General features: G+C 33.9%; 1 protein-coding gene and 1 long non-coding RNA gene across 4 annotated transcripts; one reads left to right on the forward strand and one right to left on the reverse strand.

The window, feature by feature from the left end:
- Positions 1–3,445: 3,445 nt before the first annotated feature.
- LOC124357683 (b(0,+)-type amino acid transporter 1-like) lies at positions 3,446–57,422 on the reverse strand. Of its 3 annotated transcripts, none has more exons than XM_046809671.1 (13): positions 57,033–57,422; positions 33,133–33,278; positions 32,446–32,547; positions 29,959–30,240; positions 25,468–25,593; positions 21,535–21,634; positions 19,914–19,958; positions 12,682–12,805; positions 11,569–11,672; positions 9,339–9,435; positions 8,069–8,218; positions 6,327–6,495; positions 3,446–3,726 (listed from the first exon to the last, which is right to left on the reverse strand). In XM_046809671.1, exons 1-13 carry the CDS (start codon positions 57,098–57,100, stop codon positions 3,659–3,661), a joined length of 1,581 nt encoding a protein of 526 aa, XP_046665627.1. In that variant the 5' UTR covers positions 57,101–57,422; the 3' UTR covers positions 3,446–3,658. The 3 variants fall into 3 exon arrangements, with proteins under 3 accessions (XP_046665627.1, XP_046665628.1, XP_046665629.1); XM_046809672.1 differs by lacking the exon at positions 57,033–57,422 and adding an exon at positions 42,230–42,604 and having other exon boundaries at positions 3,447–3,726; positions 33,133–33,288; XM_046809673.1 differs by lacking the exon at positions 57,033–57,422 and adding an exon at positions 42,230–42,602 and having other exon boundaries at positions 3,447–3,726.
- LOC124357685 lies at positions 23,039–37,379 on the forward strand. The gene is made up of 2 exons (XR_006921966.1): positions 23,039–23,678; positions 37,206–37,379. It is a non-coding gene; the product is annotated as an uncharacterized LOC124357685 (long non-coding RNA).
- Positions 57,423–72,089: the final 14,667 nt, after the last annotated feature.

The following is a 72,089-nucleotide window of genomic DNA, read 5'->3' on the forward strand; positions in this document are numbered from 1 at the left end:
AAGATAAACCAGATCAAGCAATGTCGAGCATGGCTGCTGCTTGGATGGGTGACCACTGAGCGATCTTGTCCTTGCAAGTAGCCCGTCTGCCCTGGCCATTGGTAGTGATTCAGAAGTCACCTTTAAGCCGCTGGTCCCCAGGTTAAGTGTTTAGAGAGGGCTTCATAGCCCTAAACTTCACCTGGTAAAATAAGGTATCTTTACTTTACTTTACTTTTATTCTCTAACGTTTTGTAAAGACAGTTATAGATACGTTTTGGACAAGGAATTCATTCAAGAAGACTTGCATAGGAAACAAGGAATGCATAAAACTGTTTGAAATTGAGAAAAAAGATACTGGAAGAGAGCACATCAAGTCAATCCCACAAGTCAAAAGTCACTATCTTAGTAAACAGACGAATAAGGGAATACATTGAAGGGGAAAAGAGTGTTGCTGATTTATATAAAGATATATAAAGAAAGCAGCAGTCAGAATAATATTGTAGCTCTAGCACGTACTCAAGAATATTGAACGAGTTTAATATCTCCTTTTTGGAGCTTAAGAAGACTAATGTGATCTATGTACTTCCAACAAATTAGTAGATGGAGATGAAAAATTAAAACTTAAGGAAACCTATGACTTACATCTAAAAAAGAAAGATTTGTCTTGAATTGAAAAATAAAAGGCTAATAAGAAAATAGGACACAATAGAGCACATCAAGTAGAATGATACTCATATTGTGGCTTTTATGACTTACAAGCGGTTCATTCTTGTGGCCAAAGAGAAGATTCTTGATTTGATTATATGTTAAAATTATAAAGTGCTTCAACTTTACGTACGTCATTGGTAAAAAAGTGAACTTTTTTGTTACACTTAGAATGAAGGTAAAAGATAGGCATTAATGTCCTAAGAACTTGTGATTTCCTTTTTTATTAAATAGAAGGGTGAATCTGTAAATGATGAGAATTTTGAATTTGTTTTCTACTTCGGATAACTTTGGAGGACAGCAAAAAAAAAAGCTAAAAAAACTTAAACATCTTACAAGGTCTTGAATGTGTATCACCTCAACTTCCTATGATTTTAAGAAACATTACAATGAATGTGGATTTAATCAACTCTCAACCGAGAGCGGGTAAAAGAGAGCCAACAGAAAAGAAGGTGAACGGCGAGGCATCAAAGACTTACAAGCATGGAAGTTGAGCAAGGCTCATAAAATAAATATAGAAAAGAAAGACCCAACTAAAATTCTTTAAAAAAAATATTTACTCTGATAAGAAGTACAGTAAAGAAACTTTTTAAAAAATGAAAAGAAAGCACACTCCCATGCAAGAAGTTATTCTTTCAAAAGCATATCAGATCAAACTAAAAGTAGGAGAACAGAAAAAAAGTCTCACTGTTGGAAATTTAGCTCCTCAGTACTACAAAGACTTTTATTTGAACATTTAGAATAGTGAAAATATGTTTTAAAAAACTTTTATGTAAAAACAATCATAAAATATGTTTTTATTTGTACAATAAAGTATATTTTTGAAAGAAAAAAATATATTACTTTTATTCTCATGCATTTGATGCATGTAGAAAAAGTCCAAATATACTATTGATAAGTTTAAAACAAAGTGGCACAATTCAAATATTACATATACTTAATATTTAAATATTAAAGTCGGACTAGCCGGGACTACAGCCGATCCAACATAACGAAAATTCCGGGTTAACTGGAGAATGTTGAAAAAATAAAGAATAACATAAGCAAAGAATACATTACTTGTTTATTACAGAAAAACACTTAAAATACACATCACGAGAAAGTATAATACAGTTTAATTTTTCGACAGAATTTTGTTAATTTGAGGGTCGTCAGCTTTGAAGTCGGGCAGACAGAAAAAAGGTAATTTTAAATTTCCTGAACTGATCTGGGGGTTATCTGATATAAAGAGGTCCGAATTAATAAGGTTGCACTGTACATACTTTATTTTTAAAATTGTATTCTCAATCTTACCACGACTTTTTAAGTATACAAAAGTTGTTAAATACATACTGCAAATCTAAATAAAAAGATTTGAAATAATTCCTTTAAATGTTAAAATTATTGTATTTCCTATTAAATTATCATAGATTTTTTTTGCTCTCTTGAAAAACTGAGTTTTTTAGTTGTGCCACTTTTTTTGGTAATTGTGCGATCTGATTTATACTCAGTTTGTTTAAAAATTTATTTATTCTGTGAGTTTTTAAGAACAATGAAAAAGTGTTCATTAACAATCAACCAAATCCCATGAAGTGACGACATTCCACCATCATCAAACTCGATGTTTGCCTAATGAAAGTCAGGCAGACGGAAAAAAGGTAATTTTAAATTTCCTGAACTGATCCGGGTTACCCGTTTACCTGATATAAAGAGGTCCGAATTAATGAGGTTGCACTGTACATACTTTATTTTTAAATTGTATTCTTAATCTTACCACAAGTTGTAAGTATACAAAAGTTGTTAAATACATACTGCAAAACTAAATAAAAAGATTTGAACTGATTCCTCTAAATATTAAAATTATTGTATATCATATTAAATTATCATAGATTTTTTTTGCTCTCTTGAAAAACTGAGTTAGTTTTTTTACTTGTGCCACTTTTTTTTGTAATAGTGCGATCTGATTATACTCAGTTTGTTTAAAAATTTATTTATTACATGATTTTTTTTTAAGAACAACGAAAAAGTGTTCATTAACAATCAGCCAAATCCCATGAAGTGACGACATTCACCATCATCAAACTCGATGTTGCCTAAATTATAGAAATGAAGATTCATGTAAAATTTCAGCTCTATACATCAGTCTGTTCTCATGATATCTTGTTGACAGACAAAAAGACATAAGAATTTGTCTTGCCCCTAGAGGGATAAGTCCTTCTCTGACATGTAGAAAAATATAGACAACCGCTATGCATTTCTTACATACAGTATAGACGTATTTTTGTACATAATATTGTAGATTATTTTATCAATATGATTAGTTCCAAAGATCATAGTTTCTATTATTTTGTTGCTAACTAATGCAAAGTTTTTTATTATTACTAAAAATATAATTTATTCATTATTTTAATTCGTTTCAATTTCAATCAAATCTATTTCGTCTATATATTTTACAACCTGTATCAACACAGATTTAAAATGCGGTTATTAATATTTTGCTTTGTATTAATATCCATATTGTAATTAGGGAGAGTTACTCCTGTACAATTTATACAGGAGTAACTAACATTTTCCAATATGTGAGCTCATAATATTTACAACACTGAATTTAAAAATAAATATAATTCCATAGCAGTTTATATAAACTGATTGGGATGGAGTGGGAAGAAGGACTTCATTTAAAATTAACTATTATGTGGTTTTAAAATTTGTTTTTTTTTTCGCCATATTAAAATTTTTAAACATAGTATTAAAAAATAACATTGTCAAATATTATGAATTATTATACTACATTAATTACATTCAATTATGGCAGTACATAATACAAAAAATATATAGTCACTACAATATTACACTTATACTAAAATGATTTAAATATATACTTATTTTGTGTCTGAACAAACATTCATGGAATGTATAGTACTAAGTAGGTAAAAAACTGAACTAAGTACATAGATATTACAGTGATCCACGGAAGTGCAAGTCGGTCAGCTTACAACTTGGGTATTTCAGTTGGTGGCGATGCTTCCATTACAACTTGGACCAAGTAGTACAATTTTTCTAAACAAACAAAACAGTCAAAATAAAAAATACTTCAACAGCAAAATAAACATTCTATCGTTATAATACTGTTAATACAGTAAAATGCCCCTGTGTATGTTTAAGACTGGTAAAATACATGTAACACAAATGGACTCACAATGTTTTTCAGAGTTGCAACATCAACTGACAATAATTGTGCTTGAAATGTTTTAGTAATCGTATATGTCACAATGAAATCAAATATTTTATGTACCCATAAGTGTTTTGGAGAGGCTGTGCTAATGCAAAATGAAACAAGCTTTTTAAAGATTAATCACAGATAAGATTTTGATTTTTTTTTTACTTTAAACCAGAAAAACCTATCAGAAGCAATATTATCTTTAATTTAAAAAGAAAATACAGTGATGGTATCAGTAACATAGATTTACATTTTTTTTAGCCTTAAATTTTGGGTCAAAAATGTTTTGGAGGTGGTCCTGTACTGTCATGTATGTGGCAAAAAGAACTAGCCTTCATCACTGGGATATAAACCAAATTGAGTCATTAATTGAAAGTTTTGGGTTTCAAATATGAAGATATTACTATAGTAAAAGAAGATATGCTCTTTCGTGAGTTATTACCAACTCCTACAACTGTTCAGAACATATTAGAAAAATTAAATAGTTTTATGAATAAGCATGAATTAAATTGGGACAATAAATAAAAGTGTAGATTTTCTTAGAGATGAAGCTTCTGCAATGGGGGGATTTAATTTTGAAGTTATGGCCAATAAAAACAAATAGATCAACAAAATAAACCAAGTTACTCACTATTTCTTATTTTTGAAATAGTGAGTAACTTGGTTTATGATGATGAGGAGACCTGGAACGATAGACTAAAGTGGAGGAGGCTGTGTACGACGACCCGTGAGAACGGAAACGTCTGACGATGATGATGATGACTCACTATTTCTTTTTCAGAGAACTGGTTCATTAGAAAATTCTCTTACAGCGTGAAGGACAATTAATTTGAGCTGAGACTTTAAAAGTACAAATCTAATAAAAGTACAGGTTTTTATTCCTGTTTGTTATCCATACTATGAAATATAAGAAAACACATTGAAATGGGTGGTTTATACAGACGTTGATACACTAAGTAAAGTGTCTGTCAAGAAGAGTTTGAATTTGACCTGTACCACGAAGTTTTGAATACTTACTTCAATTTTAAAATCTGCCTTTAGGTTAAAACTTGTGGCTTTGCAAGCTAGCATATTTGGCAGATATCTTTTCAAAGCTAAACTTGCATGGAGATGCAAGTTACCTACTAGGGGACTACAATATATATTTTCATGTTAATGTTTTGCAAAGCAATTCATGTTCTGAAAAATGTTGAAACTAACAGTTAAACGAGCATATAATCCAAATTTAAAAAAAACATCACTGCTTTCAACACTTAGAAAGTTTGTTGAATAAAATGAGTGACTGAATCCTGACCTTCTATGACACACAAATCGTACTGTCTTTGCCTAGTTAAATAAAAACTTTCCTGAAAATCACAATAATTATTTTGGGATTTAAACCTTGTTTTCTGATATTATAAAAGCAGGTATCTTTTCAGCTTACTATGACAGAGAAAGAGTGGTTGTTTGAACTGAATTATGATTTGGAATTATAGACAAGATTTTCTTAAGTGGCTCTCTTGTGAATTTCACAAAAAAAAGACATGCAGACTATGCAGAAATAGCAGATAAAACAGTTAATTTATTTTTTTCCTGCTTTTCACAACTAGTGTGAAACTAAATTTTCTTCACTGAGCTGTTCTCTTTTTTAACAACAAATATTGAAATAAACTTATTAGAAAACTACGGCAAAAACATCTACTGACATATTTATTGATACTAAAGTATTTAACTAACAGCAAGACACAACAACCGATCAATACATTCTTCCCAACACTAATTGTACATAATAGATATTTTAACAAGTGGTAAGCCACAAAAGAGAAATATTGCCTAAGGCATCCTATGCTTTTCCCAACGGATCCAATAAAAGCTTATAAAGTGATGACAGAAAAATAAATCGTTTCAAAGATGAAAATCTTATTAAACTTATTGCACACCTAGCTATCTCTTACTAATAAAAAAACATTATCTTCAAACTTGATGTAGGCCTACTAATCTGATACTTTTCTGAAGTATTTTAGTAATGGCATAAACCAGTAGTTCTTAATAAAATCTGTCAATTATAAAGTAAGTACAGTTAAAACACTTAATTGGTATACTGAACATTTCGCAGGCTCAAAGCTAACATTAATCATCGTTACATAGAATGAATTAAAATTATGGATATCTCATATTAGTTTGTTAAAAGAAAATCTAAATTCATTATATACTTATAGGGTATAAAACTGCACTTTTTGATTCCTACCACAATTTTTCCCCTGCCTCCAAATCCTCCCATTTTGGAGACTACTTAAAAATTGTAATATTAAGTTGCAACTGTCAAGTTGCACACCTCTTTTTAAATACTTTATAAAAGAAAATAAACAATGTAACATAGAGGTTACTTTATCATGCCAGTATAAAATGGTAGCAGTTAGGTAAATGTTAACTACAGTGTAAATTGTAATTACATATTTACCAGCGAATGGCAGCTTATATCCCTTGTAGATCAAAGGATAGTAGACCATGAATCCCAGAATGATGAACATGACAGCACCGATGTGTCCCGGGGATGGATCCATCACTATGGGAACTGCTGCAAGCACTACAGACAGCAAGGCTAGAAAGATAGGGATTCCTATTGGTACCTAGAATAAACACATAACTTTACTGGAATTATATGAGTTGTAAACTTTACCTTTGTTTAGTCACAATGAAATCTCTGCCTGCAGCCTGAAATCAATGGGAGCATTTTATATGTATGGGTTGTAGGATTTCTTATTTGTGACCTTCTCAATACAAGCCCTATCGTTTGGGAGCTGTGAAATTTTTCATGTTGATAACACACATGAAACCATAATAAAATTAATACTACCTACTGACACTCCCCCCACTGTAATAAACAAACAAAAGACTTAATAAGCTCAATAAGTAAATGTTTACAATGTGTTTCTTTGATGTACCAAAGATCCACATCACTATCATCGAAATCTCCCAGCTCACACCGTAGTAAAACATTGTTAACACGAGCAAGAAACTTAGATGGTAACCATGAAAAGCATAAGAACTAAGACCACCCAGAGTACTACGAATTTACCATATTTCACTCTCTAATATGTTCAAAAATGCCTTCAAAAGAATGTGACAAAGCTTTGAACCAAGGAAATCATAACGTAGCAGCTAGCTGGAACAACTTAGGGTACCAATACAAAATATTTAATATATTTCAGATTTGTCAGTAGTATTTTTGACTGCTGGATATTGTGCTGCCTTCATGACTTAACAGTGCTCACAAGAGATATGTTAATGTTGAGCTTAAGAGTGTCAAGATAATAATTAGTGGTACTCTTGAAAACTCTTCCCTAGCTCTTAGTACTTTGCAATAGAGCAAATCCTGATATTTGATAGAGAGAAGCTCTTTTAACACATTCTTTGTGGATTACTGTCCCTTACCAAAACTGCGGAAGACTATCCGAACAGCTGCGCTACCAACACAGCAGCGCTCTGTTATTTACCTCTCATGTGCTGCAATCTTGCTGCAGATCTCTGAAACGTTTGAGATGTACAATATGATGTATAATAATTTTCTGTTACCTCAGTTTGGCCTGCAAATGTAGGACTACTGTCCAGACAGTTTTAGTGAGACACATACACATAAAGACGCTTAAAATGTCATTTGTAAATAAATATGTATTATTTTCATTAGAACTATTCAAACAGTATTTCACTCTGTTTTTCGTTGAATAAGTATGTCACAGTGATGTATTGTGGGATGCTATTATTCAATTTGTGCAGAAGTACTATCCATATAGTTACGTGCTTAGAGACAGAATAACCATATGAAAATCGAGGTCACCATTTCTGGTATATTTAAATATCACACATTACAACTGGTAAGTTATTATAATGTATATCTACCTAAAAAATTCCTTTGCTACTAAAAAATGTAGTCTACTGTCTAGGTAGTCCCAGGTGCATCAGAATGTAATATCATCAATTATGACGATTTTATAGCGTAATGAAATAAATTAACAGCATTTGAATGAGAATCATGTTTGATTTTTTTCTCATGTGCAGCAAATGTGTTAAGAGTGTATAGCAAGATCCTAACAAAACCCTTAACACTCTTCCCCCCATGGGTGTGAGGTTAGGTTATTCCTTTTAACAGTACACACTAAATCAATATTCAACCTCCAAAACTTATATCTGTCTTAAACATACCTTGTATGGCCTGAGAGCATTAGGTCTTGTTTTCCTGAGAATTATGAGAGCCGTGAAAGCAAATCCATAAAAGGACCAGATGAGGAAGCTGGCGAATTCTATAAGAGTGACGATTCTTCCAGATAAAATGAAGAGGGACGTTAGCACACCCTAGAATAAAAATATTATTTATATTATTAAAATATGTTATTTGTAACACATAAGTTTTTATTCATTTACATAATATTGAGGAAAATAGACCATAAAAAGTGCAGTGATTATATTAGTTTGGAAGGTGAGAACATTATGCATTATCTAGGGACACAACCTTGTTTTCTACAATTAATTTTGGAATGACTCCTTGTAAAATAAAATCATCCTCAGCCTCACATGTGAACTATTGTTTTCACATGTCATATTTTTAGATTGATAAAAGCTAAATACTATGGCTAAAGTCTCCATCCCTAGCCTCTTTATCTGGTTGGGTATGCTGATATAACTATTATTTATGTATTGATTGCTTTTAAATATGTCAAGTTAAAATTATGTGACTATTAACAAATTTTAATATTTCATATTTTCTACCTTTTTGCTACCCTTCCAAGTCATTTCCAATCAAAACGAACACTTGATTAACAATCATCTTCTTACAGAAAATTCCTCTACTGATAAAAAAAAAACAGGTTGTGTGTATTATACAACGCAAATTGCCTCGCACATTCTGTACTATTAGATAGATTAGGTATTATCTACCAGATAGCAAGATTTAAAACCACCTTAATTATTTTTTGTCTATTTATTCAAATCTGTCATAGAAACTAACTATACACTATTTGGTAATTTTATCAATGACAATTATCTCATTCAAAATTTGTAAAAAAGCTATGTATTATAAGAGTAAACAAGTAATTTAAAAGAATACCATAATTATTATTTCTTATGAATACAGATAGTTTTTCACATTATTATTATACTTTACTTATGTTTAAGAAGAATTAATATTAGTATTGGCACTTGAATTCTGTAAGATCTTTAATTTTGTGTTGGCATTTTTCAGGCAGGATTAATATTTAGAAAAAAATATTTTTAAACAGTGATTTTAAGTTATTTAAGACATTATATTACATTTATAACAGATATAAATAAAAATTATATAACAGTGGTTTAAAATTAATTGTAATTTAGAAAGATGCAAGCAAAAGTTAAATACCATGTTCAATAAAATATTATATATAAAACCCTAAGAACATTGTTTGATCCAAATACTAACAACTGTTATCAAGACACCAACCTGTAACACGACAGCTGGAGCAGGAGTATATCTGTGTATATGAATATAGGAAAGAGCTTCTGGCATGTGACCTTCTCGTCCGGCCGCAAATGTTAACCTAGAGAACATTGGAGATGAGTTCAGTAAGGGCATCATTGCTGACCTACTGGCCTAACCTGGTCCATAGTACATGAGTGTATATGACAATATGAATGAAGGAACATACTTGGTTTTCAAACATTCAGTGAGTACAAAATATCTAATTCTATATGTATACAAATATGTGTTTCTGTTTTATAGAAGATACCCTCCAAGCTGGAAAAGACAAGCCAGATCTTCCTATCCATTGTCTACTGAAATCAGCTGTTTGGCCTTTTTATCAAACACAATTTGATAGTTACTTAATAGCTGCACAGAAAAACAATCGCCTGGATAGAAAAAAACCCAACCTAAAATGTTTAAAGCAATTTAATGTTTTGTTTTTGTTCTTTATCGAGAAGAAATAATATTATTTTGTTAAAAGAAATTGTCTTTAATTGATTTCTGGCAAAACCTGTGTCTTTTAAAGTATCCGAACATTAAACAATTGTATCATGTTCATAAAGCATAGTTTTAAATTGAAGTGTATACAAGAGATGATAAAAAAAAGAAAAAGAAACAGAGTACACAGCCTTTGGAACAACATATTAATAATCCTTTAACTAAGGTTATTCTCAGAAACAGAAATAAAGGGCTACCAATGTCCCTAGTATTGTAATTAATTATTACCAAAAGTTCACACAATCCAGGCATCAAGTGACACGGAGAGGCTCAAGCTACAAAATAATATTAAAACAGTTGTTAATATTTACTTTGAACCAATTAACTGTCTATTTTTAAGTTTTATTAGATATCTTAAGTAAAAAATTGCTTATGGGGTTTTTGTAAAAAACATTTTTGCTCTCACAATAATTAAGCATTTAATGAGTCTTTGAATTTTTCATATTGACTAACCAATAATAATAATAATATTGAGAAAACTTATTATTTCTTTGGAGTCAGCAAAAAATCAGCCAAATACATCGTATTTAGGCTCAGGACAAAAACATGTTTTTTTATAGAATTCCCTTAAAAATAGAATTTCTTTTAATTCGTGTTTTGAAAGATTTTATTTATATATTCATAAACTACCTCTAATAAATGTGTGTTTAAACATAAAAAAGAAATAGGTACGGTTTTGGTGATTTTGTGGATATATATGCAACAAGAATGTAACTTTAAGTGAATATACCTGCAAAACGCCCGGTAAAACAAAGTAAAATAATTATTTTCAGAAAATCTTTTTTATTTCTAGGCCCAAAAATGTTTAATCATGTTCCTAATTCTGTAAAAAAACTAAAAACAAAAACTATTTCAAAATACATTTAAAACGTGGCTTTTAGAAAAATCCAAAATAAGTGACTTGCTTGAGATTATTGGTTAGTCAGATAGGTTCTTTTAATGCACATTGAAGATATATTTTTGATTTTGTATTTGTAAATATGTACATAATTAATTTTCTAAATTTTATTACATTTAAGTAACTTTATTATTTATAGTATTTTCACTTTTGTTTTGAATTTTGTGTTAGGTATATGTTTTGTAAATTTAATTAAATTAAGAACGCTAGCGTGTAAACCGCAAGTTTTTAAGTTAACAATTATCGACTGTAAATACATAAATAATTATGTTAGTTTAAGTTGTGCTAGCCATAGGTATTTAATATTATGGCTAGTAATTCCAGGCAAATGTCTATATTAGTTTAATTGTAAACTAATGGAGGAATAAATTATTTATTCTTCTTCTTCTTCTTCTTCCTTAGTGGATATATCTGCATCCATCTGCAAAGGATTAAAAAAGAACTTTTGAATTAATATATATGTCTTATAAAAATGTTACTTTACAAATGTAGCTTTGAAATATAAAGGGATCTAATTGCCATTTTCTTCACTTTTGAGTTTAGACCGAAAATGGGTTCTATGTAGAACAATACCTAGTTAAAAAAGCGAAGTAAAATGAATTGGTCATGTAAACCAGTTTTGGTACAATATTGGTTTAATATTTAGCATTGATTTATGTATCATAGTAAACAACGTATGTAGCTCTGTCCAAAAAATAAATATGGATATCACTACAGAAATTACTTAACGGTTTATAAATCACTCACAAAATTGTTCAGTTTTTACAACTTTTAGTAACCTGTAAATGTATTAAGATATGATTACATCCTCACCTGGCTACACCAAACTGACTGGCCATTGAACAGCTGAATGATGACAGAGCAACTCCTACTGGAATGATAAATTTAAGAGGTCCAAGAATTCTGTCGCCAAATGCCTGAAAATGGCAGTAAAAAGTCCAATTTCCAGGAATCAAATCTAAATCAATAAACGTACATTATTAAAATTAGAATAGTAAACTAAAACGTTACTAACACATAACATAGCCAGCCATCTTACTATGTTAATCTACAATGAAATATTTGTTCATCCGAAAATCCAGGTAGATTCTATAATACTAATTTTAAGAGGTTTTAAACATTTGTTTATTTTTAGTAGCAAACTAATCTCCCATATGGCCAAACTAATCTGATAAATACGCCTTAAAAAGTGTTGTCATCGGTTATTGTATCTGGATAACAAGATCACAAAAATTCTTGTTATTGGAAAAAATTCACATCTATGTACCTTATGGGAGGCATCACTGCACTAGACATCGTCAACTATCAATACAAATGACAACCTGTCTCAAGCAACATTGATTATGGTCATTGGAATAAATGTTCACAATCAATGTCATATCACATGAATACTCCCAGCAAAAAGTGGCCTTCTAATAGTGTCATCCTGGTAAGAATGCCCAGTGATTTTCCATTTGATTATCATAATCATAAACTACCTTTACCTGGATACAGATATATTTCTAAACTAACATCTTTGTGATTGTTATCAAGTCGTTTCCCTTGGCAGAATCAACATTGCGACTATTTCTTGTTAGGTTCCTGGTCATGAGGGGGTTTATGGGAATGAGAGAGCTGATGCCTTGACCAACTTGTGCTCAGGGTCCTACGTGATGGGGTAAGTCACAATTAGTTATAAGATTCAGTGCTCTTTAAAATTTATATGTGTCAATCAAGAATTCATAAACATAAAAACTAAACTTTATCAAGTCAATTTTCAGTATTTTGAGGACAGTATACGAGTTTTCCATGTGCGCAAAGTGTTTGTTGCTTTATTGTTTCAAATACATTTGTGGTCAAATATTGGTTAAACATATAGAAAAGGTAAAAGAGATAATAACACTAACAATTTCAAAATATTGTGATAAGTAAATAAGATTAACTTACTACAGCAACAGCAGGAACTGAAATCATCTCTGGCACTGTGAGGACGGACATGTACGCAACATTCATCATGACAAATAGAACCATGACTAGAGGCACAGCTATCAATATACTACGGAGAATGTTTCTGAAAACAATACATGCAACAACAAATTAATTACTATGACTGCATAAGGATGAAATGATTTTACACGTGCTTGCATTTGCAACATAGGACAGCCACCCATTTTCGCAGCTACTTTAATTTTCTTCTTGGTTTCTCTTCTTACTCTCAATTTTCATTAAGTTACAAACTACATCGGAAATAATCTGAAAACTCTTATGAAATGTTATGAAAATCCCCAAAAACTTCTAGGAACAACAGTTATAGGTAAGTTGAAAACTCTATCATGCCCAATCATTATTATAACCATTCTTTTTGTAAAGTTAACTAAAGAACTTATTCAAATCAAGTGTAGGAAGTATTTCTATACCAAGTTTAGTTTTAATCAGTTAAATTTGTGATTCATTTCATTTAATTATATTGCTTATATGTTACTTTATACTTATCAAAATTTTGTACACTATCTGAAATTCTTTTATAGTCACCAATCTCCTTTTAAGCCATATTCTGCCTGTCATCTTGTACCACTGGCCTGTGTGAGGATCTTATCAAACAGAATAAGTGGGAGAGTCGATACAGTACAAGGTCGATGACACTGATAAAAAGTGCAATTGTCACAGACAGAATTTGAACCTGTGCTATCTCCAAGTCAGATCCAAAGTTCAATGCCTTAGATCGCTCAACCAACGACACTCCTGACCTTTCTACGATCTGCCTCTCTCATGTCTCATGTCTCATGGCACATAAGAAGTTTTCCCATCCTCATTTGACAACAGTTTGTGATGACTGGACAACAGAGATATCGTGCTGGCTCTTACAGTAAAAAACTAAATGTCAGTACAACATTTACAAATACAAAATACAAATACAAATGATCTTTATTGACATAAACATGGAGTACAGTCATGGCGTCAAGAGTTTTTAAACTTGAGTTGCGTGGTCATCAGTGAGAAGGTCTTCCTATCTGCAGGCATTCTTCAACAGAGTAGAACTCCTTGTCCAACAGCCAGTCAAGAAGAGCTTCTTTAAAGTTCCTGTTGCTTTTTTGTTCTTTCAGCGTTGGTGGAAGGATGTTGAAGAGTCTAGCCCCGATATAGGACGGTTTTTTTTTCATAGGCAGTCAGGTGATGTGCTGGGAGTCTGTAGTTAGCTCTGTTCCTAGTGTTATAAGGATGTGTATCCAAGAATTGGACGAGTCCTTTGTTAACTGCATAGGTTATTACCTCACCGATGTACAGGTTGGCAACTGTCTGCAGTTTCAGTCTCTTAAACACCCCTCTACAAGAGTCCCGAAAACCCAACTCAGCCATTATTCTTATTGCCTTTTTTTGAAGGAGCAGTACCCTGTGTAGATTTCGCAGAGATGAAAACCCCCATACAGTCAGCCCATAGTGCATTTGGGACTCAAATAGTGCAAAGTAAGCTGTTCTTGAGGTTTCTGTGTTGCTGATTTGTTTGAGTCGCTTAATTACATATAGGGCAGTGCTAAGTTTTTTGCACAGTTGGTCTACGTGGGGTTTCCAATTGAGGTCACTGTCTAGGGTTATCCCAAGGTATTTAGCCTCTTTATATGTTGAGACATTGGGTAACTCGAGGGCACTCCTTCTTTGTGGGCCAAAGAAAAGCTGCTGTGTCTTCTCTTCGTTCAGAACAAGGTCATTTTCCTGACTATACTGTTTGGCTATACAGGCAGCAATGTAGGCTTTAATTTCCAGCTCTTTAACATTCTTGTGCGACACAATGAGGGCAGTGTCGTCAGCGTAGAGGAATATTTCACAGTTGTCCTGTAGCGTGGATACGATGTCATTAGTGTATAAAATAAATAGTACAGGGCCAAGCACATATCCCTGTGGGACTCCTCTTGTTATCTGTGCTTGTGTGGATCTAAATTTTTGACACCTATTGTTGACTACTTGAGTTATTTCAGTCATTTGTGTTCTTCCACTGAGGTAGCTCTGGAACCACTGATGTGCTACTCCTCTTATTCCTAGAGCTTTCAGTTTGTCTAGGAGATGTTTGTGGCTCAGGCTGTCAAAAGCTTTACTAAAGTCAAGTAAGATACCAGTTGTTGTGGCCCCTTCTTCAGATGCATCAATGATAGTTTCCACTAAATCAATTATGGCTGTAATGGTGGACTTGCCTCTCCTAAAGCCATGTTGGCGGTTGGTTAGAAGACTGTTGTTTTCTAGATGAGTGAGCAACCTACTGAGTACTATTTTTTCAAAAATTTTGGATAGGGTACATATGAGGGATATAGGTCTGTAGTTGCTGGCCAGAGAGGTGGGCCCTTTCTTGTACTTTGGATAAACTAAAGAGTGTTTAAGCTGAGAGGGAAAAATGCCTTGTTGGAAAGATTTGTTTATTACGTCAATTATCGGGGTTATCACTTCAGTTTTGCAGTGTTTCAGGATCGTTGACGAGACCTCATCTATCCCAGAAGATGGTTTCGATTTTAAAAATGATATTGTTTTGTCTATCTCCATTCTATTTGTTGGTCTAAAGCCCTCTTCAAGAGACACAAACTCACTCTCATGGATTGTGGGGGGTATTTTTAAAGGTGCTTGTTGGGAGTTTGATAGAACTTGTTCTGCAGCATTAGCAAAGAAGTGATTCATGTGTTCAGCTATTTTTTGGGGGTCTGTTATTGTTGAGCCTTCTATGTCAATAGATTTTATATAATTTTTTTGAGATTTATTGCTGTAGCGGTTATTGTTTATTATTTGCCAGACTGCTCTGGTTTGGTTCTCTGCATTGGCAATGTAGTGGATTGCAGTTTCCTTTTTAAGGTTCTTCAGTAGGAGATCATATTCCTTTTTCCTGTCATTGGCTTGTTTTTTATTTTCCACTGTGCTCATCAGGATTGATTTATTTAGAGCTGCAGTATATGCTCCTTTTAACCTCATCAGTTCAAGCTCTTGTTCTTGGTTTGTATTGATATTTTTTCTCTTTGATCTTCTTGAGTTTACAATGGGACAAGCTGTTTCGAGTGCTTCACTTATGGTCTTGTTAAGTTCTGTATATGCCTGGTCTGCATCCTGCTTGTTTAAGACAGCTTCCCAAGTTTCACGTGCTAGAATTCTTTTTAGTTTTTGTAGGTTTCGAGCATTGAAGTACCTTCGAGATGTTCTTGGTATTACAGCTTTATTAGGTTCCAGGTTTATTTTGCATATCTGCCCCGTGTGGTCTGATAGGCTTGTGTGAAGAACTGCAGTGTCAATCTCCTCTGTTGGCATCAGGTTTGTTGCGATTATATCTATTGATGTTTCTGAGTGAGAGGTGATCCTTGTTGGTGGTAAAGGAATCCTGACGATACCATGGCTCATGAGAACTTCATTCAGGAGTTTATTGTCGTCTCCGTCAACCAGGCAGTCCACATTTATGTCCCCAGTTATGATAATTGGACTTTTCCAGGTAGGGATGTCGTCAAGTATGTTGTACAAGTTATCAAGGGCTGTCTCGAGATTATGGTAAATAGGAGGTCTGTATATACCTAGGATATATAGTTCTGAGTGTTTGGTTTTGATTTTTATGAGTTGCGTTTCACAAACAAGTTCTATTTGTTTTCCTGTGATGTCGATGCAGGAAATTTCATTGCCTAGGTTTTTATTGGCATAGATAGCAACTCCACCTTTTCTATGCTCAAGTCTTGAGAATCCCCCAATATAGTCATAATTATCAAGTCGGGTGTTTATAAGTTTTTCCTTAGAAAGACCATGTTCTGTTAGTACAACTATGGTGGGATCAGTGAGTTTGAGTTCGTGGTTTAGCCTATCAATTTTACTCCCAAGGCCATTGATATTTTGGTGGAAAATTGTGATCTTGGCTGGCAGAGTTAAGGGCTTTTTCTTAGATTTTGTTATGTTGTTGCCAGTGGTTTGGTTGAGGGTCCTAAAAAAAGAGTTTGGGTGTTGCTGGTATCTGTACTTGGGTTGGTGGTATCTGCTTGGGGTGAGATCAAGGTACTTTTAAAGGTTGGGGTTTCAGAGTGACTAATCGAGGCTGATAATCTTTCTTTGTGTTGGATATTTATGTCTTTGAAGTAATCTATATGCTTCATGAAAAAGTCATCCAAGGTTTCCTGGTCGCCTCGTATTCTTGCTGTCATAGGTGGAAGTCTCGCTTTTTGTCATTTTTTTAAAAGGAGTTTGGCTGTCTCTCCTTGTAGTTTCTTGTGTCAAGATGTCAGCATCACATTTCTGTTTTACATCATCTACCTGTAAGCCTATTTCTACATTGGCGGGTTCTGCAAGCCGAGCTTTGTTTTTGGTTACTTGGAGAGATACACTGAAATGGTTCCTTTCCTTCCCAGTTGGTTTTTTTTTCTTGCTTAGGTTGTAGTTCTTAGAACGAGGAAAACTCTCTGCAACGGGTGTACTTTGTGTGACTGGTGGTGGTGTAGCAGGGTTTGTTTGTTCACCTTGTTTGTACAGTTCTTCTTGCAAAGTTTCCACAGAGCGTTCTAGTTGGTCTTGTCGAGTTTTAAGCTGAGCCAGCTCAGTAATTAGAGAGGCACAGTAGTTGGGAACGTAAAATTCGGAGTCATTTGTTTGTGTTTCTGAAGTGCTAGTAGGTTTTGGTGTCTGAGCTAGGTCCGTTTTGTCATCTTGGTTTAGTTTCAGCTTATTTATCATTCCACCTAATTGCTTGATTTTATTTGCTGAGTCACGTAATAGTTTTTCTCTTTCATTATCTTGTTCTTCAAAAGTTCGCATCATTTCAATTCTTAACTGTCTTTCCTTCTCTAATTGGAGTTCTACTTCATTTAGTGTTTCAACCAGTGAAGCATTTCGGGAGAGCAAGATTTCCTTGTCATTTTCAAGCTCTTCAATTTTTGCTTCAGCAAGGTTCACCTCAGCAAAATTATTGTCTCTGAAATCTTGGCATTTTAAGGAAGAGAATTGTTGCTTCATATCATGTAGTTCTTGCTTTAATTTATCATTTTCTAACAGTAAAGCATTTCCAGCTTCCGCAGCAAGTGTGAGCATGTCTGTGTTTGCAAACAAGTTGTTTTCAGTGAGACTGTGCTCTAATTCTTCTTTTAATGAATTATTTACTAGACCAGTACTGCTCACAGTTAGCTTTTGTGTTTTGGGGGTGGAGCAGCGAAGTTTTTCATTTATATTAGTAGTAGGTTGGAAAAGTTCTTCACCGATGCCTTGGAAGACTTCCTCTGCTTCTGATGGTGGTGCACGGTCTATGTGAAGTATAATGGTTGATTTAGAGTTGTTTAGTATTGGGAGATTATTCATACCTTGATTAGAGTCCGAGAGGAGGATTTTGGTTAGAGATGGAGGAGAGATATCGCAGTTTCTGCATTTCCAGTTTGATATCTCTTCTTTTGTAAGTTTTGTAATTTTTTTTTCTGTCAGATTCACACAACCACCATGGTACCAGCGGTGCAGGTGCCTGTGCATAGAATGCTGGAGTATTTTACCCCAATACCACATTCCCCACAGGGGTAATTTCGTACCTTTGTTTTGGTGTTTGGCATTATCTGGTAATGAAAATTAAATAAGTTTTAATGACTTTGGCTGGTTGTCTGTCAAAATTCTTCAAGTCAGATGGCTTAAATAAAAATTAAATCAGTTTTAATGACTTTGGCTGGTTGTCTGTCAAAATTTTTGAAGTCAGATGGCTTAAAATAAAAATGAAATCAGTTTTAATGACTTTGGCTGGTTGTCTGTCAAAATTCTTGTAGTCAGATAGCTTAGAATAAAAATGAAATCAGTTTTAATGACTTTGGCTGGTTGTCTGTCAAAAACTCTTGAGGTCAGATAGCTTAGAATAAAAATGAAATCAGTTTTAATGACTTTGGCTGGTTGTCTGTCAAAAACTCTTGAGGTCAGATGGTTTAGAATTTGAAAAAGCAGAAAAATATATGTGTGCTTGGTTAAAAAAAATGTTTGATATAAGTGTATTTGAAAAGAATTCAATAAAATTAGCACTTCCAGTACACAATATATTCCCTAACTTTTAATTGATTTAAACAAAAGTTGGTACATGCATAGTACTTATATATGCCTTGGATAAGCTTATTTCAAAAAAGACTGGTTATATCTCAGGCATTGTAAATTTTTCTATAATTTCTTCTTCTGTGAAGCGGCCTATTTACATGCACATTAGCCTCAAGGGCCTTTTGTGCACCCTGGAAGCACACATGAGGCCTATCAATCTATGGTTTCAGCAGTTCCACAAACCACCAAAATCAACCTATCAGGTCCTCCTGGGGAAATTCACCACTCTTGTCCAAATTTTATAGTTTTCGATCATTTGCAACTTTTGTTTCTAAAAGTTTTTTAATATTTATAAGACTTTCCAGATAGTTTCCAAACAAATGTTTGAAAAGTATATGATAACACTAAATTAATACAAGTTAATAAAATCTGTACAAACTTATATTCCAACTGACTGCAATCAAACAAGCACACCTTTTAACAAAAACCAGTCCACAAGAGAATAAACTTATAAATATTCAATATTGTAATGTTTCAATAAGTTGAAGTTTTAAAATTTGTGAAAGCATTAAAAATATATTCACAACTCTATGATTCACTACCGATCATTAACCCTTTTGAACAGTAATAAAGTAACTGCTGCCCTAAAAACCCCCTCACAAAGACGGAGTTTTTGTATTTACCTTAAAGCAGAATGAATATAAACGTTGAGATCTATTAATTTCTGTTAGTAAACTACCATCTATCCCTCAGCGATTTTTACAAGCAAATTGTAGTAGTTCTAATCACATTTAATACATTTAATAGAATGTGTTTTGTGGATAATGAGCAGCGTTACTGGGCCAGTTAGCTAGCTCCTGCCAAACACTCAGATTAGGGTTTCACCTTCACTGCTGCCCCTTCTGCTGTTATCAGCGACACGTTTCTTGATTATGTCATATGTCTTCATAAACAATAGCTTTTTATTTATTTTAGGACAAGACTTACAAAATGGATCAAAACAAGCATTTAGGAAGCTTCCTAAAAATTTGGTTTTTTTTAGTTTGTTTGATAGAAAGAAAAAAATATATTGGATGTATTTTCAAAGTCACATGACAATGAGAAATAAAAATTCCAAAATATTCCATCACCGTGTAATGCATCATGATCTTACTTTTCAAAAGTTGTATTCTACTCACTTTTGTGGATTTTTAACCTCTTCAGAAACTAAACTCACGGAAGTCCTGAAAAAGATACATAGACATCAGTGAATTATTTTTATTAATTGTTTTATACAAATTTGTGATGAACGCAATAAAATTGGAAATCACGAAAGCAGAAGTGACATCTGATGAGGGCCACTTGTTGATACCCACCCATATCCAGGATCAGCTACGCCCTGGGAAGTATCAGGGATGAGAAACTGCTACGGAAAGTGTTGGACTTTGCCATGTCGTCAGATATTAGATCTCAAGATACCATTTTTGTGATCATCTCCGTCGCAATGACCAAAATGGGCAGACAGGGCTTGGAACTTCATCAAGGGTAATTGAGCCACCTTTCTCAAGAGATACAAGGTTGGTGGACTGCTGGTTTGGCTGGTCAAGCAGACTACAGAGAACTTTACTAGCAAGCAGCGAGCTGTTGAGATAGAGGAGTTCTTCGGTAGCCATGACTTCGAGCATGCGCTACAGCAAACCTGTGAGAGTAACAGAGTCAACACTGCATGGTTGGCTTGAGACAGAGAGAGTGCAGATATCTTCTTGTCTAAAGTGTCATAGAAGAGCTGATGCAGAAATAACATTTGTTGGACACCTAAAACCAAAGGACCAAATGCGGGTTACAGTTTCCCATTGAATGACCCAGTATAAACCTTCTTGTTTTGTTATTGTATTCTCATTTGATTATTATTCCGTTTAGTGGTTGTTTAAATCAGCATTTAAGATGACCTTTCAGTAGTAGTTTGGCTGAGTGCTAAAACCTCTGATAAAATAACAAATATAAAATGTATTGTTTACTAGCCATACAAAATTCCATGTTGTGTCTGGTGCAATACTCTAATTGCACTGGTCACAGACTCACTACACTTATTTTTTCCTCAAATTGTAGCCACAAAGCGAATGGTTCATTGAGTGCCAGATTCACCCGTTTTTGTTCCTTCAGCTATTATAAAAAAAATCATTCCACAGTGTCAAAGGAAGCCGATTACGAGTACCCAAAGTAAAGTAAATGGTTTAAATTCTTCATTGCTACCATCTATAGTAAACGTCAATATTAACTTCATAACTATTCGCAGGACACTATCATATGTAGTATTTTGTTCATGCAAATACAATACCTGGAATAAGTATTTTATCATGAGTAGTATTTTGCAATTAACCTATGTCTATGTATTATTCTGATATTTAACCAATAGCCATGCCAACTTTGCCTAAATATGTCCACTATATTTAGGGCGATTGAGTATCAAATATTCAAACACCTAAACATACAAATATCCAAATATCCAAACATTATCCCTCACAAACTTTTACAATTATAATATTAATAGGATTTACCACAAAATCTAAAGTTTTAAACATTTTTATACATAAACATTATTTGTTATATCATTATTGTGTCATAAAAAATTCCAATAAATATTGCAACATTGAATAAAAACAAAATAAATTCACATATATTTCAAAATAAATTATACAGAATAAAGCATAGCCAAGAGTTGTTTCTTATTAAATCAGAGGAAATGTATGAGTGTGAAAGTATTTGGATTTATTGTTAAGGCCCTATTAGTGTATAAAATATAACAGCTAAATAACTTACCATCCATCATATGTCCAAAGCCCACTATATAAGGAAAGTATTATATCTTTTATTCCAGTTTTTGATCCTTCAAACCCTGTACTTAGATGCTCTATATTTCCTGCAACATTTATCTTAGGTTAATGTATGTATTGGATTGAAATTAAATTGAAATAAAGTAGATTAAAAATATTAAGAAACATATTTTTAGGGAAATTATTAAACAATTAGAATATGATTAATAGACATTTTCAGGAATTGACATTAAATAGAATATGAACTAGTCACTAAATGAAAAGCATAAAATGCATTTTTGCAGGTAATGACAGTAAATTTATGTCATTTTTGTCTATTAATTAATATTCACAATTTTAATTGCAGTTTTTTAAAAAGCAACATGTAATGTGAACTCTGATTGAATAAAAATTATATTTAAATTAAAACATGCATATTTTTTAAGGCATTTTAAAAGTGCACTGTAAGGAATTAACCATTAACTCTTACAGTGACAATGCCCAGACGTTTTGTAAAACTTCTATATTTCTTCTACCAAGCAAGCAATTCCAATCATTCAAAATCATTAACTTCCAAAAAGTTGATAATGTGATGTTTGTTACTTTTTCAATATTAATACTTTCAACAGTGACAGAATTATGAGTTGCACTAGCTAAATAAACGAATTTTACCTGAATTTAAATGAAAAAACTCAGGCACTACTTCCATTGGTAATTTGTAAATAGCCGTCAAAATTTGAGTAGCGGAATTGTGAGTTGCACTAGCTAAATAAACGAATTTTACCTCACTTTGAATGGAACAAATCCAGGCACTTCTATTGGTACTTTGTAAATAGCCGTCCAAATAAAGTGCATGTAAACACTGCTGTAACTTAATGGGAAGCATGACTTACGTAACCATTAAGCTGTACATCCTACCTAGTAGGATGATCGTCGGAACCAGGGATGAATGTAGAAAGGGGACAACTAGTCAACTATTTTATAAAATATCAGAAGTCAGAAGTTTTTTAGGCACATCTTTTGATAGCTGCAGCTATTGCCAAAAGCAGTGCACAAAGTATGCACGTCAAATAACTGGAACTAGTTTCATCGGAACCGGAATAGAGTTGGAAAAGATCACTCTTCGGAACTTCATGTTTTGTTAGAACAGTTTACTAAATGCACTTATAAATTCTCTGTTAAGTGGAACGACTAGGCTAAGTATTCCAGTTCTGACAGACTTTAGGCTTTCCAAGAAATCTTTGTTAGTCAGTCTTATGAAGTGGAGGTAAACTTCTCTTTTCCATGAGTCATAATATAATTTCAGGTTTTATTTATCACAGACAAATTAATTTTAACATCTAGTAATTAAACTGACAACATATTTGCCTATACATATATGTATTTTGATAGTAAAAATATTGATGGGTTGATTTCAATCACATTGTAGAATCTTTTCATAAAGACATGTTATGTGCTCTTAAAATCCATTTGGCATTTCAAATTATGCCAAATTGGCAGCAATGGCAGAATTTTTTACATTTTAAAATGCTTTAGCAGCAATGTTTACTCATTAAATTAGGTGGATGCTTCTTTAACTGGCCATATGTTGTTTAAGTTTGTCCTAGTTCTAAGAGAGGCAGCCTTGTTGTCTTCTACAAATTTAGCCAAGTAGGTTATTTCCTTCACCTTGCTCTGGTGCCCTCTTAAGATCATGCACTCTTACGACAGTTTTTAGTAACTACAGCTTGTGCCAGGCAGCTTGAACCACAGCCAACACTTGCGCACAAGCCACTTTTCTATCTCGAATCCACACTAGAGTATGTTGTACAGTCAATGGTAAACAAACATGGTCCAGTTACACAGCCTGCTGCTCATGTCTGCTTGAATTCCTATATTTTGTTGTATGCCTGTTTGTTTACCATGTCTTCTTAGTTATATTTAGTTTTATTAATAGTGCACTTCATTATTCAGATTTAGTGAAAATTGAGTGAGGTCAACACTGGATAAAGTTTACAACTCATTATTGGATTGTAAAATTATTGATTCATGAAAACAGAAGATCATAAACATTGAAAATACAATAAGAAATTTGTGAAACAATTTTTGTTGCAACTGGTACATTTAAATGTATACAGACTTTTAAAGAATAAGGAACTTTTCCAAGACAATGTAAGTCTGCTTTGATTTACCCATTGCATCATTAGCTACTATAGACATATAATTATTTTAATAAATATTTATAAATATTTTGAAATAATAGTTCATTCCCAAGAATTAGAATTCCTATTAATAAATGTTATAATTGACTTATCCTAATCAGTTGACTGATGTCAGATATGATTTAGGTACTCTTTAGAGTCCAAATATGGACGTAATTCTACTGTAAGTACTGTGTATTATATACTTTATTAATGTCCTTATGATTTACAAAATTTTATATTTTTTAAGTTGGTTATATGAATAAGAGTTTAGACAGTATCAACAGAGACATAGAATGAACTTTACATTGAACTATGAAACATGCTCACAAACTTAATCAAAAGAGTATAAAGTTAATGTCTCAATGATTTTAAATTGCATGGTATTTCAAAACTGTGAAAAAGGAAAAAGTTTATAAATCATTCTGGATAGCAAATTGGAATTGACAGACTCAATTGTGAACATCCATACCAATGTGTTTCATGCCATTCACACTGTTAAAAAAAGATAATACTTCTATCGGTCGACATTCAACTCTTGTTTATTAATTCCGACTTTCCAACACGTGTATTACTGTGAAAAATTAATCAAAAATATAATTGTGCCTTTTATTGACAAGCTCCAATGAGTTTTAATTTATTGCATTCAATTTTTATTTAATCTTTATTGGTATGAATAACCTAATGGAGAGAATGTATTTAAATGCTAAAAGCAGTTAATTAATTTTGAACAGTGGGTTTTAAGATTTTCAAAAGGAATATGTAGATAAGACAACAATACCATTCAATTTTGAGTAAAAGACCACACAGATAGGTAACAGTACAAGAGATTTTAGAAAGTCTAAAACTTGCATCACTGTTACTCAGAAAAATATAGTGCATTGAGAGGTGATTTTAATGAAAGTAAAGTAATCTAGACTTAATTCACTAAATCTACAGCAGACTAACTGTTCAATTGATTAATTTGCTATTGTATAGCATATCTTAAAAAACCAAATTATTAAATTAGATGAATTTATACAGCACATTAGGAGAAGAGTTATTTAGTCTCACCAATGAGTTTAATTCTAAAATAAACAAACATTTATAAATATACATTACAAACTAAGTTAAGTTTGTTTTAAGTCTAAGTAAATTTTCAAATGTTATCAATTTGTTACACAACACAAGTCAAGACTATAGTCTACTTTTTACACTACCTACCAGGTATCACATGTGTAAAATTAATGTTATTAATTAAATTTACAACAGTTTAATAATATGGATTTATACCTATATTATTTGATTCAAAAAAATGTTGAATTTATTTATTTAGAAGAATATTGAACATGTGGTAGTAGTTTTAACTTACTATAAGTTTTAATGTTGTCTATACCACTGTTGTGTTTCTCAGCATGACAAGAAATGATTCGTGGTTCATGAAAATAAGCAATGCGTACTGTTGTAGTTCTGGTATAATAATTTCTACTATTTCTGAAATTGGTCTGAATTGTATAAAACAGCAAACAATAACAATTACATTGAACTACCAACCAGCTAGGCCAGCTAGTCACCAATGTTATGATCTAGCAAGACTGCCAACTTAAGAAACTAAATTACCAAATACACGTGAGCAAAACTTCAATAATGTATGTCACTTTGTATTAGATTCCATAAATCTTTAAACTAGGAGTTTTTCAAACATCCTCTATAGCACAGTGCGCTTTTATTAGGGTAATAGCATGATACCAAAAGTAATTCAGAACAGAGTTAAATCTTACCTTGACTTAGATTGTAGATCCCTCCGGCAATTACTATCATACAGACAACTATCTTACACGATGAAAGTACGTTTTGCATCTTGACAAACAGTTTCACACTTCTTGTGTTAATGTATGTTGTTATTCCTGAAAGTAAAACTGCATCACAGACAATAATGGTTGTACGATACATCGCAAGCCATAAAACTCTAACTCTATAAGTAACTGATGCTTAAATAAATTATACAGAGATTTAGTGTTTTAACACACTCAGATTGTTACACTCTGAGTCAGGCAAAATATTACACATTAATTTACTGTATTGAGTATGCATTTATGCAAGTTTATTTATCAAGAGTAACTTGTGCCCTTTTAGCATATACTCTCAATAAATATTATACTAATCATACTAATTACTTCAAACTGGATAACTAAGAGTATTAGGGATACTTTTTGGAGATAATACAAATTCTACAACATTGACAAAGTTTACAAAGTAATATTTGCATATTGAAAGTGACATGACTTTTTATGATTTGTATCTGACTGGTAAATACATTTATTGAAAACCAATTGATTTCAGGGCCACCAGGGTTGACCTATGGTGGGCCACAAATTAGCAATTGACTTTTTCCCTTGGCCTTTTGTGCTATGAAATGTAAGTGAAGACTCAATTATTGCATTCTTTATGTTTTCTAGCTCTTGATGACCCTTACCATAAATTAAAAAGAATTGTTTTAGTTTATCAACAATGGTTGTAATAATTGATCAAAAATATCATACATAATAAACTTCTATTATTAGCTTGTGTTTTTCTTTGCATGCCACTCTTATTTTGTAGGTTATAAGAAATATTAGTTTGTTGTATAGATAAGGACCTCTCCTGTAATGAAGTAAATTTTTAAATAACTAACTATAGATATCAAATTTTATCATACTGTAGTATTTTCTAATTAATGAAGAAAAGTTTATATTTGCTTGATAGTTACTGTATACATAGATTCTTTACACATATGACCAGACGTCTTAAAAGTAAAAGCGGGGAACTTGGATGATGGGTTAAACATACTCTCACAAGTAATTGAGGAAACAAAAACTGAGAACTTACCATTAGTCCTTATGGGTGACATCAACATTGACAGCATCAACCCTGACATAAAGACAATTAAACTGAATGAAGTTTTAGCTCTCCATAATTTGACAAGGGTGGACTTACCTCCTACTAGAATAACAGCTCACTCTGAAACATCCATAGACTGTATTTGTACTAACCTTGACTCGACAGATGTTGATGCAAGTGTAATAAATGCTGGCCTCTCAGACCACACAGCCCAAATGTGCAATATAACTTACCCGGAGAAACCACAAAGACCACAAATACTTTACCGATGCCTAAAACGACGAAATCTTGACACGTTGAAAGCTTTACTTCAAGAAGAGGACTGGCAACCTGTCATCTATGCCCCGACAGCAGAAGAAGCATATAATATTTTTAGCGCTAAACTGTCCCTATCCTTCAACACGGCCTGCCCTAAAATAAAGAAAAGGCAAAAACACAGACTTAAACCCAAACACTTCGCAGATGCAGATGCTTTAAAACTAAAAAACAGTTACCTAAAAGCTCTAAATCATTATGAAGTAACAGGAGACCCTAACGATAAGAGACAAGCCGCTGAAGTGAAAAAAACATATGACTTGAGGCTTAAGTCATTAAGAAAGGAGGCATCTAAAAATTACATTAATGATTCTGACAACAAGTCCAAGGCTGTTTGGGATGTTATAAACAATGTAAGAGTCAAGAAAAAACAGTCACATGAAATAAATCTCCAAATAGAAGGTGAAATAGTCCGAGATGCAGGAAAAATTGCAGACCACCTAAACAAATTCTTCACCAGCATCGCGGAGGAAACCTTAAAAAGTAATAAAAAGAGATCAAATGCAATAGCCCATTCACAAAAAACATTAAATCACACATTCTCAACCCTGCCTCACACTAATGACCAAGAAATTAAAGAAATAGTAAAACATCTCAAACCAAAAAGTTCTTCCGGCAATGATGAAATATCACCAAAACTTTTAAAGCACTGTATCAATGAACTTAGCACACCACTGGTAGTTATATTCAATAAATCGTTTGATCAAGGACTTTTTCCATCAGGAATGAAAATCTCCAAGGTGTATCCAAAACACAAAAAGGGTTGCCCAGCCACTGCTAGCAACTATCGACCGATCTCCCTAATATCAACATTTTCAAAGCTATGTGAAAGAATAGTCCTTAAAAGACTCCTGACATACTGCAACGAAAACTGTCTCCTCACAAACGCACAGCATGGCTTTATTAAGGGCAAGTCAACAACAACAGCCATGATTAAACTCATAGAATCTGTTATTGACGACCTCGAACAGCGAAAACTCTCTACTGCACTTTTTTTAGATTTTTCAAAGGCATTCGACTGCTTGAGCCATGACCTCATTATAACAAAACTGGAAGCCTTAGGCATATCAGGGAAAGCCAAAGACTGGTTCAAAAGCTACCTAACTGGACGACACCAACTGGTGGAGCTCAAGCACACAGAAAATGGCATTACCAAACATGTGCAATCAAATACATTGCCAGTAACCCGTGGCGTACCTCAAGGCTCTGTGCTGGGCCCAGTCCTCTTCGTTTTATTCACTAATGACATGCCCCAACTTCTTCAGGACCACTGTTTTACCATCATGTATGCGGATGATACGACACTGTTACTAAATGACAAAACAACTGATAAATTAGCCGTTACCGCATACATAGCTCTTAACATGGCCTATCAGTACTGCCATAACAATGACCTGGTCGTCAACCCTACAAAAACTAACCAAGTTGGATTTGGGCACCGAAACGAAGATGTACCACAGATACCAGGCGTCACCTTGGAAAGCCAAGTGAAATTTCTAGGCATAACTCTAGACAACATGTTATGCTGGACCCCACACATAGAAAATCTTTGTAAAAAATTAAACACTAGTGTCTATGCAATTAAACAAATTAAGGCCATTAGTGACCTAGCAACAGCAAGAACTGCATATTTTGCACTCTTCGAAACACACTTAAGGTATGGCCTTGCCGTCTGGGGTGCAGCTTCTGCAGAAAACATCGAGAAAATCCTGGTCATTCAAAAAAAGGCAGTCAGAACTTTAGCCGGACTGCAACGACTTGACAGCTGCAGGGAAGCATTTAAATCATTAAATATCTTAACGATTGTTGGACTCTACATCAAAGAAGTTGTGATGTACGTGGATGGAGAAGATCTCTTAAGAGGATCGGATCTACACACCTACTGCACACGTAATGCCAACCTCTACAACCTCCCAGCACATCGCCTCACTCAATATGAGAAAAAAACCACATATAAAGGTGCTAAATTCTTCAACCGTCTACCAAGGGACATAAGAACAGGAAGTGGAAGCAAGCTGAAATCAAGACTTCACAGCTGGTTGGCCGAACGTCCATTTTACTCCATCAACGAGTTCCTTCAACATGACTAAACCGATTCCAAAGAACGCTTTATCTGTTAAAACATTTCACTGACTCATTTACAAATGTATAATTTGTATCTCTATGTGACTTGAATTATGACTATGTATAATTGACACCATTTCTGTTCTCAATGAACATGTTATTAAAGGATGTTTTGATTTGATTTGATTTGAAGTTTTAATAAACATTTCCTCTTTACTTGAACTTTCTATTTAGTAGCATGTAGCTTGTTCCTTTCTTGATTCGCCTTTACTCCATTTCATACATTTTATTTCATACATACTTCATATTAGGAAGTGGATTGCAATTAGAATTTAAATGCATAATACTAGTAGACAATAGCTGTTCAAAATATCAGGACAGAAGTAGACGATGCTTGAAGTAAGCGAAGTGCTAGATACATCAGCTTTTATAAATACGCTAGGAGACCAGCTTCGCAAGATACAATCAGTCAAGAATATGTTCTATTTAACCTCAATTTAGTTAAATCCTATTTTGATTTAAATATTACGAACACGTGGGCTTTCAAGGTAATTTTTTGGTTATTCGAATATTTTTATACAAGATGTAACATAAATTTACCTTTGCACATTTCCAAATGGCAGCAACGTAGTGAACTCGGTGTATATACGATAATGAAAAATCTATTTTTCTAGGCAATAACTAAATATTATTTTACCATAAATGTTTAGTTTATTTTCCTATTCAAATAACATATGCATAGTTCTTTATTCTGTGAAGATGTTCTATACCCATTGCAAACTTCACGTTTGAAAAATACTACTAAACACACAAAATAAGCTTTCTGACAATTATTTTGTAACTGGTAAAATAAATATTGTAACCTTAACCTTAAAACAGTTTTCAGGCTGTTATTAATAAAAAAACTTGTTCAGTTTTTTTATGTAATAAATTTCATATAAGTTTGTGTTTAACAATAATCCTAAACTTAAAAACTAAATATATCAAATAATAATAAAACATATTCTTGGTACCTAATGCCAATAAAGCAATAATTTTCTTGATGTATTCCTGGTAAAGTGGACAAAGTTGAGGGTCAAATATGTTGGCTACTGGTTGGTACACGTACTCAGCAAATATGAGGATGATTATAGCACCCTCTGCAGGCCTCAAGATGAGCACAACAACCCAAATGAAGCTAAAGCTAGGAAGAGGGCCCCAGAACTTGTGGAGGGGCGAGTAGGCAGCCCTGAAGTAGGTATACTCTGCCCCAGATTGTGGTACTACCGTACTCAGCTCAGCAAACGCCAGTGCTCCTAGAAAATAAATCCAACAGGCTTAATTATCAAAATGTCTAACCTTTTAAAGAGAACATTAACATTGAGTTTGCAAATATCTAATTTGATTTGAAAACTAAATTGTTTTAAACTGTGCCACTTTCTACTTGCAGTATAAATGTTTTTTCATTATTTCTTAGACTCAGATGGCTGGTGTCATAACTAACGTCTAAGTTGTTCAGTTCATGCTGTGTCGAAGCATTGCTTACACAATTACATTCTTGAAATATTTCATTCTTGTTGTGTAATGTTGAAACAAGTGAAAGAAAACATTAGGTACATGAAACGCTGGATACAGAACAACTGCGTAAAGCAGAACACAGTTTAAAAACATAACAATCGTATTTAACATTAAAAAAGATCTTTAAAAATGTTCAAATATCATCAAAGGATAGTAAGAGAAACCTCAGATAACGTCCTGAAAGAAAATATTTTCAACAAATAACATAGTGGCTAGATGTGTACCACTAGCAACACATCTACATAGTTTTCTATTGACTGAAGATCACTCCATTGCAAGGACAAAATATTTCAAGAGTTCAATTTTGTGTAATAAACAATATTCTGTTGCAGTGTGAACCAGAATAATGACAAATTATTTTCATGAGAATGCGTAATTTAAGTAAAACCAATGGAATTTATAATTTACAACATTTATATTCAATTAACTAACATATTTTATTGTACACCAAGACCTCAGCAACTACTGCAAAAATGTATGTATCTGTAAAGGAACCTTGAGTCACACTTTGACTGATTCCTTATACAATTAATTATAATTTACATTAATTAGGAAAGTACAGTAATGCTAAAAAATTATTATATATTATGAATAAAATAGATTTTATTTCCGAAATAACAAATGGTTGGAAATACATTCCATAAATAATGATGGCAGATACAGGGCTCAAAACATTACAAAAGTCACAGCCCAGTTATTCTTTACCGATAAGTTTGTATGGCTCCTATGGTATGTGTCCTTAAAATTCTTCTTCACTTATCTAGTTATTTACCTTGTTCCAAGTGAAACAATTTCCTGCTTGTAATAAGATAAACCATGATAAACATAAACAAGACAAAGCATTAAAAGTTTTCAGCCCTAAAAGTACAAACGATTTTTCAAAACATCCTTTATTGACTTTTCACCTTCCAAATGTCAAATTGTAATGTTTTTCGTTATATAATCATGCTGATACCTATGTTCACTACCCAACTGGTATGATGTCAACAGAGTTATAACATTCTGTAAACAAAGCTTGATGAATCTGTTAAAAAAGATTGAATTACAAGCATCTATTAATCTTTATTGTAAATTGAGTTAAGTAGTTAGATTACACCACATTGAGAAGGCACCTTAGCTTAATGAAGATTGAAATAGACCCAGGATTTGGTTGTAGTACGAAAGATGAGAACTTCTATTTTAGTCTATACATTCTGTTGATGTAATGCTCTGGCAGTATATTTGGAAAAGTCCTTTGGAATGTATTACCCATCCTGAGAATATGCAAAAGGGCTACACTTAAGATTTTGTCTTACATAACACAGTTGGGACTTTTGTGAGACCACTATCAGGAATACGGCATGAAACAGATCAATTGAGTACAGTGGATCTTGAAGATAGAATGGACCTGAAGTGCATCTAAATATCAAAAAGTTCTGTTGAAATTCGTAAGGTTTCAGCACTCTTCCAAAGAGTCTAGCAGGTGTCTTTTGTCTATAATCATCTCACATCTTGAGTATTCTCAGAATATATGCTCAGATGTCTTTGTAAAAGCTCTGTTTTAATTGTATTACGTAAAATAATACAGATAACAATAATAAAATATAGATGGCTATTGGACAAGATCACATATTTTGAATACATTTAAACTCAGTTTAAGGTATTAAAAAATTAGAGTTGTAATAAGTTTTGGAGTAAATAAAATAGATTCTATTTTATTTCTTAACAGAAATTTTTTCAAACTCAACAATATAAATTCTCTGAGCTAATCCCAATGATATCATAAATATTAGCATAACAAAATACACAAAGAACTTAAAGAAAAAATTTAACCTGGAGTTTGACTGCATGTCTACAGATACATAAATTGGTTTACAAACTCTTATAATATTTCAAGTATATTATCTACATGTATATTCATTAAACAAATGCACAGTATATATGAAAAATTAACATGTACTTACCCAAAAGAGACAGAAGCCCACAGACGATCCAGACTATCAAAGCCTCCCCTACAGAACCAGCTCTTTGTAAGGCACTAGATGGTGACACAAAGATACCTCCTCCTGCACCATTGAAAACAATATTTAATGACAGATTGGGTAGAGTAATAAGCTCAGTATTAACTCTACGTACTGTAAAATTTCTAGTTAAAAGAAGAAATTTTAAAGCACATATAATAATTGTCATTTGTGATCAGATATCAAATCAAAATTTAAATATAAAATTTTTCTAGCATTAAGATATGAAAATGACTTTATTTCCTCAAACTACATTATGAGTAATTCCTTCTATCAGCAGCCAATAATGTATCCACACAAAATCTATTAAAATTTTAAATAGTAGTTTAACCCATTTATAACCAAAACCAACAAACTACAGAACAAGTTATTCCGTGCATGTTGTTGTTGCTCCATTATTGGAGAAATCTGCTCATAAGAGTGAAATCTAAAAACCTTAAACAAAATTTTGAAAATCTAGTCAAAATAATAATCTTTTAAGTACTATGACTTAAAAAGCACGATAATGTTTTTTTATAATCTAAATGTGCCAATATTTAAAGTATAAGTTTGTCTATGAACTAATTAATAATACGCATACTGTTGATATTATTTGCCTAGAGTGGAATTCTCAATAACTGTATTTATTACCTATCATAATACTGAGGATTAGGCTGACAGCACTGAACAAGTCCAATTCTCTTTTGAGGTTAAGTTGTTCCGGTAATGGCTCCTGCTGGGACGCCTCATCAAGTAATGACTCCTTGGCCACTTGCGGCACCTCCGCCCCACCATCCCTACAAACACCTCCACAAATATTGATTACAGGAATTATATTACAGCTTATACCTGGTATGACTTCTGCTGAGATGTTTCATTAAGTACAATGACTCCTTGGCCACTTGCGGCACCTCCGCCCCACAATCCCTACAAACACCTCCACAAATATTGATTACAGGAATTATACTGCAGCTTATACCAAGTATGACTTCTGCTGAGATGTTTCATTAAGTACAATGACTCCTTGGCCACTTGCGGCACCTCCGCCCCACAATCCCTACAAACACCTCCACAAATATTGATTACAGGAATTATACTGCAGCTTATACCAAGTATGACTTCTGCTGAGATGTTTCATTAAGTACAATGACTCCTTGGCCACTTGCGGCACCTCCGCCCCACAATCCCTACAAACACCTCCACAAATATTGATTACAGGAATTATACTGCAGCTTATACCAGATATGACTTCTGCTTAGGTGTTTCATTAAGAACAATGACTCCTTGGCCACTTCGGCACCTCCGCCCCACCTTCCCTACAAACACCTCCACAAATATTGATTACAGGAATTATAGTGCAGTTTATACCAGGTATGACTTTTACTGAGAGGTCAGATGAAATAATGGCCTCTTCCCATACACCTAGACTAATATATTCACAAATATCAGTCTATGAACAATAGTTTATATCAGTGTTAAGCCTTAGTTCATTTACAGTGTTAGCAACAAAACAATTTAATTGTCTTATTTTACCCTAATATATTATAAGCAATAGATATATTACTCATTATATAATTATTGATTTAGTTGTAACAACACATCTGAGAAATCATCATTCCTGGAATCAGATATCAACGTTTGATTGGTGAACCACCATAGTGGGACCTGTGAAAATGTTAGAAGCCCTCATCCCACAGTTTGGACAAATGTACAATGTGCTCAACTCTCATAAACTGCTGTCCATGCTTTGATGTGCAGTTTCCCTGTTGTCATGTAATGTGATTTCTCTCTATGTCCATGTCATTTCATTATATACTAGAATCTATGGCTAAACCCTATGGAATCTGACTGGTCAGCCCAATGTGCACATTTCCTCTAGTTATCACAATCTTCTTCGCTCCCCTACGAGCTAACCAACTTACTCTAACCAACCTTTAACACATTTTCTCAAACAAAATGCTGAGTGAGCAGGTGTTTGAACTATTTATTTCATTCCCATTATAATACTATTATTAATGTTTAATGATTTCTAACTTATTGCATGAGGTAAATTTAAATCCTGTTACTGAGATAACAGCAAGCTACTTCTATTTTTGAAACATTGGATTTTAGCTTCTGAGATGAAAAACAAATACTGAAAATTAAGCTTGGTTATAAGCGTAGTTTCTGCCAAATAATCAACATAAATAAATTTTCTAGATTGTATTTTAGAAACATCATCAGTATAAACATATAAAAGGATATAAGAAAGGACCAATCCCTTAGGTAGATATCACTATGATACTATCTAAAATCACTATCCTAACTTCCCAGATAAATACTAACAAAATTGTTAACTATAACTCAGCCACGAAATTGAAAGGTGTAGTAGTACAGGGAAAGGAATTAGGATGTAAACCTAAGGCCTTTTCTTCACTTTAGTGTAGTAGAAGGTGTTGAGAAGTCAACTGTGTTTCTTTACCTAACCAGCTTCAACGAAAGATGTTAGCAGTACCACCAGTCACAGTAATAACAATTGGCTAGCACCCTCAGTCACAGTAATTACAACCATGCTGGTTAGCACTCAACAACAGTAATTACAACTAGGGTTACTTAGCATCCTCAGTTACAGTAATTATACATCCATGCTTGTTAGTACTCTGTCACAGTAATTACTGGGTCTAAAGCCAGAAATATGACAGAAATTTAATCTCTCGTGAACCATAAAATACAATAAATGGGCATCACCTACCTACCTAAATCTGTTTATTTACCAGGCTTCTAAATAGTGCTATCTTAAAAGCCATTTAAGAGAATGCTATCATAAAAGAAATTATGCTAAAATTGTGTTTTAATGGCTGCATGCTTCATATATTCTGGGGAGAAGGCATCAAGACCAACAACAAATATCAAACTATGAGAAACTGACTTCAATAAGGAAACAATTTGACTTTTCGCTGCTTGGAGTGATGAAGAAGTTTAGGGTTTTTTTAAACATGCATCAGTAGAAGAAAGTTCTCTAAAAATATGACAAATCTTTTTACTATTGCAAGTACAATCCAAACACTGAACTTGAGGAGTTTATATCCAAACATAATGCAGATAATTTGTGAATTCTAGAAATTGGCAGATTTACAAGCACAGTTGCAGTTATCCAAAGGTGGAAATATGGCTATGGGAACAGGTCTGTTTGTCATCAAACCAGACAAGATGGAACTGGTTGTCATCACACAAAGAAAGAGGATGAATACCATAACTGTTCAACAAGCAACTTCATTGCTCAGGATTCATTATTTTGATGAGGAGTAATTTTGTCCTGGAGAGTAGACTGAACTAGGTAGAGTATGTAAGAATCAAAGTAGACAACGAATGTAATACATTTTGAGATTAGAGACTAGAAACCATCAGTGGGGGCTGAAATCAATAGTGGTTCATTGGCTTTACATTATAGCTGGGCCTACCCCAAAATTTTTAATTCTTTCAATTACTTTTTTAGTAAACAATTACTATTATTTAAACAATTCAATTGATATGTACTGTAGAAAGTTCATTTTTAACTGCAAATTGAAACTCAAGACTCAAGAACCTTTTATGCAGGTGAGATCCTAACACTAAACTTTCTGTACACATTTCTCTCTACAGGGCTGATCAAGTGAGTTTATTAGGTCAGTCATATTTGAACTGCCAGTGGTGGTGAAGTCATTATACAAGTCTTTGCGCTGAATGTATGTAGAATTTTTCTGGAATCTCCAGACATGAAAGTCTTGGAAGTAGCCAGATGTTGTCCTGTGAATAGGTCAATGGTAATATTTATCTTATATTTTAGTAGTCAAAACTAAAGCTCATGCAATTTTCATGCCCTATAGTAAAGGCCCATCTCTGGTTTCATTTAAATTTCACCTAATGTGCAGAAAAGATATTACAAGAAGAATTTAAATTTCAACGGACAGAGCACATACAACCTACGTTTCACAAGACAAAGCATATGTTTTGGTTGATCTGTAATCAATTATTTTTAATTTTATGTATTGACATTAGGTTGAGCGGTGGAGGAAACTTGACAGTCCTAACTCCACCTCTTTAATACAGACTTTTTATTTCACATAACTATCTGAAAACATGGAAAAGTGCTAAGGATACTCCTCCAAAACAACATATCAGAAGAATATCTATCCTGTCATCACATTAAAAGAATGTAACACTATAATTTTTACAATCAAAGAAGAAAGAAATGCTATTGTGTTTTTGTCCAGTTGGCTATAAACACGCCATTTTCAAACCAGTTTCACCACTGGTGGTGATAAATTTTTAAGTCACTAACAAACACAGCAGAACGATTAACAGAGGTGGAATAACCATCATCTAGCCTTTATTATGAAACTTGTAAATATTTGCTATGATGTGGTGTTTATTGTCACTATAAATATGTTATCTATACAGCTTCTGTGGATTGTAGACACACCATCAATCTCCTGCCTCGTGCATGTAGCCACACCATACTCTCAAAAACTTAACTATTCTACAAATATACAACTGAAAGTATAGCTCCCTTGTAACATTTTTAGCTCATCTATTTGAGTTTTTTGTGAGGTAATTATTTAGTTTCATATTCACAAATTTGTATTGAGAAACTGAGTTTGATTTAATCCAAATTTCAAGAACTAGATTGAAAACTATAGAACTTGACTTCATTTCTCTATTCAGTTTTTTATTGTGTTGGTCTTGATGAGGGATGTATGTTTCAGCTGACACAGATGGGAGATCACAGACGAGTGATGATTCAGCTACTAGAAATGGTTTTTGATAAGAATCACTTGGAGGCAGGAGCTTCAGATACAACCAGAACCACCCCCTCTCTGGGACTAAAAATATGTTGTATAAATGCATGTTATTCTATATTAATAAAAATGTAGAATGGGTGTAAGTGTCTGTCATTTAAATATGTTAAATGTTTTGAATTTCAATAAAAGAAATCCAAAATAACTCAACAAAAAGATTTAGTACATATTTGGTTATCTAACTTAACCTAGGTTAAATATTGCACCAAAATGTTATGAATTTACAATTCACCTGTATACTAACTGCACATACAATAGGTACAAAACTCCTACAGTAGGTTTATTGGGTTGACAAAGGTTACACCCATCATTACAACACAAATGTTTGTTTTTCTGTCGACAGTACAACATTTAAAACATTTTTTTTGAACTACAGCAAATGTATTATAGGCAAATGTGCTACGATATAAAAAACATCATTGAGCAACAACTTTACTTTTGAAATAAAACAACTAAAATTATAAAGGTTTTTCTAAATTTTATGCACTACATTGACTACTTTGGTTTGAATTGAAATCGAAATTGACAGTATCTCAATATTTTAAATTAGTTTTTCAGATTATCTTCTTTTTAGTCTGACATATTTATACGTCAGACACATAAATACATATTAATTGTATCACCGTAAGCTAAATAGATCATCACGTTACTTTCAGCCAATTAGTTAGTCCTCATAAGATTGAATGATGATTATGTACTCTTACTCTTAATTACTAATTAACTTGTTTACATGTCAAACTAAAATAGTAATGGGAGAAAAAGTATCGATTGATATTTTTCGCCTGTTTAATACCCTCATTCAACGTCTACCAAAACTAACGCAGCTGTGATCAATTTCTTTCTTGGGGAATATTTTATTCCTGTATAAATTTCATAAAACACAAGATTAAATGTTTATACAATGCAAATTTGCTCTCTGTTCATAAGCTATTACGTTTCTATCAAGTGTGGAACATGTGTCTGTAGGAACATCTGGTTCAGACAACTGATAGTTGCAAAATGGGAAATTATTATCCAACTGCCTATCTCAGGGTATAGGTAGGTTTTTTTTTGTTCACTTGGAGCAAGAAGCTGAGAAACTTCTCATTGCATATAGTCCTAAAAAGACCTATATCTTGCTTGTAGGATGAATACAGTTGGGAGTAGGACCTCTTCAAGATCCCATGAAGAAAGATGGTGAGTACTATATCTAGAAGAAGGGGAGGCCATCTCTGTACCAGTCTCTCCAATCAAATTGAGCAGAGGACAACACTCATAATGTACAGGTCCAGGTTAGCAACAGCTTTTACACTAATGGAGCTTCACCCTCTCCAACAGTCATCCTCTGCAATAACATTATAAACGATCTACTCTTGCACCCCAATATCTCGACATTTGCAGTGATGTGCCATTCCTGGACTTCCATGTAGTTGCCCAAATTTAAGTACATAGATTTTTGCTGTACCCAGTGTTGGTTCAACTATAATGTATAAACCAGCGTGAGTTGTTGGGTTACATCACAATAACTTAATATCCTACAATGGTTGGTATAGTTCTTGGAAGAGAGAGCAATACCTCGGCAATCTCAAGATCTTTTAGGTGATAACTCTGTAGGACCGTGACAGTTTAAATGTGCTGGCTATCTGTGTCTGAAGAGACAAAATAATGTTGAAAAAGCTTCACTACGTTGGAGTATCTAGTCCTTGATCAATAAAGGGAACACAGTGCATAGCAGTAAAGTGGTGCTTTCACAGATTTAGGTGCCATTGATGGCAAGGGCTTGATTTTTACAGGAACACACATCGTGTACAAATCCTAAAAGCTTTCAATTTGGATTTAGGATGTAAACCCTCTAGTGAACAAGTATGCTTGAGCACGGCTAGGCAGAAGATTGTGTTCCCCAGGTAGCATATGCTACGTGTGCTACAGCTGCGTCAGGTACAACCTGACAGTTAACTACACCAATAGTCTGTGTGAATCCTAAATTCAATTTTCTTGGACAAAACGCACACATCTATTTCATGTTCTTAGCCAGCACAGCTTTCCTGGCTAAGACAATCTGATAGACTATAACGCTATCAATTTTTACAGAAAAGTAGACAAGTACATACAAAGTTTTTAGGTTATTTGCTTTGAATTTTTGTTTCAATTGAAAATGAAACATTTACAATAATGAATGCACTTTTGTACCAAAGAATTTATCAGCTATTGTACATAAATTAACACTTATCTTACGTGATACAGTAATTGGCTGATATGCCACATAACTTTCTAGTTGCTTAAATGACTAACTAATATAATATGAATATCAGTATACTTGCCTTGAAAACTATCTTCTAGGGTTCACTGATTGAAAGAATAAATTATACACATAGTTAGAAATTTTTGCACTGCAATCTCTGTCTACTCAAGGTAAGTCTGCTGATATTCCTATCAACAAGTAACAGTCCCTGGCGTTTAGCCCTATTAATTCAAACCTGACTGACATTTGAGTAATACTATTTAGCAATATATTTTGAACTAATCCTAACAAAATGCAGTATCTTAAGGTATTTAAATATGATATGTTTGAAGGATTATACTAATTCTGTTAAAGGATTTTTGTATAAAATTCTTTTTAATTTTAACTGGAATGATAGGTGAAGTTAGTCATTCACTATTTCACAACCATTCTTTTTTATATGATTAGCCATCACAATATTGTGTGTATGTGTGAACTTCATTATTCTATATTGTTACATATTCACATTGTAGACATATAGTTTTGACGGTATAAGCATCGTTTTCAAGATTCTTGATACAAATATTTTGCTGTGCACTGTTAGTTCTCTTTTACCATTACATGTTAAAAATCAAATAAAAATAAATCACAAATAAAGGTACCAACACTAAAATTATTTCTGTGAGGTTCTAGAGTATCTTAAACACTTTTCTGGTAGAGATCTTAGATCTTAATTATCAGACAAACTATCCTAAATTGTGAATATGCGGATAGAAGCTGATTCAACAGAAATTATATTAGTTGATAGTATTTGAGTTAATTATATTTTTTTATTAATTAAATATTTATAATTAATAAATAAATATCAATGTCAACTCCATATGCATTTTTTTATTGTTGTTAAAGAAGTTTGGTATAAGAAATAATGGGTAAAATCCTAATTATATAAATTTACTACAGTGTACGTGCGTTAGTATAGATTCTTCTGGTGAAAAATAATTATACTACTTAGTTGTATAAGACATGATATCCATTAAATGTCTTTGAGATGATAATTTTATGTATGCTTCAAGAACTCATTTGTTAAATTTTTGGCCTCAACTTTTTGTTTACTGTACTTATTGAAAGTGGTAATTTATTTGTGCGACTGTTTTAATGTTTTAAGTTTTAATTGTGCTACTTCTCAAGAGACGATATACAATTGTTAATCCGATATTCTACATTGTATTAAAAAGCATTGTCTGAAAAACCTAGTAGTGCGGAGTACAGAAAGCGAAGGAAGGAGCAGGAAGAAAAAGAAAAAGAAACATAAGAAAATGGATGTTTTTTTTTAAATTTAATGTATCTATAAGTAAAAACAATAAAAGTGTAGAGAAAAAAGAAACTTTCGCTTTTGTTAGTTGGTGTAGTGAAATAAGTTCCAACATAACTACAATCGAGACTCAAAATGAAAAATCACCCACCCCACTTTAACTCACAAATAACGACCAGATGTGGGTCTAGACATTAAGATAAATATATGGATAGATAAAAAAAGTCATGGGGGGGCGCCACTCTGACCAGCTACGTTACTGGTAGTTTAAACTACATTTGCTAACAGTCATTGTAGAGTAGTTTAACTACATGTATTATAACTAACATTCATTGTACAGTAATAGGGGACTAATGCAGTGCCAAAAATTAAAAAAATTATGATTGAAGAGTAGGTATTACAAATAGTTTTAAGATTGGTTGTTTACCTATGGTTCACTCTATATACATTTTACATTTGTATTTTTTTATATATAAGTTGTTTGGTTGTCAAGGTATGGTATCTAGAGTTAAAAAGTACGCTCTTTCGGGAATATAGTGGTTGCACATTACATTTCAGCTGTTTATACGATACTAATGACAGTACATATTTTCCATTCCGATAATTTGCTCCAGTCTTAAAAAACGTGTATAAAAATTTTACTTAAATAAATGGTTTATTGTCTTAAACTTCTGAGCACAGGTTAAAATGTTGTAAATTAAGTCAGTGAACTTCTTATCAAATGCAACAATTCTGAATCTCGAAAATACGATTTGAAGGATCAAGGATGTAGATGTTCAACTGAAGTCTTTTCACAACAACGTTACCCTCTCGCCCTGCGTTATCAGATCATGCCAGCACAACCGGTTTTACCCCTCGGATTATCACCAGTCACAGACTCTCTCACTCACGCGGTTGTTGACAGCGATTATAGTTGTATGTGTTAGTGGTTAACAGACTTGTACGTACCTTTATTTTCGTGCAATTTTAAAAATACTGTTTATTTTTACACATAAATAATTAGATACATATTAATTTATTTGATCTATAAATATATAATTATATTATATATTATAGCAATATTATGTTATTATATAATTAATTTATATAGATAATCTAAAAATATACGGAATGTTGCTTATTCAGTAGGACCATTTATTACAGATTTGTAATTCCAATTAAATTTAAAGACTAAAACGTACTTTGTGTCATACATTCCACAGTAATAGTCAAAATATAACATTGATTATAAATAGCACGGCACAGTATTTTAATTTAACGCTTCACGAAAGATATAAGTAATTCACAACAAAATTTAATACTAATTAAATAATGAAACGCCGCATACAAAATATCTATATTTCGGTCACATAAATATGCAATACTTGTTTCAAATTCTGTAATACATACGGCGAATATATAATATAGAATTCAACTTACTATGTCTTTTTTTTGTTTCCATTGTTGAGGCGGGTGTAGGAGCGATCGACACCACCACAGTCACTGTCACATATGGCTCGGAACTCGATATTACTTATCTTATCATCCACACAATGCCGCACATTCCGTTGTTGGAGCAGGCCTGATAGAGATCAATCGCCGAGTAACACACTAGGTCAGGAAGCGCGCCCTGTGGCGGCGGCGGCGGCGGCGCGGGGTCTTGTTATGAAGCACAGACTCCCAGACCTAGACCAGCTGACTGGCGCTTGGCGTGGCTGTGGCGGGCAGGTGGCCGAGCTTGTAGTAGTGTTGGCACTCCGCCTGTCCGGAAACACGAGACCAAGGTTGCGTAGCGACTGCCGACCTCACACTACAATAGTCAGTTCGGCCCCCTCCTATCTCATTCTTTCATTTCTTCCACTGGTATGGTGTGATGGATGGCCTTTTATCAATTACTGACACTAATTAAGCGTATGTTTCTTACCAAGAGGTTATACACGCTTCTGTCTAGGTAATAGGTCGCACTTATTGCGAATACGTTTTTAAACAACATTTGTAACTTAATGAACTAGTTACATTATACAATTATATGTTTATCATTATCATTTCTGTTTGGGGTCATATAGAGAGTAAACATGATCAATGCAGTAGAACAATGCAATGATTTCTATGCTAATATTTACTCAGATTAAATTGTATCAGTGCCTAGATATAGTTTACATTTTACGCAACGTTATATGAAAATGGAACTCGAATCCATTTCTATAAGAGAATTCTGAAACAGGAACATTGTGCGGTGTTGCATGAAAGACTGCAAAATGGTTTGCTTTAAATTAAACCCTTTTGGGATCTCCTAGTGTACGAATTAGCCTAACGAATCCTCGCTCAAATGAATTTAGTTTTTGTTTACATTTTTTACTGACATAGTTTACTCCATAAAAATGTTTAATATTATAAAACAGTAATAGGTTATAATACGGAATAGTATGTTGGGGAGGCACATATGTCTCAAACTTAAAACCTAAATTACAGCACAGAAAAAGTTTATAAGAATAATAACTAAAAGTAATCGATTTAAACATTCTTTCTCAATTTTTTGTTCCTTACAAGTTCTTCCTTAAAGATATATTTATGTATATAAGGTACTCAAAATTTTTTTCTTAAGAAGTAGAAACTGTAGGGAAAATTATGAGTATATTAACAGACTGCGTAGTAATAAAAATGTGTTCGTACCGAAGCCAACAAACACGTATTTTACAAAATCATTTAATTTTTTAGCACCTACATTATTTAACAAAAATGCCAAACTACACTAAAGATTTAAGTAATATAAATGTTTTTCTTAAAAATTAAAACTATGGTTGTTTACAATTCAGAATATTGAAGATTTATTGTTTTATATTTGTAATTAGTTGTTTTAGTTTTCCCTCCTATTTTACTCCACTGTACTTTGCTTTACTTACTGTATATTGCCTTGTATTATAATTATTATAGTTATTAAATCATAAATTCTCTCAATAAGTATTTAAGTAGTTTTGTCTAATGATGTTGTAAGTGTTCATATTATAAATTGTAGTAGTTTGGAAGAGTAGTATTTATTGTATCTTTGATTGTGTATTATAGATTTAAGTATAATTACTTTATTTTTGTTTATATAATTTAGTTGCCATTTGAACGGTGATATTTTAAATTGCAGTAAAGCCTCCAATCAGGCTAAGCCTTGGAGGATTAAATATTTCTCATGATATACTTCTTAAATGTATGTATGTATGTAAGGTGTTGTTTGAGAAATAAATTTCTTTCTTTCTATTGCACTATAATTTTTACAACTATTTCTGTCATCCACCACTAGATAGCACGCTGCTACAACTTTTCAGAGAAACAACCCTGAATGTCATAGAAATCCATGCATTTAACGAAAATTGTTACTAATATTTTTTGAATAGACAATAACTAAAAATTCTTATTTTATATACGTATTTGAGCCATGGATTTTGAAAGGCTATACATTTCGTACATAACCGTCTTGTTTGACTTATAATGCAAACATTTTAATCAATATTTACATGAACATTCTTTGAAAGGGACTTTGGTAGAACATTTTTTTGTAGAAAAGAAGAGTCCGAATGGCTCTTTTTAGCGTTAATCTGCCCGTCGTCATGGGTCACTGGCCTGTGCAATGATCTTATTCAACAGAAAAGGGTCGTCAGCAGTGTACAAGGCCGGCTATACTAATAACAAGTGCAATTGTCACAACCATGATTCGAACCTGCGTCTCTAGCTGATTCCTGCCACCCTAGACCGCTCGGACATCAACCCTCCAATTTTGTTGTTTTCTGTAACACAACCAAGAATATTTTGAGTGTTTACCCAGTCTTTACGACGCATGATGCGTAATAGGCAAAGTTGACATCGCCATGCAGTGGCGTAGCCAGATAACATTTTTTTGGGGCGGTTAAATACCGAATAGGTTTAAGAAAGGAGAAGCCTTCTGAAATGTATAAATTGTTGTGTTAAGAAGTGCAGTTTTTGGTTAATTGTACTTTAGTAACAGTTTCCTGTTTAATTATATCATACTACCAAAATTTTAAAGAAAAATGATCAACTTGTCAAAATTTTCAAGACTTGAGTTCTGAGAAACTTTACAAGTGTAAAGTTTTTTCATGGATAAAAACAACTCAAACATACATATTTTTTACAGGAAATCTGCTTAATTAAATATAGAGCAATAAAATTGGTCTTGGTGTAACTTTGTATACCGTTACAATCAGCAGCCTAGGGGGTCTGGTTCATCCTGTATAAGTAACCGTAAAATAACTATAATACAATTTCTCTCCAACGCTCCATGATATTTGGCTGATTGGCTCCACTGATATCAGCAACAACTGCACTATTTTGGGGCACTATGGTGGGAGGAATCCTAATGTCGTGGTTGTACTTTCTCGGTGTACAGGTCTCGAGCAGGCAGATGCTCAAGCCTATCTGCGGTGAATGGCGTAGCGGATTTTGCACAGTAAACAGCTGCGTATTTTTTGCGTAGCCGATGACTTTCAGAATCCATCCAAGGGCATCCTTAGATTTTATCCCGTTGATATCCTTGGTGTTCTACTTCTTATTTTACTTGGTTTGGCAGGGTTCCAACTGACACTTTTGTATATATGAGTTTTCTACATATTATTTTTCAAAATCACATTTTCTACAATATGCACTAGATATCATTCCTCTATGTGCAGTAATAAAGCATAAAAGACTTGCAAATTAAAGTGTACGTATATTATAAAGCTACGCTAGTGCCGGATGCAAGTCAAACTAATTGTATCCTGTAGAGTACTGTCTTACACATAAGAACTTATCTTGGATTTCATATAGAAATGGATCAAAATAATTTACTTGTCATTAAATACAACATAAGCAACCACGTTATTCGCTGAGACTGTAGTCTTATATAACAAAACAGAAGAAATATTTCGGTGACAGAAATATAGACAATAAGCGAAAATGTATTTTGACTTCAGAGAAGAGTAGTGATTCCACACACGTATTCTGTGCGTCTAATACGGAATGAATTTGAATTAAGGACAAACCATCTGTTGAGATGATAATTTTTAAGTTCATGCTTCAAACTCGTAGAGTTTCAAATATATTTTACGTTCTTTTAATCTGTTTTAACTGAAACAGAGTTGTGCTACAGCTCGTGGCTGTTGGTCTGGTGTAGATAATGACCTTGTTATCTGTTTTAAAATTACCATTTTTAACTAGACCTATCGCTTCGTGTAGTGTTTACTAATGAACTCGACAGTATTTAAAGTATTAAAACATGGTTCATGTTCAAGGTAGACTAGACCTAGAAAGGACTCTATTACACAATTTTCACTGATAATGAAAATTAAACGTTTTCTCTTAGTGTTCGTGTATATTGATTTGTAAACTATTTTTCATTTATACCAGGCTCCAACTGTTATTATATACCAGCACAGACAGTTAACTTAAATAATTTAAAATTAAAACGTTAAAACAAGTTTTATCTTGGATACGATTCAATAAAAAAATAAAGTTATTCAAAATATGTACAATTTTAGAAACTATTTTTTGTGCTTAAATGAGCCGTACAAAATAAGCTAATTAATTAAGACAATTCACTAGATTCTTCGACGCCACTTTTTATCTCTTCAGACGGGTTTGGACACTAGATTTCAGGGGTCAAGTATGTGACAGTTCCAGATTTCGGGAGGTTAAATGGAGCTGAACTGGGTATTCGCAATGAATCGTCCTCTACCACCATGAATGGATACGTTATGTATAGAATCCACTAGAGATGTACTGTAATACTATGCTCATGTATTAAATTTGTGTAACGCGTTTTTTTAACAAGAAAAACCGAGTTTTGTCCTTTAAGGTCACGAAAATGAAGGGACACACACAGTGTTCTACCAGTGCGTGGACAGCGAGAACGAGACTGGACAATGGTGTTCATACCATACTTTATTTGTTTATCAGTTGAAGCAGACGGCGGCTGACCAATTGGCTAAAATTGAGTTATGGGTTTATGCATCCGATCTTCATTGAGTTAACAACGTTGTTAGTCTGGTTCCCACGAGGGTCAATGTTTTCTGAATTGATCTCGCCCTTCATCACGAAGCCAAATAGTGTGCTGCAAATTTGTGCCTAGGCTAATTTAATAAAATTAAATAAATAACGCGTAATAACGCTTCGTTAGCAGTGTCAAACCTCATCGTTGACTAAAAAAGATAGGGACACTTAAATTAAACGTGAGGACAACTAACTAAGTGAGTTGATATTTTACCATTACGGCAAATGCTGGTTATTTGGCCCAATATAAGCGTCGGTATGTAGAAGCGATCACTTTTATCAGTAATAGGAAATAGTTAACATAAGTTATGACTTTAGTTTTTACATTTGCAAACAGCTGCCCGTTTATTTGAGGAACTGTTTTAAAACGTGTCTTTCAGTTTTCAATACATTAGTGATATCTTGGGTTATAAACGACCAATTAGAATCACATCACATTTGAGCAGTAACATTAATTGATGACTTTCTAACTTTGGACCTTTACCTTTGTTTCCAGGGAATGCCTAATTGCTTGGGAACAAGCGTGCTGTTATTAGTTTTATAGCAGTGACAGATTGCAGTGCTTAATTGCAATGTTTGCAAAATGTTTAATCAATACAACCAAACAGTCTGTATACATTTCATGCAAAGAATTATTGGACAAAATAGTTTATCATATTGGAAGATTTTAAAATTTGAACTATAAAAAATGTTATCCAATTATTTATAACAAATTCACTATGATTACTTATTTAAGCAATTACGAGATACCACTTCGTTGTTTTAATTTTTATGAACAAAATTGATCGGTTTTAAAAATATTAACTTCTTTATTTATACCTAATGCTTCCCCTGTGACATCTCTGTCAAAAGGAATGGTGTCGTTACTATTCAAAGTTTTACACACACACACACACACACACACACACACACACACACCACACACACACACACACACACACACACACACACACACACACACACACACACACACACACACACACACACACACACACACACACACACACACACACACACACACACACACACACACACACACAACACACACACACACACACACACACACACACACACACACACACACACACACACACACACACCACACACACACACACACACACACACACACACACACACACACACACACACACACACACACACACACCCACACACACACACACACACACACACACACACACACCACACACACACACACACACACACACACACACACACACACACACACACACACAACACACACACCACACACACACACACACACACACACACACACACACACACACACACACACACACACACACACACACACACACACACACACACACACACACACACACACACACACACACACACACACACACACACACACACACACACACACACACACACACACACCACACACACACACACACACACACACACACACACACACACACACACACACACACACACACACACACACACACACACACACACACACACAACACACACACACACACACACACACACACACACACACACACACACACACACACACACAACACACACACACACACACACACACACACACACACACACACACACACACACACACACACACACACACACACACACACACACACACACCACACACACACACACACACACACACACACACACACACACACACACACACACACACACACACACACACACACACACACACACACACACACACACACACACACACCACACACACACACACACACACACACACACACACACACACACACACACACACACACACACACACACACACACACACACACACACACACACACACACACACACACACACACACACACACACACACACACACACACACACACACACACACACACACACACACACACCACACACACACACACACACACACACACACACCACACACACACACACACACACACACACACACACACACACACACACACACACACACACACACACACACACACACACACACACACACACACACACACACACACACACACACACACACACACACACACACACACACACACACACACACACACACACACACACACACACACACACACACACACACACACACACACACACACACACACACACACACACACACACACACACACACACACACACACACACACACACACACACACACACACACACACACACACACACACACACACACACACACACACACACACACACACACACACACACACACACACACACACACACACACACACACACACACACACACACACACACACACACACACACACACACACACACACACACACACACACACACACACACACACACACACACACACACACACACACACACACACACACACACACACACACACACACACACACACACACACACACACACACACACACACACACACACACACCACATATTATTATATATATATATATTATATTGTTTGTATATAAATTGTCACCCCGTAATGACATAGGAAAATTTAGATGACTAATTCACCATGCATCTACCATACTTAATATAAAACACCTTATCTATAACATAACCGGTTAAACAACCTGATAGTTTTTACTTGTATCATGACCCAGAGAAGCAGAACTTTCTTACACTAACAATGGTTTTTAGAAGAAAGAAGAGTAAAATAAAACACAACTTAATATTACTATGTACAAAGTCATGATTTTTGTAAAAGTTACAATGATGTAGGTTAATCTACTTCGTTTACTTTTTCGGATCTTTCCTGCTGTGTTCGTAAAATATTTTGATTGAGAATATGACATTGATGTTGGCTTATTGTGTAAATGCTAAATATAAAGTGTCGTGTACAAAAGTTAAAGATCATAAGCAGAGAACCCATTACTCAATATTTGTTAATTTATTAGTCTTCTCTATAACTAATATATGTAAAGCTTTTCATTGTATTAGCTACACATGAGTCTGCCTGAGCCCCTTACCCCACAAATGGCAGTATTCACTTTTTCTAGCCTCAGTTTATATTATTGGATTATTTATCGATCTTGTAACTAAATCAAACAAAGGTAAAACGAGATGATTAAATTGGCTCTCGTTTTAGTCGTGTTAACAGTCTTTAGCTTTATTTTTGTGATTTGTTTGACCTCTTTGCATTCACAAATACTCTTGAGGGCCTTCGTAATTGACTCAAAATCTATGTTCAAACTTCTGCAAGCTTCTTCTCTTGCCGACCATCTTGTTATGCTTAATGATTTAACAGTCAGGTTTTTATCATCCGAGTTGAAAAACGACCATAGAATATTCCATCGATGGGTAGAGCTAGAAAATAAATTGTAAAGAGATTGTAATAAAAAAATTTCTGAATATTGCACAACTTGCTGCAGCACTTGACTCTACCAAATTCAGTGAATGGGCAGGGAGGAAGTCACGTAAAATATCAATGGATTGACTTCTTATGCTGTAAACCGCTGTATATTCCTGACATGTTTGATGCATTATCAAATGATTGTCCTCGACAGTTTTGAATAACAAGCATGAGCCTTTAAAACTTCTAAAACTGAGTTCGCAAGTACTATTTCTTTGTGACATTGGTATTTGGGAACGTTCTTTAGGATATCCGCTTTCGTTGGCACATCTTAAGATGAATGATAATTAGTCACTGTAAAGCAGGTGTTGAGTCTACAATGATTGAACCTACGAACCATATTTCCAATAAGAAAATCCGTCTTCTATAAATTGGCTTGAAATTTTGTAGAAGAATTTACACGGGGCACAGAACAAAGAGCCGCAGTTAGGTGAGTATTTAAATCATTTTAATATTTAATTAAACACGCTTCCATTTAAGGGGAGTAGAATCAAATCTCATTAACTACAAAATATTCGAATTTTAGATATTTTAGTATATTATTCTTTGTTTAGCCCTACATATATATCGAAACTTATTTCATATCTAAACTCAATAGAACATATTTAAAAAATAAATTTTAAAGTACTAACCAGGATCAAAACTCACTAATTCCATGGCGTTTAGAGAGTTTAAATCCTTAACCTTTTCAGACAATGAGGGCTGGAGTATTCATTTTACTCTGGTCAATCAGAGTACAGCACTGAATCAACAGCTGGCTTAGTTGGTTTTGGTCATGTTTTTATCCTGTGTTTTGGTGGTAGCACACATTGTTTATTGTACTAGGAATTTTTATTATTTTTATTTGAGTATGGCATTGTTAATTTCTCCAGTTAAACCAGGTTATGGGAAGTAATACAAAATGCTGAGGAAGTTTACAAAATAATCCCAGAAGTTGCGACCGTTAAGATTGTCGGCAAAGACTGCAATGTCCTTGGTTTCAAACAGTGTGTTAATAGCACATTCAAGCCTACTAATCAGTGGGATCTTAACATTTTCAAATTTGAGAGGGTTTATATAAAACTTTTATCTGAAGCAAAAAATCTCATGAAACCGTTTGGTTACCCATAAAAAAACTTGCAAAAAAGCATTGAGAACCCAACCTTTCCTACTGTGCAAGTTATAGCTCACTGCTTCTTCCCAGAAAAAAATCTTATGCCATAGTCCATGCCAGAAACAAACATTCTTAGCAATGCAAAAAAGAATAATGTAAAAAAGCTCTTAGTTAAAAATGATGGACAAAATTGATATAATCTAGAAGATCTACAGTTTTTTGTTGGGGGTTTTAACGGAGCTACAGCACCCGCAGACGACACAGAAGACAATTAGTTGTGTGAAGTAGCTGACGAGGATTCTATTTTGATTGTTATAGGCTCAAAAATGTTATATCGTTTAATTTATATCTTACATTTATGTAGAAAAAATTAAAACAAACTTTTGTACAACAATTTGTACCTACTTTCAATACCTTTAATACCTAGATCAATGAAATCTACTTTTATTTTGACAGTAATCTAACTAGTAAAAACTAATACTAATTATTAAAACAAAGTTTTATATTAGACGCAAAGCATTAAAATAAGCTACAATTAAATATTACTTATTCAACTAAACAAAAATTAATACGTGGTAATAACAAATACATTCAGAAGGTCAAAACTCACTAATTCCAAATCGTTACAGGTCAAAACTCTCTAACTCCAAATTATTTTTTCCAATTTACAAAAACGTAATGTAATTTTTGCTTATATATGTTGTAAAAAGGAGTTTCTATGATTATTTTTCAAATTAAAAAACCATTCCAAATCATAAGTAAGCAACCAGAACAGATTTTTGCGATTCCCCAAAGTTGTTATTTTTGGATTTAGTGAGTTTTGATTCTACGCCTCTCATTTATACTATGTTTCCAATAAAATAAGGATTTTTCAAAAAATTCTTTTTTCTGAATGTTCTTTTGAATTGGCCAAAGTCGCCATCTTTGTTTTGATTGAAACCATTTCTAACAAAATAGTCTATGGTACAATCGTTTACTATCCAAAATACGAGACCATTACTTTGCTCTAAATTGTCTGTTTTGTCAGAAGTAGACGTAATAGTTAGATACCTGTCGCAATTTTAAGATACCTGTCCATTTATATCTACTCTGGATGAAGGTATAGCTTTCTTTTTCTACCTTACTGCCCTCACCCCTCAGTTAATTGTTTCTTCACCAATATCTGAAATTCCTCACTCAATCACGGAGTTAGTATTTGAATGGAAATAAGTTTCTCCTGAACGTGAACTGATTAAAAAACGTATCGTTTTGCAGTTTTACCTAATACATCAAAAACTCTTTTCCTCCGCTTTTTGTCGTTACTCTGTACCGCTTAGCCTCTTACGTCCGTCCGCCATATTTTTTGTTCGAACCTAAAGAACTGTGATACACAATAAGTTTTTGATAAACTAATAAAATTATACAATAAATCACATTTTACGTAAATGCTATCGTTTGAAACGAAATGTTCACTAAACACAATCAAAATATTAGTAAAATGAAATTATAACATTAGCGAACCAACACTGCATATAATTGACTATAGACTGGATGTAAATTGCAGTGATAGAGAGTTAAACAACATAACTGCATCCTATTGGTGATATCCGTGTGCTTCGGTAGACGCTCGGATGTCTCTTCCAAAATAGCACCGATGAGTCACTAAGCTGTGACGCAAGAGTCAGTAGGGCGCCACGAACTTCCGCCCTTTATGTAACGCCATAAGCGTTATAATAATAATAATTGTTGGCTGTTTTCTGCCATCTTCTTACAAATATTTTGTCTTGGCATTGTATAACTTTTAAAACAATAATAAAGTTTAATTTTGTATCCAGGTTAAATTTTATTTTCTCTCAAATATTGCCGCCCTCACAAATTTGCCGCCTTGGACCCGGGCCGAGTAACCCATGCGTATAGGGCAAAATTAGCAATCCGCGGCCACTGTACTGTTCAGTGTAAAACAGCCCAGTCAGTCTTTATCTAATGTTGTGTGTATATAGACGCTGTTCCTGATTCGGGGACGTTGGCATGTTCTGGGTTTTGTAAACAGTTTAATCTTTAATTATTATAAACTATGGAAGACAATAAATGATAAGTTTATCTTATCTGCTTGGTTGACGTCAATACGACTTCGTATGAACCACTCGCCAGCTTAAACCCTCAGCGAGCTTCAATCTCTTGCAATATTGTAAACGTAACCACCCAGTCAGCTAGATTCACCCGTAAACTGTGGCCTTATATTGCCAGACATATTTTTGAATATTAGTCAAATGGGCATTCTTACAGGTGTTATCCAAAATGGTGTGCAATTTTTAACAATTTGCACAGTTATTAAGATTTTCATAAGTTTATTTTTTTGTTTTATTGGCAAATATTTATAATTTTAGTTTTTTCAGCAAAAATAAATACTAGCAGTGTATCTCTTCAAACACTTCTTAAAATAAAATAAAAATAAAACAAATAAATAAAAGTAAAAAATAACATTATACCTTGTTTTTATAGTTCTCAGGTTTGAGGTTAGATACTCCAAGAACTTCTAAAACAATCCCACACTCAATGAAAAAGGATACGGGGGTGCTCCCGTACCACAGCTTGGGCTGGGAGGTACGGAAAATCTTTAGTGGTACCCCCAACCCCCATTAGGTCATCATAGATATGGCTGCCATATTAGCATTGCTGCCAACCTATTGATTAATAACGTACTGCGAAGGTCTTAGACAATAAAGGAGAAATTCGAGTTATTAATAATACATTCCAAATTCATGAAAAAGTGAGTAGAAAAGCGTTAGATTAAAATATTAATCTTCGAGCACAAATTCAACTGATAGATTCTTTTGTGATTGTGCTAGAATATTTTATTATCACTGTCAATTGTTATATTATTTAAAAAATTATATTTTTGCTCGTCGTTTCATAATTATTTTTAAGTTCCGTTTTAAAGCCTCCACAACACAATCCCTTATCATTCATAATGTATAAACTATTTCAAGTAAGTAGCTAATAAAAGTTTGACCTCTGTAATTTCTGAAAAATTAAAATTTGAATATTAATATGTTTACGCAATCAAGGGTTTATTAATTTTGCACTACTAAATCTTAGACAGATAAATCGAATGAAGTATTAATTAAAATAACAATAATTGACACAATACACTAAGGTACCGTTTAAGTATGAGGACTGTCCAAAAAGTATTTTACATTTAGGTATAAATAAAAACACCATGTATCATTGTAGTCAGGTCATTGCATCCTGAGCAACATTTTCCTTATTGGGAAAGGTTGTATTCGCTTAGTGCAATACCCGGACTGTATAGCGGATGAGGACAAAAACTCTCACTTAAAAATATTCAGGAGTTTTTGGCTGAAAATTGCCGTATGGGACTAAAAATTGTAGTACACAATAGAAGTTTTAAAATAAATTTTTTTTCAGATTGTTACGTGGTAAGTTTGACAGGCTGTGTTACATTTACGAAAACTGACACGAAGCACACCTTTCAAGCCCAAAATATCTTCATCACAATCTTCCTTGTTGACAATTTTTTGTGAACGATTAAATAACTTGTGAAAATTAAATATTAATTAAGACGGACAAACTGACTAGACTAGACCACGGTAATTCAACGATACAAATAACATTTGGGCTAGAAAAAAACAGTATGAAGATAGAATAATGAGGTTTATGCCATATTATGCGATTGCGAATAACAAAATAATGTAAATTAATAAATGTAGGCTTGCCACCAGGTGGGATTGCAGGGCGTCTGGTCTCTTCTAGTTCCAGAGAGTACCCCCCCCCCCCCGCAAACATTAAAAGAAGGCCAGGAATTCATAATTCTTGTAAGTAGTTTCAGCGGTTGTAGTCACTGTGAAAGTATTAATATAAACAATGTGCTCTAGTTTTCAAATATAGAATAAACCTCGATAATGATAATTAAGTAACTTTAACAATAAGGACTTATCAACTTTAAGTGTCGTAATACGTTAACATTTAATATTACTAATTAATTCACGTCACATGCCACTGGCTAAGGACTAATCTGAGTGGGAAGTAGTTGTGGGAAGGGAATCAGAGGAAGCGTGGGTGCTCAGCTGTTTTTGCTTCAAGTTAACACAAGCAAGCTACACGTGATCGCGAGGTTTGGTGGGGTAGGCTGGCGTGGCGCAGAGTGAACACGAGGGAGGACGATCGGGTGTTTCCGTCAGAGGTCGGGCATGTCCGACACTCATCATTTACAAGGAATGGAAGTCAAGTCACTTCACCAATCCATTGAGTGATAAGGTAATGATTTCTTATTCAGTTTGGTTTCATTACTGTCTGGGACTTAGGATGTTTTAACTTGCACCTAAGTGTGTAGTTTTAATGTGAGTTTATTTGCAATTATGAAGAGACACAGAATCGGCAGCTAAAGTAATAAAAACTGGACCTATTCCTGAGTATGAAGCACCGACTTCGATAACCAGCTATTTCCCTCCGACATCTGGTGCCTGTGAAGACATGAACATAGATGTGTAAAGATACCTAACTTCTTTTGACTTATGTGTAATATCTGACAGTCTGCATGGTAGTGAAAAGGTCGTTGTGACCAATTGGGTTAAAACATAAGATTTTGATCGAACTGTTTGTCCCCGAAAAGACATTTAACTACCCTATAGGTGGAACATAACAATAAGACACTTGTTTCAATAAAGCTGATTAAAAAAGTGGCATTAGCTTGCATATTCTAAGGAAAAAGATAGTACATATTGCAAAAATTGCATTGCTTTTGGTTTTGAATATATTGGCAAAGGAACTCATAAAAATGGGGTTTCTGTTGGCTGCCTTATTTAGAAAATGGAAAGACGCAACAAAAAATTTCAAACGTTCACGCTAATTCAAACTAGCATACATCTTCAAAAAATCACTTCCGAAAACCTCCTCCGGTTGTATAGTGGTCAAGTAAGTGATGTAACTACTCTGCTTGTCATTCAAAGGACCAAGGACAATGAACAAAATCGTGAGTACCTGATCCCCATTGTCGACACCATCATATATTTTTTTAGAGAAAAAAAATCTCTCTTCGTGGTCATCGAGATTGTGAGCCACTATAAAAAAAACTCTAAATAAAGATTGAAAAGTTCAGAACCTTACTTAGATTTTCGTGCTGAAACTGATGAAAATTCAAACAGCATTTAAGTACGTGTGGACGAAAATCATCTTATTTAGGCCATGATGTGAAAAAAGAGATTATTGATGTTTGTGTAATTTTAATGCAAAGAAAACTCATACAAGAGATAAATAGTAGTGATTGTTTTTCAATTCTAGCCGATGACGCAATGGACGTCTTGCTTATGGGAGGAGCAATTTTCGTTATGCATTCGTGACATTACAAAATATTCTAAGCCAGTTCTAAAAGAAGACACAGTTCTCTCTTTTACACAGATCGTTGATTTATCTGCTAAAACATTTTCACAGTCATTTTGCAAATATGTAGTGCATGGGCTTATTGGCCAAGACTATGATGGATGCTCAATATTCAGTGGACATATAACTGGTGCCCATCAAAGATTTCAGCATCTGTATCTAAAGAGTATATTTGTTCACTATACGGCCCACAGGCTAAATTTTCTTTTGAGTGATTCACTTAACGTTCCTTATGTAAGAAACTGTATAGATACTGAAATGATATATCAAGTATTCTTGGAAATAATGTACAAGGTAATGATATATTGAAGACCCATATGTCTATTCTAGTCCCTAAAAGTAGGAAAACTCACCTTTTGGGATTGTGTGAGACTAGGTTCATTGAGCGGAAGGACGCCATCAATAAATTTTTAGAGCTCATTCCAACTATAATAGCCACTCTTCAAGAGTTGTCTTCTTTCTGGAAATGAGAAGAGTATTTTTCATCTCACTAGTTACTTGCGAGTTTTTATTTAGCTTCACTTTGCTCTTATCAAAGTACCTTCAAAAAGTAGAAAGTGATTTATCATCAGTCATAAATCATGCTGATAATATGATAAATACCACACAAAATCTACCTCAAACGTATAAAGAAGGCAAGGCAAATGACATTGAAGCCTTTTCTGAATTATTCAAGAAGGCAAAAGCCTTGATTAAAGATCTCTTTGATACAGAAATAAGTATTCGACCTCTATAAAACCACCCGCCAAAAAATAGAGGCAATAATCCCCCCCACATTAATGCAGAGAATTATAACAGGATAACAATATTCATACCATGTATAGACACGCTGATTTCTGGTCTTGTTTGATGCCAACTTGTTTGGTGCAAACTGCTGTTAAAAGCTTTTGATGCACTGCCACAAAAAAATAATAATAATAATAATAATAAAGATTCAAATTATTTAAATTACTTTAAACTGTTATATGAAGACAGTGAATCACAACCAATTATTGAATCTGAGTATCAACTCGTACTGTGGTGTAGAAAATGGTATGATGTACAAATGTACAAAACAATGAAAATGATAAACCAAAACAAATTATGGCCATCTAGGACAGCTGTGATCAACTATTCTCCCCTAACATAAACTACTCATTGCAGGTTCTCACAACTTTGCCAGTATCTACAGCTGAAGTTGAAAGATCATATTGGTCACTGAAGAAGATAGAAATGTACCTTAGAAATTCCATGAAAAATGATCGACTAGCAGGATTAGCTCAATGACCAAGTTTCCATAACAGCAGTCGAGGTACTTGGCGAGATGGTAAGATTAGGGATGAGAAGAAATTTGTTGTAAGATGAACTCAGAAGCTTACTTGAATACTTCAAATGTTTGAACCAAATTGCCTTTCTAGTTTGAATAAAGTGTTGTTTTTTAATCGTTTGTTTATAGCATTAACTGAATTATTAAAGGCTTTCATACAATAAACTGTTTTCTAAAAGTAGTTTTTAGCCATTATATTTTGCAACTTTCTGAGGGAGCACGTGCGGACCCTCCTTTTTCAGGTGTTTATAACATACCCTCCCCTCTCTCAAATAATTTCTTTGCAAAGCCACTGTCTCCAAGGTAGGTTGTACCAGACACAGGCATGGGAGTATCTTCAGGAAAGAATTCAGCTGATAGCTTGTGTGCAGCCTGTAAATGCTCTCAAACTTGTGAACTTATTGACAGTGCCTGTAGCCAAGAGAAATGAAGCACAACACAGTTTGTCACCAGGCTTACGGAATCATGAGGCTTCACGAAGCCCTTCAAGACTGCTTATCGCCTCGAACAAGAAATAAAATATCAATTAAATTCTTTTTTGGCACATATGAGTTGTTTTATTAATATAAATAATACTTATTGATAACAATTATTTACAGTTAATATAATATATAATTAGTTCACACAAACCTCGTCTCCTGTATATTGTATTCATAAACTTCACACTGTATAACATTTAAATTTTAATCTTATGACGCTATAAAACAACGAAAAATGATAAAAACCTCATGTTTGGATTCAGATTGAATGGAGTTACATCCAAACGTCTCGCAATAACCCCGGCCAGTACATTTTATGAAATAACCATTCAATAAGACAATATGTGTATTCATTGCTAGTTCTGTAAGTACTTTAACTAAGTGTTTAGACTGATATTTAAAATGTTGTGAGCCATTTTATATTTTATGTTTAATAAAATGTTATCGAGTAAAAAAAATGCTTTAAGGAAAACAAACCAACGTGGTTGGGAAGGTCATTAATAGAGTGGTAGAATGATAAGGAATTATGGAATGGTGCCACCCACCACCAATCTGATTCTCACCGCTCACACACACTGCACAGCACGGCTGACGTCGCACTCTCCAGAGGGGCCTCCCACGTAGTTGATAACGTGTCTGTTGGTAGACCGGATTGAAGGTGAAGTACAGCTATCAGTAGAGGTGCAATTCACAAAAATAGTCACTGATATGTGGGGGCGGTGTAAGAAATGAAGCACAGTACAGTTTGTCACCAGTCTTACGGAGACGTACAATATTCATGATATGACACAATGGTAGGAGACGGAGAGGCAGAAGTGGGCAAGAACCTCTAGAAAGTAGTTTCATGAAGCCCCCAAGACTGCTTATAAGAATGCTCGTGCGGTATGTGGATGAGAGCTCATCCTGGGAGTAAAGATCAATGACTACGATATTGCAAAAGAAAACATACAAAGTAGGTTACAAAATACAACTGTACAAAATATTCAGTTAACAAAGTAGGTTGTCTCTTAAAGCAACACAAAACACCAAGACAATGACAGAAGAACAAAACAATAAAATGAAGTAATTGTGGAACAAATTTCTGAAAGAAAATATTTAGTCTGCAACCAAAGTGGATTCAATGAAAGAGCTGAAAGGAGTGGGTGCATATGATTGTGCAACTCTTTATGACATTTTAAACTATTATTGCAACCTTTGTAGGCTTAGGAAGATGAATAAATTATCAATTAAATAAGTTTTTTTGTATAAAAAGTGAGTTGTTTTATTAATATAAATAATACTTATTAATAAAAATTATTTACAGGTGATATAATATAATATATTTACAGGGTGATGGGCATATCACCCTCGTCTCCCCTATATTGAATCCATAAACTTCACTCTTACATTTGACTTGGTTTTCTGCATCTTATGACTCACAGGAGTCTAAATTGAAACATCCATTTCACAAAATTACACTGTACAACAAAGAAAAATGATAAAACCTCACACCAGTATGGATTTAGATTAAATGGAGTTACGTCCAAGCATCACACAATAACCTCCAGTGACTAAAGATCAAAACGTAATCAATTTTCTGGACATGTCTCATATAATGTATTTGATATTTTTTTATTTTCTATCTATTACTTGCTTTCCAGAATGCATGCAACACAAGGTGTTTTAATTTGTAATTTTTTGAATTCCAAAAATATTTTATTTATCTTTACATAATGGATCCCTTTGTTATTCAATATGTTTTTTTATATCTTTTAAATCGTCATCATGTTCCATATTTTTTAACTAAATTGCTTAATATTTCTTTGATCTCACTATCCCTGAAACCTAAATAAATTTTATTAAAAAAATCTTAATATATTTCTCTCTATATTTCTCAACTTAATTTTGACTATCCTTTTGTGTAGTTATCAATAGTATATCTGCTGGGATGTGCAACTTTTTAAGAATGTCAGTGCTTTACGATCTGTTCTTACTATTACTTTGGGATGTCCTATCAAGTATGACCTACATTTTTTATAATGTCGTAATGATCGTATAAAATGTTTGTGCTTGTGTTAATTCTTTGCTATAAGATTGTATTACTTATTCTTCATTGTTCTCCAATTGGTAAATGATTTACAGTAAATGATTTAATTGTCCTAACAAATGACTATAATTAGTTTGAAACTGCATAATATAAGCAATCATAAACCATTAAACTTTGCAATTCTTCAGTATTTGTAGGTCGTTTAAAATTTACTATCTGTTCAATTTAGTTTTATCCCTTCTGCTAAAATTACAAATCATAAATAAAGTATTTATTTTCTTAAGAACTGTGATTTCTTCAATTTGACAGCTATCCCTCCTTCTTTTAACCTGCTTAAGACCTAATCTACATGTTTAAGATGTTCTTAATTTGATTTTTAAGTGATATTATGATTGTGATATTATATATGATTTTAATATATCATCTGCTTATGTGGTTACAAATTCTTTAACCAAATCTGTGGTCAAATTCTTCCCTCTAACCCGACTTTTGAGATTATTTCTTTAATTTTTATCTCTACCTGCTCATCTAATTATCTCTATCAGCCTTAACCCCCTCCTCCAATTTCTTTAAGTCTTTAAGTTTAAGATTGTTAAAATATTTGTTTAACTCTTCTCTTATTTCCTTTTCAACTTCTGCTATCTTAACAAAACACACCTCTCTTATTTAATTTATATTCTGTTTTAATTGTTCACTAATTTTCTGCATTTCTATCTTTAATTCCTCATTAATTAAATTTATTTTTTTATATAAATCCTCAATATTTTTATTAAAATCTGTAGATCTCATTTAGGCCTTTCACCATATCTGTCATCAATTAAAAATAGGTTATCATCCCTAGTTCTTTCATTGTTATAGGGACTAATGGACCTATTAGTAGGAATCACTCTTATTGCTTGTTTATCACTTTTTCTCTGATAAATCTCTTTAATCAATAATCGATACCTCTTCCTCACTTTGTGTTTTATTTTCAAAAAGGACGACCATCCCAAAAATGCAGTATCTCCTGAACTAAGCAAATCTAGTTCTAATGGCACAAACAATGGCAAGCTACTTTGTTATCCAGACTCTCTTCCGTTTTATTAGAGTTAATTAAATATTTAAAACAGAAAAGAAAACATGTATTAAATTACATTTTTTATTTTAATGCTAATTTGGCCTATTGTTTTTTGATATGCAATTCAATAGCCTAATGACAGTATTTATGGTTTAATAATATAATTTTTGTTTAACTTAGATTTTAATTTTATTTCAGCCTAATAACTTTTTAATATTTAGTTTTAATAGCCTATTTGCAAGCATTAATAATCTATGTTCCACAACTTATATAACTATATACCAACTTATTATTTACCAATAAACAAATACCTGAAAACACAATTATTATTAATAATAATAACACAAGATCTTAATATAAAATTTTACAATAGCCTATTGAAAGTCTGTTCCCAGTTGTGTCGATTTGTGCTCTCCAGTTAGTAGGTGTAACGTGTCTATAGTAGGGTTATCTTCTATAAACCAATTACAACTATTTTTGTTTTAGTATAAGAGCGATCAATTGTGTTCTGAACTTATAACCCTTTATTTTAACAATGCACAAGTTCCAATGGAATTCAATAATCAAACTCAGTATAAAATAATAGTAATTTTAATAAGATTTAAAATTAATAATACAGCAACGCCAAGCTATCCTTCTTTACTTTTAATTTATTCTCAATTATTTCTTATTTTTAACCCATCAAAAGTTCACAAGTCCAGTCTTAAAATTAACAATCAATCAATCATTCAATAATTGTGTCCTTCAAGTTCTCAGTGCTAATGTATTCAACACAAACTCAAAATAAAAATCTTCATTAAACTTCAAAATAAAATAATCTTCTTCAAATATATAAAATGAAACAAATAATAAAATAAGACTTCTTCTCAAAATAAAAATCAAACAAATCAAGGTAATATTAATAATTAATATATCAACAAAGACAATGTCCAACCAGTTAAACTCAAAATTGTATCAATTTCAAACTACTTATTTTCTGTAAATTTCCAATTTACAAATTATTGAATTATCCAGAATTGTCCGCTTGGCTTTGAATGTTAAATTTAGCAACTTGTTAAAAAGTATATAGAATCTCAGAACATTAAATAAATTTTCTTTTTTAGTAGGCTATTCCTGATTAAACCAAATTGAACAGGAAAATATCATCAAGTAATTTTCTATTTCAATATTAAATTCTAACTTTCACAGTACCTCACACATCTGCTGAAGACTTCACCAAGTAACCAAAATGACTATTATAGATTAATTAATTTGAACTTGAGACTTTAAATTTTGAAAAGAAATTTTAATCTTAAACTCAACCTTCTTCCCGAAAAATCAATACGGCAAGAGTAGGCTATCACTTTACACGACTTCTCTCTCTGAGCACACAGCAAAGAATCCCCCGAAAACGTGGTTGAATCCACCGGAAGGATCTAGAAATCCCTCCCACCATCTAACCAACCTAACATTGGCCTAATCAAAATTGAGCAAACACAATGTCTGAATTGGATGGTACCTATCCAACCCAGACCTGTAACCTATGCTCAATACCTAGTTACAAAAGGAAGCTTCTAGCATTCCTCGAACCCGACTCAACAAGAAATTCAGCACTGCTCAAAGGATAACAATCTTACAATTCACTTATTATAATTCACAATTCTCTTAATAAAAATATAAAGATTCCTATAAATAATTAAATAATATAGGAAGCATCCTATAGTAGGCATCAATCTTTTGTGTACGATCGGTTTTAGACCTCGCTGATTAGTGTAAGATCGATGTGAGTCGGTAGGCACACGTTGGTTGCGACACTAAACAGGATCGGTGTGTCGCCGTCTAGCCCAACTAGTTTTAGTAGTTTGAATGTGACTGGTTATTTTATGTCATGGCCTCAAATGTAGCCACTTGAAGTGAGTCGATTCTGTGGGATATTGTTATTACCACACGTTGTCTGTGCGAACATAGAGTTCGTGGGTTTGTAACATTAATTAAATTTAGATAACTTTACTGTGTTCTGATAAGTTTATAATAAGTCAGTATGAAAGAAAGTTTATATTGTGAATTTCGTATTCGCTTGTGATAGATCATGTTTAAAGTCTCAAATGTAGATAAGAGTTGAATTATTCACCTATTATACTCAGCACTTGATGTACGAGGGCTATCCAGAAAGTAACAGACGTTTTGAAATAAAAAATTAACTAACTAAAATAGGAACATTTTATTAAGGCTATTTTTTCATAATAATCCCCGTTCAAATTGGGACATTTATCATAAAGTGACACAATTGTTTCGATTCCAGATTTGTAGAAATCTGTCACCTGAGGTCTTAACCACTGATTAACACCAGCGTGAAGTTCAGCGTCACTATCGAAGTGCTGCGTTGCGAGCCAGGTCTTCATCGCTGGAAAGAGGTGGTAGTCGCTTGGTGCCAGATCTGGACTATTAGGCGGATGATCAAACACTTCCCAATAAAAATCATCCAAGACTTGCCGTTTACAATTGGCTGTATGGGGACATGCATCATCGTGGAAAAACAAAATTTTCGAGCTCAATTTTTCCCTACGCTTGATTTGTATTGCTCGCCGAAGCTTCTGCAATGCTTCACAATACCTCTCTGTGTTGATTGTTAATCCTCGTTCAAAGAAATCACACCCTTAGCATTCAAAAAAAAAAAAAAAAAAAAAAAAAAAAACAGTTCTATAATCTTTCTCGCTGACAGAATTTGGATAAATTTCTTCTTTTTTTTGGAGAAAGTGTGAGCCCCATTTTATAGACATTTTGCTTTATAATTGACATCCTTCACCAATGTTTCATCACCAGTAATGATACGTTTGTTTCCAATTGTCGAGACGTTTGTTTCCATGTTTGTCGTATTCATAAAGGAAAGTTAACTGTGCAGCAAGTCTTTGTTTTTTGTGATCGTCCGTAAGGATTTTTGGAACCTACCTGGCACAAAATTTGTGGTATCCAAGCTTCCCTACAACAATTTCAAGAAGTAAACTTCGTGAAATTTGTGGGAATGTTCCGAGAGTTGTCATTGTGAAATAGCAATTTTCACGAACTTTGTCACTGATTTTCAACATCAAATCTTGTCACTAGGTTAGGCCGACCGCTACGACTGTCTTCATGAACATTGGGTGCGGCCATTTTTAACTGCCTTACTCTGCTTTCACTATTATTCCATTTCCATAAACTGCACACAGTTGGCCATAGGTTTCTATTGGTTTATGGTTTTTTGCCAACAAAAACCTTATCACTGAACGCACTTCACAAGTAGTGGGATTTTCAATTGCAGCAGCACACATTTTAATAAAGCACAGTGAGAAAAGTAAAAGAGATACACACTGCACGACTACAGCTCGATGCGTACTGTTCACCAAATTCTTCAACTGAATATGTTAACACGTGGTTATTGAGTCCACCAAATTTACTTTATAATTACTGTGAGTTACGATTGCTTACAAGACAATGTTTCATTATACATTTCAATAAATGTACTGTAATTCATTTTAAGATCACAATAAAGAATACATTTCGAGAGGAATTTAGCTATTCCTATATACTCATATAACTATGGTATATGCTTCTACCACGAAAGCCAAAGAAGGAAGGAGAGTGATGCTGGGCGACGGAGGTAGATCCCTGCACTTTTAATCTCGGACCCAAACTACTAAGCTTAAATGTTAATGTCTTTTAATGCTGTTCACAAAATATGATTTTTTGCAACAATCTGATTATTACAATTTAATTATTTGAATTTATTCAAATATAAAGTTAATTTATCTTCTCTCTATTATTTGTTTTAACATTCGAATGATTTGGTTTCACAGTTAACAACAAGCCTATTTTTTTCTTTTTTTCCTGAGGGAAAGAGATTGTCCCCGAACTTAGCCCTAAAAGGACCTTTATGCCTCCCTTACTTATATTTGTTTCCTCAGAATCTGAGACTTACAGAAGCCGATCAGATTTGAGGGCTCCTGTTCTCTGATGTCCTTGGGGCTGAGGATATATGCCCCTAGAAATCTTTTCCGAATTATTGATATGGCAGGACAGTTTAGCCATATATGCTCCGCTGATTCCTCTGCTTCTCGGCAGAGTGTGCATTCATCAGTATGGCTAAGGCCCACTTTCATGAGGTGTTTCCTAAGGGAGCCATGTCCTGTCAGAATCAGTATTATCATTCTTATATCCTCCTCACTGTGATCTAGGAAAGATGCCCTCCTTTAGCATAAGGAGAGATAAACATTTTTGATTGTCTTAATCCTGAGGCTCTACTCCAATTAAAGTACGAGTATCTTGTCTCCTTTCCCCAATCTTTTACAAGAGCTTTGCTGTAGGAGAAAGCTATCCCTCAACCCAGCTCTGGCCCCACCATAAAGGACTCTGCTCCCTTTTTGGTGAGGGTATCTGCTTTTTCATTACCATAAACTCCAGAGAAATAGTGTTTTTTTCTTAGCCAGTTCTACCAGAGTATTCTTGCATTCCCAGCTTTTGAATAAAACGAAGATATCAAGTGCCTTCAGTGCAGTTTGACTGTCAGAAAGTATTACATATTTGTATGAGTCTTCTGGCGCATGATTCTATTCTATGACTTCCACTTGGAAGACCTTAGCGTGTTTTCCCAGGGGCACTCTAGGTTAACTCTTGGTCCGTATATTGTGAATCGCGCCCTAGAGTCAATGCGTGAACCATCTGTGTAAAACTTCTCGAATCCTTTTGTAGGGTAGGCCTCCTTTTTAATCCATTTCTTCCTTCCTACAATAGAGACTGTAACTTACTTACATTAAAACATAAAACCAATATTTAATACTTTTATTTTTTGTGAGGCCTTTCGATATCAAGGATATCTTCTTCAGACACATCACAAAAGTAAATACAAAAAGTAAATTTGATTTTAATAATAGTTAAACATATGTGATTTAATATTAATTTGTCCTGTGTGGCGTAGTATGTAAATACAATTAAATTATTAATGGTATCATACTATATAAATTTTGAATGTTATTTTTGTAATCTTCGTTTTAGTAATATTGAATTTTGTATTGGTCCATCTTCTTGATTTAATAAATCTTCTGTGTTTGTTTGATTAATGTAATATGACTCCCATGCATTTAAATATCTTGGAGTGTTTTAATAGTTTTAGGTTTTTCTGTGATATAGTGTGTCCAGTATTGATACAGTGGTGTGCGACGGCCGGTTTTTCTTTTCTGTTGAATTTAATGTGGGAGCAATGTTCTTTATATCGTGTATGAATTTTTCTTCTTGTTTGTCCAATGTATGTTTTGTTGCATAGAGACATATATAGAGACTGTATATGGTTTTCCAATCGAATATTTCTTAACCATTGCTTCTGACATGTTGGTTAGTATTTCAGGTTCAGGAAATTCCTGGGTTATTTTCATCTGACCTTCTGAGAAAGTAGTCTATATTACCTTTGTACCTAGAAACTTCATTGCGCTTAGAGTGGCTGCCCTCATCACCTCCTACTAATTGATAAATTAAACCATTTATTAAGTGAAGAGGCTCCAGATGTAGTTGTTTTAACAGAGCATGGACTGAAAGATGACGAACTAAAAAACACAGTATTAGACGGATACAAACTGATAACCAGCTTCTGCAGAAGAAACCACTTAAAAGGTGGAGTCACAATCTATGCCCAAAACGATGTTGAACCCCATACTGAGAGTACGAGTACACACTTACACATCACAGAACTAATATGTGAGCTCTCAATGGTCAAGATAAAGACCAAACACAAAGATGTCTGTATCTTGGGAATCTACAGACCCCCTAAAGCCAACCTTGAAGATTCTCTTAAAATACTATCAGAAGGCCTAGACGAGATTACACTCTGGAACAGCGAGATCATTATTGTTGGAGACATCAACGTTGACAACCTTGAAAAAGCATCAAACCCCAATAAAACTAAGCTAAACGAATACCTGGCAAACTACAACATACAAAAACTAGATATAGGAACCACAAGGAAAACTTCAACATCCGAAACCTCTATCGACTGTGTTTGCACAAATATTGACCAAAAAGACATCCAGGTCAATATCGTAAACACAGGAATATCCGATCACAAAGCCCAATTATGTGTTGCCACCATCGCTCTTGAAAAACCAAAGCCAACTATGGTGTACAAAAGACTTTTTACAGACCGAAAACTGGAAGACTAAAATTGCTACTTAAGGAACAGAGGTGGTATGGGATATACTCGGCAAGCAGTATAAACACATCCTACAATACCTTTCTTTCAATAACATTCTCACCACAAACATGAACACTGCATGTCCTGTCACGAAAAGAAAAAATAACGGAATGAAGAAGCATAAGTACAAGTCTCATAGCAGAGCAGGAAAACTATCTTACATCAGGCCAAGAAATGCACAAACAACGAATGGTTGAGAAGAAAGAGATTACGATCTGAAGATAAAACAACTTAGAAAGGAAGCAACAGCATACAGAGTAGAAAACGCTGACAACAAGAGCAAGGAACTATGGAGGATAGTCAACAGCGAAAGATGCACCGGGAATCACAGAACCCCAGCAATTTCAACACTCAATACCAATGGAAAGATTATTCGTGACCCCAACATCATTGCTCATGAGTTCAACACATTCTTTGTTAATATAGCTGCCACAACCTTGGCCAAAGCAGGGCAGACGGGCACTGAAAGGAGAACTGTCAACCATATACACGAAGTAGGCAGTGGCGTAGCGAAGGGGGGGTCCAGGGGGTCCGGACCCCCCGAAATTTTAAGACATTAAAAAATGAAGCATGGAGCAGGAGAAAAAAGGACAGTTATCATTACTCTTGTCTACAAACATTAAATGGATTGATTTAATTGATTAAAGTGACCGTCGTTAAAAATATAATTGCCCTTTCGTTTAAATCATAAAGTATCAAACGATACTTTTGGGCTCGGCCTTTCGGATAGTGTAGTGTAATCACGGTATTTCTATAGGGCGCGGTCACGTGACGTCGCAAAGTAACCTGAATCGTAACACGGCGAACAGTTTAAATTAGCGATCACTTCGTTCAAATTCGTCTTGGGGACGTAAAATGACCGCTTAGAATTAAGCTACGACGTTGATTTTAGGTGTCACTGTAGACGTGTATATAACTATCAAAACAAAAAAAAAAAAAATTAAAAAAATCACTTTTGGTCGGAAATACATTTTTGGTTGAAAAACTCTACTGATTAGGACTTCAACTAATTTGGACTTCAGTGATTGAGGTAAAAGTGGTATTTTCGGTTGAGTTAGGACGTCGATTTTTGTTATCATTAAACTGTACACTGTACCTATATAATTATCGAGAAGAAAATCACTTTCGGTCGGTAAATACCGAAGACAAGCTCTCTACAGATTCAAGTTTTAACGATTTTGGATTTCACTGGTTTAGTGGTTGAGGTAAAAGTGGTACTTAGAATTATGTTAGGACGTTGATTTTAGGTATTAATTCAAGGCCGACTAATACATATATAATTATCGAGAAACAAAACAATAAAATCACTTCCGAACGGAAAATACCGAGGAAAAGCTCTCTACAGATTCAAGTTTTGACGATTTTGGATTTCACTGGTTGAGATATAAGTAGTACTTATAATTATGTTACGACATTGATTTTAGGTATTAATTCAACGCCGACTAAAAAATATATAGTTATAGAGAAAAAACTAAAATAATCACTTTCGATTGGAATATACTAAGGAAAATGAAATAATACCTCAGTCAGTGAAATCCAAAGTAGTCGGAACTTCTTATCAGTAGAGTTGAATTAATACCTAAAATCAACGTCCTAACATAATTCTAAGTACCACTTTTACCTCAACCACTCAACCAGTGGTTTGGACAGTGAAATCCAAAATCGTCAAAACTTGAATCTGTAGAGAGCTTTTTTTCGGTATTTTCCGACCGGAAAGTGATTTTATTGTTTTTTTCTCGATAATTATATATGTATTAGTCGGCGTTTGAATTAATACCTAAAATCAACGCCCTAACATAATTCTAAGTACCACTTTTACCTCAACTACTCAACCAGTGGTTTGGACAGTGAAATCCAAAATCGTCAAAACTTGAATCTGTAGAGAGCTTTTCCTCGGTATTTTCCGACCGGAAATGATTTTATTGTTTTTTTCTCGATAATTATGTATGTATTAGTCGGCGTTGAATTAATACCTAAAATCAACGCCCTAACATAATTCTAAGTACCACTTTTACCTCAACTACTCAACCAGTGGTTTGGACAGTGAAATCCAAAATCGTCAAAACTTGAATCTGTAGAGAGCTTTTCTTCGGTATTTACCGACCGGAAGTGATTTTATTGTTTTTTTCTCGATAATTATATATGTATTAGTCGGCGTTGAATTAATACCTAAAATCAACGTCCTAACATAATTCTAAGTACCACTTTTACCTCAACTACTCAACCAGTGGTTTGGACAGTGATTTTTTTCTCGGTAATTATATAGTTAGTCGAGTACAGTTTAATGATAACAATAAATCGTCGCCCTAACTCAATCAAAAATACCACGTTTACCTCAATAACTGAAGTCGGAAGTAGTTGAAGTTCTAATCATTAGAGTTTTTCATGTGTATTTTATTTCCGACCGAAAGTGATTTTTTAAATTTTTTCCGATAATTATGTACTCGTCTACAGTGTAATGACACAATAAACCGTCATTATAACTCATTCATAAATACCTCAATCAGTGAAATCCAAAGCAGCCGAACTTCTAATCAGTAGAGTTTTTCCGGTGCATTTTCCGACCGTTAGTTTGATCTGTACCCGAGCAACGCTAGAAAATTGCCCTCCTTTTCTAAAGGGTTTTCGGCCGTCAGTGGCCCAATGTCCCCGAAGGGGTATTTCATTTTCTCCACAGAATATAATTGTGTCAATTATACGCTTGAGTGAAGCTCTGTTTTGTTGTTCTTCTTTCTTATACAGTGAATGCAACATCATATTCGTGCCTTCTACTCGGCCAGAAGCGAACTTCGTAAAGTTTCTGTAGCTATACAAGAAAATTTGTGGCACTAGAGTTGCTGTGAGAGTTGAATTTGCCTATTAAATGTTTCCACTTTCTATAAGCGTAGTTACTAAAGCTCCATATTTTTGGTATTTACCTTTTGCCAGTGAACTCATTGGCAAATAACACACAAAACGTCCCCCGGATCCCCGGTTTCGGACCCCCCCCCCGAACGAAATTTCTGGCTACGCTACTGGACGTAGGCGACTTAGTACTCTAACCAACGAACGAAGAGGAAATCAGGAATATCATCCTATCCATGAAGCCAAAGTCATCATATGGATATGACGAGGTCTCCAACAAATTATTTCGTCACTGCATGGAAGAACTTATACTCCTGCTTGTACATATTGTAAATGGGTCATTCAGAGAAAGCACATTCCCAAAAAGGCTGAAGATCAGCAAAGTGTACCCGAAACTAAAGAAAGAAGACACCACTCAACTAAACAATTATCGACCCATCTCTCTCAAGCCTACCGTTTCCAAAGTTCTGGAAAGAGTAGCCTTAGCCAGACTAATAAAGCATGTCGAGAGGTATGGGCTACTAACTAACTACAGCGCAGCATGGGTTCACCAAATGTCGATCCACTAATACAGCAATCATAGACCTTGTGGAGGCAATGATTGATCACATCGAGGAAGGAAACACTGCCACAGGAATATTTTTAGATCTAAGCATAGCCTTCGATTGCCTAAGCCAGCCTCATACTAGAAAAGCTAAAGTTAATAGGTGTTAGGGGAACTGCTACCGACTGGTTCTCCAGCTATCTCAGTGACAGGTCCCAAATGGTAGAAGTCCAACACAAACTAAACACCAAGATCACAACAGTCAGGTCCAAGCCTCTGCCTATCAAGAGTGGAGTACCGCATTGCTCAGTACTGGGGCCAGTACTCTTTATACTCTTCGTGAACGACATGCCCTCCCAACTTGAAGAGTTCAGCAAAGTTCACATGTACGCAGATGATACCATCCTCACTCTTAGGGCAAAGACACCGGACAACCTTGACATACAATCCTTCATAGCATACAATATGGCCGTACAATACTGTCAACAGAACGACTTAGTCGTCAACAAAGGAAAATCTCAACAGATAGTGATTGGCAAGGAAAAAGAGGGTGTAAGTGGAGTGCCAGAGCTTGCAGTATGCTACGAAGTAAAGTAACTTGGTGTCACACTTGATGAAAACCTTAGCTGGGCTAGGCATGTTGACACTGTATGTAGTAAGTTAAGCTCTGGGCTCTATGTCCTTAAAAGAATGAGATAGATCTCAGATGACAAAACTGTAAGGACAACTTATTTCACCCTTTTTGAGACGCATTTGAGGTATGGCCTTGCAGCCTGGGGCAACTCGTCAGGAGGCAATCTACAGAGAGTGCTCATCCATCAGAAGAAAGCAATAAGAGTGATGGCAAGACTGGGCTTTAGAGACTCGTGCAGAAATGCTTTCAAGGAACTACGCATATTGACAGTTGTGGGACTATATATTCTTGAAACCACGATCTATGCAAGAACAAGCAACCTTG

The sequence above is a fragment of the Homalodisca vitripennis genome, chromosome 3 (genome assembly GCF_021130785.1).
Source record: "Homalodisca vitripennis isolate AUS2020 chromosome 3, UT_GWSS_2.1, whole genome shotgun sequence".
NCBI lineage: Eukaryota > Metazoa > Arthropoda > Insecta > Hemiptera > Cicadellidae > Homalodisca > Homalodisca vitripennis.

What these genes read in the sequence shown, in the direction of transcription:
- LOC124357683 (XM_046809671.1), bottom strand. Translation starts at nt 57,100, where the DNA reads ATGAGCTCTAAAAATTTATTGATGGCGTCCTTCCGCTCAATGAACCTA. An exon ending in GATCTACAATCTAAGTCAAG is followed by an intron (nt 21,635 to 25,467) that starts GTAAGATTTAAC and finishes TAAATGTTGCAG; the next exon opens with GAAATATAGAGCATCTAAGT. An exon ending in ATGCTCTCAGGCCATACAAG is followed by an intron (nt 6,496 to 8,068) that starts GTATGTTTAAGA and finishes TGTTTATTCTAG; the next exon opens with GTACCAATAGGAATCCCTAT.